The sequence below is a fragment of the Mytilus galloprovincialis genome, chromosome 7 (genome assembly GCF_965363235.1).
Source record: "Mytilus galloprovincialis chromosome 7, xbMytGall1.hap1.1, whole genome shotgun sequence".
NCBI classification, from domain to species: Eukaryota; Metazoa; Mollusca; class Bivalvia; order Mytilida; family Mytilidae; genus Mytilus; species Mytilus galloprovincialis.
Window position 1 is genome coordinate 75,438,788 of NC_134844.1, and position 72,089 is coordinate 75,510,876.

General features: G+C 30.4%; 1 protein-coding gene and 1 long non-coding RNA gene across 2 annotated transcripts; both read right to left on the reverse strand.

Moving 5' to 3' along the window:
* Positions 1-4,692: 4,692 nt before the first annotated feature.
* On the reverse strand, positions 4,693-46,705 carry LOC143083664 (uncharacterized). Its single transcript, XR_012980826.1, has 3 exons — positions 46,382-46,705; positions 6,143-6,319; positions 4,693-4,978 (listed from the first exon to the last, which is right to left on the reverse strand). It is a non-coding gene; the product is annotated as an uncharacterized LOC143083664 (long non-coding RNA).
* Positions 46,706-51,652: 4,947 nt separating this feature from the next.
* Positions 51,653-57,077, reverse strand: LOC143083666 (uncharacterized). Its single transcript, XM_076259947.1, has 7 exons — positions 56,930-57,077; positions 55,918-56,104; positions 55,270-55,367; positions 54,632-54,697; positions 54,018-54,104; positions 53,348-53,467; positions 51,653-52,841 (listed from the first exon to the last, which is right to left on the reverse strand). Exons 2-7 carry the CDS (start codon positions 56,084-56,086, stop codon positions 52,755-52,757), a joined length of 627 nt encoding a protein of 208 aa, XP_076116062.1. The 5' UTR covers positions 56,087-56,104; positions 56,930-57,077; the 3' UTR covers positions 51,653-52,754.
* Positions 57,078-72,089: the final 15,012 nt, after the last annotated feature.

Below are 72,089 nucleotides of genomic sequence, written 5' to 3' on the forward strand. Positions count from 1 at the left end.
CATCGTGTGTATGGCATCGCAAAATGAGATTAACTCTTGACCTGACGGGTTACAAATCAGGGGCAGGATCTTAACACCCTTGTTGAGTACCCCAGATATTTGCGTATTTGTGTGGCTCAGTAAATCGCGAATAGAATATACTTTTATATCCTTACTCTAGGATCGAGGGCTATATTCCTTTCAACCTGTTGTTAAATTCATTCGTCAGAAAAAAAATCCTTTAAAATTTTTTCAAGTACTTCTTAACAAAAATATAATTTATTAAGTTATCAGTTCTTTTGAATATGTCAGATTCATCCGTTTTCATATCGACTACTTTAAATATGAATAAGTATATGCCATGGACCACAATGCTAGTTTCTTTGTTGATGGAATGATCATATTTGGACAGATATACTATGTTGATCGGTAGGTTTAATTGGTATCCTGTTTTACTTTTATTTAAGAATTGAATGCTTCTTTTTGTAACTTCATTGGGGTGTAAAAGCGTTGACCGAAGTACATTTTGTTTGAAGCGCGGAAGCGCTTCATTCTAAAAATGTGCGCACGGTCAACGCTTTTACAACCCTATGAAGTTACAAAAAGAAGCATTCAATACTTATAATTACATTTTTTAGCTATGATCATGAAAACACCAATTTTATAATTGTTTTATTTAATTCACCTGTGCACTTTATTGTGGGACCATGTGTTATCATGAATGAAAACATACATCTAATGTAATTATTAAGTAGTAATGTGGATTCCTCATTTCTCAAGGGTTTCGTGGGTACAGGTGAACCACGTATTCAAATGGTTAACGAATAGCATATTTTCGATAGGCTTTGTGTATAAAGATTAGTAAAATTCACGAAATTAAATATCAGCAAATATGCTAGTTTCCTGGAATCCGTGAAAATTGATACCCAGGAATATAAATTCATCCACAGTATTTTGAAAATTTTCTTTTCTTTCATTAATTTTTTTTCTGGTTTAGCTGGCGTTTCTTGTGCTAGTGATTTTGTCTTTGTCAAAATGCCTCTTTTGTACTATAGACATTTAAATATCTATATTTATATAAACATATGTAAAAAAAAAAGTTTACATAATATTATACATGCTACAGAAATTAATAGTAACGTTATCAAATCACTATAAAATTATTCAATATGTTTCAGATAATGAAAGTCAGGGTTATCTTGTCATAGGCTTTTAGGTGTAACCATTGTTAGTTTTGGTAAGATATCGCATATCAGTATAAAATAATAATGAAACATCAGGTAGTACAAAGAAAAATGAATTAATTATGTCTATTTTAACAAATTGCAGTCATAATTTGGTCCGATGGTAAATGAATAAACAAAATCAAAGTAATAAAGTAACCATAAAACAACCGAACTGTTTAAATTGCAATCATAAATTATCATTTATGGTTAAATACCCTTTTATCGTCAGTGATATTAGTCCGTTTAAATATATAAAAAAAACATTATCAATTTTAATTTTATACTTCAACGAGTCACTATCGCATTGCAGAGTTCATTGTGCTTGATTTAGGTAACTTTGATCATTCTATGATGCTGTCACTACTAATTGAATTGTTGGGTTACCCTTATAAACTAAGCATCGTCCATAGGATGAGAAAAGTCAAGCCTTGTTCAGGTAACACAATACAAAGATTTTTTTTACTTCCAATCTCCAACCTTTAAAATGCTGTTACTTTCTTATGATATAAATATGTTTACATCATATAAATCAATAAAAGAGGTATATGTAGATAGATAACAGATTAATCTTTTAAATGTATGCAATATTTTTGTTATGCAATCATTATGTTATCAATTATTATGCAAATTAATGACAACATCTCGGTCAGTTTACTTGAATAAATTTAGCTCTGACATCTCTAGAACTACACAAGAAATTTTAACGTTATCTTAATCAACACAGCAGGAGCTACAAAAGGGTGTCTCAAATTATCGCTATCGTATTCCATTTTCTCATAAATCTGTAATTAGTGTAAAAATCCTTACCACATATTGGTAGAGATTGTTTGATAAGGTGTAAAATTTGATTTTTACATTTTAGCGGAAATCTGAGACACCCTTTTGTAGATAATGACTCTAGGAACAACATATCATATAATCAATCCTCTCGGGGTATCCACGAAGAAGCTAATTTCAATCGATGGTGGAAATTTCTTGTAAAATTTTGTTATCACAGTTAAAACTATAATTGATTGCATAATTGATGAATGATACTAACATTGCATTAATTTGAAAGAGTAATCTGTTAGCTATCCATAAATAACACTTTTATAAATTTCCAAGCATTATAAAGACAGTTTCAGCATTTTAGAACTGTGGAATTGGAGGTATAAAATCTTCATATTGTGCTACCTTAAGAGCTTATTTTGTCAGATATTTTCCACTAGTTAAACCAGTGCTGTTGCACGAAGTCAATTGCTGTTCAGTATCTTTTCATACAGATCATTATGTTGTTGAAGAGGGACGAAAGATACTAGAGGGACATTTATATTCATTCGTCGAAAATAGACAGACAACGCCATGTCTTAAAAAGAAAAGGACAAATAATAATAATAAAACAAATACAACATAGAAATTTAAAGGCTCGAAACCAATCAACTAGGGGTGATCTCTGCAGGTAATCCAGCGGGGTAAGCATATCCTGCTCCACCTGTGGCACCCGTCGTGTTTCACATGTCGTTTCGTTCAGCTTATTGGCATTTTGACATTTTGTCTGAACGGTACTGTAGATAAGATTGAAAAATAAACTGAACAACTGAACATAACTGAATACTTTATTATAAGTTTTTTAAAAGCTATTGTTAAATTATTCCTTTTAAAATTGTTATACGATGATGCCTGATGTACCCATATTTTTACTATTTTATTTATTGTGTCTGTTAAGTTAACGCATCAATGTAAATATAACGAAATTTGATGAGACTGTCATTAAAGTGAGAGGGTTAGCGCTATAGAACCAGGTTTAATCCACCATTTTCTACAATCGAAAATGCCTGTACCAAGTCAGGAATATGACAGTTCTTGTCCATTCGTTTTTGATGAGTTTTGTTATTTGATTTTGCCATGTGATTATGGACTTTCCAAATTGATTTGCCTCTGAGTTCAGTATTTTTGTGATTTTACTTTTTTTTTGATATAAAAATAACTATGTTTGTTTAAAAATTGGGTATTTCTGTTCCCTTTGGAGATTTCATGAATCGTCAAGTTTTCGGAATGGGTGGGGATTAACAGTGCACCACTTATTGCGGACCTATTTCGGTATTGTTATGAGTTACAAATTATGACTAAAATTAGCAAAGACCCATTTAAATAACATCTAATTCTAAATTTCAATAACTGTTTTAGATAGTTTGGTGATGTATTGGCTCTCAATAATGAGGACCCAAGTATCATGAATATGAATAAAGGCAACAGTAGTATACCGCTATTCGAAATGAACACTAAAGAGATTGTTCCTGTCAAATAGTTATCATAGGTACCAGGATTATAATTTATTACGCCAGACGTGCGTTCCGTCTACATAAGAATCATCAGTGACGCTGATATCAAAATATTTATAAAACCAAACAAGTACAAAGTTAAAAAGCATTGAGGATCCACAATTCCAAAAAGTTGTGCCAAATACGGCTAAGGTAATCTATGCCTGGGATAAGAAAATCATTAGTTTTTCGAATTATTCAAAGTTTTGTAAACAGGAAATTTATAAAAATGATCAAATTATTGATATTCATGTCAATACCGAAGTGTTGTCTACTGGGCTGGTGATACCCTCGAGGACGACACGTCCACCAGCAGTGGCATCGACCCAGTGGTGTAAATAGTTATCAAAGGTACCCAGATTATAATTTACTACGCCAAACGCGCGTTTCGTCTACATAAGACGCACCAGTGACGCTCATATCAAAATATTTATAAAACCAATTAAGTACAAAGTTGAAGAGCATTGAGGATCCAAAATTCCAAAAATGTGTCAAATACGGCTAAGGTAATATATGCCTGGGCTAAGAAAATCCTTAATTTTTCGAAAAATTCAAAGTTTTGTAAATAAAACTAATTTAAGCAATGAACACTCTCCTTTCTTGGATCTTGATATATTTATGTTTAGGGACGCTTAATGTCAAAATATATGTTAAAAGAGACCAATTGTTATTTATCTATTTGTAGATGTTGAGATTCCCTTATCACCATCTTATGCTTTTTTTATCTCAACTTTTACAATTCGCTCATGTATGTAACAAGGTATTTGATTTTAATAATTGAATCTCTGTATTACCGAAAAAAAATTATGACACCTGCAGGGTTTTTGATATCACAATCTAATGAAATCCTTTACTTATATTCATCATTCGTAAATATCAATCAACATGCAGAAATCTTATACGTTCAGAATTTTATGGTAATAAACTTTAAGCACAAAAATGTCGAAAGTCACCTTAAAAGCTATCCAAACCTTTAAACAGACTCAGGTCATTACAGACTGCATATTTTGGTATTAATATTGATCAGTCAAAGGGTCTTTGCATCGGAAAGAAACACATTTTTTTTAAACCAGTTGTCAGCATGATATGGTTTATGTTGTTCTCAGACATTTTATGATGGTATGGTACTAGACTCCTACCGGGGTTGATTGTTCTTAATTTGATATATGATAAAGACATAATCTTTCAATAAGTTTATTAGATGTTTGGATTTAGATTTTCTCCTCATTTTACAAAGTAAAATTCTTAGGTAGTAAGTTAATGTAATAAAAATGTATTGCGGAAACAATGAATTCAAACTTGTGAGGAACTCTGCCCTCAAAAACATGAACTTTCCGGTAACTACAATTTACTTGAATTAATACCCACAAAAAATCGATTCAACAAAACTAAGATTAGTTTATCAGAATAAGGATTTATGCTAATTGTTTTACACATTTGCTTCGAGCATCTGTTAACTTACACTGTGCTGTACTGTAAAGAAAAATAGGAAAAACATAAATAAATGAATGTCGATTATTTGTTTGTACTGTATTTCTGTCATATGATGTTGTCATTTTAGCGGTATATTTAATGTTGTCATTTAAGCGGTATATTCAACATAATGTGCGAGGTTGGCTAGCCACACAACCAGATTCAAACTAACATTTGTTTTCTTAAAATGTCCTGTACCAAGTCAGAAATATGGCAGTTGTTTTGTAATAGTTCGTTTCTATGTATGTTGCATTGTCATTTGTTACTGTTGCACTTCAGTGTTTCTGTTGTTTCGTTGTTTTCCTCTTATAGTTGATGTGTTTCCCTCGGTTTTAGTTTGTAACCAGGATTTGTTTTCAAATCAATTTATGACTTTTTAACAGCAGTATACTACTGTTGTCTTTATTTATTAGGTAATTACATCAGAACTTAATTACAATTAAAAACCAATTGTTCAGAGAACAATTGAAGGCCTTTCCACATCAAAGAAACTTTGAAAAGAAGCTAGTTTCTTCAGACTAATGCGATGAATAATGGTTTTGATATATTTGAAAGTGAACTAAAGTAGATAATATGCTACTTCCGGTTAAGTAAATGTTACTTGTGGTCTCATATGATAGCTTCTTTCACATTGATTCCAAAAAAATATAGTTTCTATATACTTTAACCTGTAAACTGGTATATAATTGACCACTTCCGGTTTACAGAAAGTCACTTCTAGTCTTTAGTGATTAGTAAATGTATTTAAATTACAAAATATATGGATTCTGAGTACTTTGATATGCAAAAAGTGCAAAAATAGCTACTTCCGGTTTTCTCAAGGTCACATTTTTCAACAATTTGCAAAAAAATTTTGTCGATATCTTTTTTTGTTACGAAGGTGATGCACTCTGATGATAAACAGTGTATAGGAAGATAACTCTTACAAATAAAATGGTTCGGCTTAGCAGCGTGAAATTTAAAAGCGCATAAACTATAGGATACAATATGAGAAATATTTAAGCGATATATTGCGAAACAAACATTTATCGCAAGAACAAAATTTGAGGGAGGGAAAAAAAATAATAATCAGAACAAATACAATAGGCCTTTCCACAAAAAAGTGGAAAAGATCATGTTTTTGTTCAAAAAGAAAGTAATTCAAAAAAATCAAGAAATACTTACAGATTATCGTTGATCATCTCAAGAGAGAAAAATAATCGAGTTGAAATGACCAATGATAATCTGTTTATCGCTATTTTACCTATCACGACGCTGTCAATTTCATTTAATTTCATTAGTAACGCCACGTGCCTCCTTAATTTTTAGCGATAATTTTCTATCTCAAGCTTGTAGCATGATCTGAAAAATTATAATAACAAACATCAAAGACAAAATGCACAAAATAGCGTAAAAGAGCGTTATTTATCTAATTCCTTCGATGCGAAATATGACCATCAGGCTATATCATAGTATTTCAAAGTATTGATTTTTTCATGTCATATATAAATAGAAATAACCTCCTAAGCTGCTTTGAAATACATAGACAGATGTTGAGCCTTTTTAAAACACCTTGACTGATATTGCCTTCAGTATTATCAGTAACATTTGATGATAGGTTGATTGTTTTTGGGTGTTTAACGCTTCTTCTAGGCACCGCATTTAGGCTTTTTCGTGGCGGTCAATTTTTATTAGTGGCGGAAGCCGGAGTGTTCGAAGAAAACCAACGACCTTCGATAGGAAAACTGACAATCCTAGTCAATTAAGATTGGAGTCGAGTGCACCCGAACGAGCGGGGTTCGAACTCTTAACCTTAGTGTTGACATGCTAGTGATTACAGTAGTAACTACTTAGACCACTCAGCCACCGATACCCTTTAACATTTGATGAATTTCGTGTTTAATTGCTAGTTACTTAGCTAAGTCAGACAATAATTAAATGTGATATGGAAAAGAGTAAAATCCAAAAAATAATGAACTCCGTGAAAATTAAAAAAAAAAAGAAAGTTGCTAACCAATGTCAAAATCAAACGCCAAACACATCAAACAAATGGATATAAAATGTCATATTCCTAACTTAAGCTTGGTACAGGCATTTTATATGTAGCAAATGTAAGAGAACACTTAATTTCATAACTAGTTAAACCTTCCACTTGTATGACAGTTGCATCAAAATCATGATATGGATATTTCACTGACTAAAGGTAATTGTTTAATGTATTTGTTGTTTATATAAATAAGATCAATAAAATTATATTATTTCCACTGTTTTTAGTATTTTTGCATTTTATTGTTAACAAATTCTTTTTAAGTCGTAGTTATTAACATCAATATTTATTTTCAACCAAATATACTAAAATCATTTAAATGTTTTTTAGACCTAGGAAGAATAGCACATGCATTACCGTCAAATGTTTTTACTGGTTACATAATTTAGCTAAGGACATTGCCCGCATTTCATGATGTAACTATAATGTCATATTCTCTATTAATGGCAGTTTGAAAAGGTTCTAATTACAAATAAAATCGGTATTTCAAAAAACGTAAATTAAATTTTAAAAATAGCGAAGGAGATAAAAGGAGCGCGGAAAGAAGCATTAACAAATTTAGTTTAAATGCACTGCTAATTTATATGATGATTCGTATTGTATAATGTAAGTTGAGCATAAAATTATGTAATTAAAAAACGAAGTCAGATATGTTTTCAAATGTCGATGATCTCAAAAGTGACTTAGTAAAATATTAGTTTTGATGTATGTTACAAAAATAGAAAGAAAACGAACAATTAAACAGGAGCATCCAAAATTTTACGGATAATATAGAATGCAATATCAGCCAGGAAGTGATGTTTCATGATTTGTCAATGTTCTACTTTTAATGCATATTTAAGACGATAGACCATTATAAGACTATTTAATGCATATTCTGGACGAATGACTGTTATAAGACTATTTATAAGGCTTGTAATAACATGAGCAACGCGACACGTGCTTTATATGGAGCAGAATCTGCTTACTATTTCGGAGCACCCCATTTTTGGTGGGGTCGTTTTGCTTAGTCCTTAGTTTTCTATGTTGTGTATTGTGTTCTATTATTTGTCTGGTTATTTTTTCCTTTTTAGCCATGGCGTTGTCAGTTTATTTTGAATTATGTGTTTGGCTGTCCGTTTGGTATCTTTCGCCCCTCTTTACGGCCAAATCATAAGATAACAGAAGTTTGTTGACCTTTTACGTCGCAACTAAAAGATATTTCTGTATCAAATAATATTGGCAGAAAAAAATGACTACCCTCCCTAAAGAAAATGAAAAAAAACGGCTATTATATTTTTTACATTCATCTTTAAGTTAGTTTATCAAATGGTCTTAGCTTAAGAAAATGGAAAGAATAATTGAACAAATTATATCAGCACTGAATAAACAAAATGTCTCTCAAAAAGGCTCTTGCAAGTTCAACAATAATTCAAGTGTTTGATCCAGAATGTATGTTCGTTTTTATTCGTATGTTACTTTGTACACTGTTAAACACAGTTATCTACCTTAATTTAGGAATCATTAAAGCAACAGTGTTTGTGTATTATAATATACAAAATACCCTTGTGAAACACATCATCGCCTGATAGATCGTTTCAAGTAGGAAAACCTTGAAGCTCTCCGGGAGTATGATTATTTTTTTTTTAATTTTCCTTAATAACTTTTCTGACTTATTAACATATTTTACAGAAAATTAAATGTATGCATGAATTTGCATTAACCTTTAGTGATGAACTTGTCCAGTATCTAGATCATTTTATTGTTCAGAAACGCGTCAAGTGTTTCACCGATAGAAATATTTTAGCAAGGTGTGAACGAACTCTTTAATCGATAAGAAAAAATTAAAAAAAAATGTTTTTGCATCATATGATCTTCAAAAATAATCCAATACTGATAGTCCTTAGTCTAGATAAGTTTTAATTTATGTATAACATCAATGCACTAACATGCATCGAAAATAATACCAAATTCGTCAAAGTAGTGGCAACATGTGCATGTTAATAAAGACCACGTCTGACAAGGTTCCAAATTTGGATTGACCCAGTGTTCAAGGTTAAACAATATTCGAGTACTGAAACACCCCTCAATCGGCGATAAAAAATAACATAAACAGTTTTATAGTAAAAATAAATTTCAGAAAGCACATTCACTGTATATTGCATGTATACACAAGACACGAATAATTTACTTAAATATTTGTATTTTATTATATCCCGCATAAATGCAAACAACTCTTATTAAATGTTTTTTTTAAATATTATATAGTGGGACACTGAAGTAAAGGGTCTATTTTTTGACTTACGAAATAAAATAAATTGCGTAAATATCGCATGAAAATTTTTTTTGAAAGGAGAGGTAGGGAGAAAAAAAAACACAAATAATAAACACTGGCGAGCAAATAAAAGGGTAAGGGCGAAAAATACCAAAGAGACAGTCAAACTCTTGGATCGAAAATAAACTGACAACGCCATGGCTAAAAATTAAAAAAAGACAAACAGACAAATAATAGTACACAAGATACTAAATAGAAAACTAGAGACTACGCAACATGAACCCCACCAAACACTGGGGTGATCTCAGTTACTACAGAAGGGTAAGCAGATCCTGCTCCTCATATGGCACCCGTCGTGTTGTTCATGTTATGACAAACCCAGTAAATATTCTTATTCGGTTTGCCACATTCTTGGTGAAAAAGGAAGTGGATTGTAGTTACGACATAAGGAACATTTCCGAAATCATCTTTGAAACGGTTATTCCATAATGGTCAACCAACTCGAGATGGCGTCCGTAAAATTTACGAATGGATTACTTTCAACTCTACCATTTGGAACTCTTGGTTTAATGTCTTCCTTGTTAGCAGCAATCCTCTATCAAGAAAATCACGATAGAAAATACAATATCAATTGGGAGATATGTACTCAGTATGCAGGCGCTGCTGGAATGTTGCTAAATAGAAATGGTAAGTTTACAATTGGGAAGCTGAATCATGTCTTTTGTCGTAAAGTTTTGTTTTCAACCGACCCTCATTGTCAATTTCGAGATGTAAGTCAACATATGAGGCAGACTTAACTGTATCTGTTGTACCCTTTATCTCTTGATCGATGGGATAGATGCGTTCAACATAGTCTACAAATGTTTGATTGTTTAGTGAGAGAACATCATCTTTATAGTAGTATATAAAGTAGACATTGAACAATTATCGATTGAATTAGCGACTTTTTTTAAACATACATGATACTTCGTTCTTTATATTATGCTAATTCTTATGTAAACTTCAGGTCACAAGGTGCAACCAGGTGTTTTCACTAGGAAGTAAGGAAAAGTAATTGAGCATATAACATGTAGAATTTAATCAAGTGAATAAATGCCAGATTTCTTTTCATGTGAAGCAGACGATAACGCCATTTTTAGTTTGTTAATAATTTAATAGGAAAAAATAATTATACTGAATAAAATCAGTTTATTGACCATTAATTTTTATGTTTCATTTTTTTCAAAAATTGTTAATACTTCACTGAACTGAATGAAAAATCGATTTAAAAGATTTAAACTTTGACAAAAAATGGCGATGAAAAAAAATTAAATGGTAAGTTTCCAAACTTTTTGTTTTTATCTTACTATTCTAGAAGTAGATTGCAGATCATTTGCTACCGATTGGGTTTTTACATAATATAAAAAGAAGATGTGGTATGATTGCCAATGAGACAACTATCCACAAAAGACCAAAATGACACAGACATTAACAACTATAGGTCACCGTACGGCCTTCAACAACGAGCAAAGCCCATACCGCATAGTCAGCTATAAAAGACCCCGATAAGACAATGTAAAACAATCCAAACGAGAAAACTAACGGCCTTATTTATGTAAAAAAAAAAAAAAAAAAAAAAAAATGAACGAAAAATATCTATGGTAAATTTATTACTTCATGCTTTATAGCAAAATGCATTCAAAAAACGTAACGTACATGTATCTATATAAATCATTCTTCACCTATAGTAAACAAAAAATGGTTATAGAAGTATAATTCAATGGTTTTAATGGTGTACTCCCCTATGGAGCCACATATTTCTAGAATTTAACGTGTTTCTCTTACTTGATTTTTAGGTTTATATGACTGTAAAAAATGCTGCTGAAAAAGTCATATGTTGTTGCACTTCTAACTTTTCTACAGCCATTTAAAAGTAATCAAGTTTGATGATATACACATCATCATCCATTGATACCCATTTTCGGTCTATAATCATAAAACAGATCACAGTTTCACAATTAACATCTTTTCATAATTTCAGAAAAGATGAAATGGACCAATGTGTATACATTTGACCTAAAAAACTAGAGGTATGCATTGATATAAAAAAAGTCTAATACCTCCTTTTTTGTTGCATTTTCGTGTCAAATGTACCATGTTGTCTAGTTTGTAATTATAGAATTATATATTTTCTTTAGAACAAAAAGCATATGATTTAAACTTCTTTGTTACGAATGATTGAAAATATACATCTGAGCAATTGCTATTTTCTTTTGAATCACGTATTGTGGAAATAATTTCAAACAGTTTGAAGATCAAATCAATCATTGTTAATGGAAAAATACTTACAAGGTGCCAATTCGTAAAATATATAACTTAATACAGAAAATCCTTGGTTTGATTTGATTATCAGCATAAGATTAAACATAAATATTCGAATTAGTAAATAGTAATTACTATACACCGTTATGCTAAATATTGTTAAAAGTATTTGGACCAACAAATTAGTTTTAACCACATTTATGAAAAATAGAGTTTAACATTTGTTTTTATTTTCGTAATTCGTCATTGATTGAATTTTGCATTTTCCCACAGCGCCGATAAAAAGACATTATTCGTGTCAATGAGTGGACATTTGGGGCGCATGATGGTGTAAAAACGAGGAACAAAACGATTCAAATTGTGATAGAATATTAAGATGTATAATGATAAGAATAATATTTTAATAATGTAATAAAGAAATAAAGTAGCGTTCGTATCATTTCTAGACATAGGAAGATGTGGTGTGAGTGCCAATGAGACATATAAATAAAGGCAACAGTAGTATACCACTGTTCAAAACTCATAAATCTATGGACAAAAAAACAAAATCGGGGTAACAAACTAAAACTGAGGGAAACGCATTAAATATTAGAGGAGAACAACGACACAACATTAAAATGTAACATACATAGCAACGGACAAAGCATTAAACAAAATCCGATGAGAATAACCAATATAACATCAAAACCAAATACATGAATTTGGGATAGAAAAATACCGGGACACGTCTACAGTAATGTGAATTCACACTCAAATATAGGAGAAAACAAACGACACAACGGAAACACAACGTAAAAATGTTACACACACAGAAACGAACTATGATATAACAATAACCATTTTCCTGACTTGGTACAGGACATTTTTAAAGAAAGAAAAAAATGGTGGGTTGAACCTGGTTTTATGGCATGCCAAACCTCGCACTTTGATGGTATTGTTAAATATAACAATAAAATGACAACATAATAATACAGGACTACGATACAAATAAATAGGAGAACGTATTAGGCAGAGAAACACATGAATAATAGATAACAAAAGGCATCAGGTTTAAAATTCATTACGTGAAAAACGCGTCTCGTCCAAACATGAATTACCAGTGACGCCCACATTTAAAAGTTCGAAAGTCAAAAAAAGTGGGGGGGGGGGGGGGGGTACAAAGTTGTACAGCTCTGAGGATCAAAAGTTGAAAAAGGTTGTGCCAAATACGGCTAGGGTTTTCTGCTTGTAATAAGAACATCCTTATTATATAGAACAATTTATGCTATTGCAAACAGTAAATTTAATCAAATGAATATAAAAGATTTACATGATAAAACTGACGTCTTAACTAATTACAGAAAACAAAACCCGAATACATAATACATTGAAGACCAACACAGAAAATAGACACGCCCGACTTAGTGACAACAACTCTCCATCCAAATAACAATTTAAAAAAAGTAAACCATTATAGGTCAATGTACGGCCTTCAACACGGATCCTTGGCTCACACTGAACAAAAAGCTTTAAAGGGCCCCAAACTTACTAGTGTAAAACTATTCAAACTGGAAAACCAACGGTTTAATCTATATAAAAAACTTATGAATGTGTAACTTTGTAAATTTAAGTATCAATGTGCAGAGTTTCAATTTAAAGACACGAGAACAAATTCGTATAATTTACCAGGCTGATATATTCATTAGACGCTTGTTTCAATTTAATGAGCATAATTTAAAAACATAAATGCTTAAATTGAATAGTAATAAGTATACACCGTAACGCTAAGTTTTGTAAAAAGTATTTGATTTAACAAATCAATTTTAACATATCAATGAATAAAATTGTTTTATATTTTATTTGTTATTTTCGTGAAAATTAAATAAAACTGATTAATTTTAGCTTTTTTCCAGAGCACTATCAAAGACATTATTTATGTAAAAAAGTTGATATAATTTTGTTCATACTTTGTTCCTATTCATACGATAATTATAAAGGGAAAAAATAAAAATGAAATTATTATGTTTTAGAATTAATTCAGAATAAAATTTTCAATTTTCAATTTAAATCTCTTTATTTAGTTTTACCTATAAACAGAGCGTTCTAAGCGTTGATCTAATTTCACATTTCATTGTCACAAGAATCAAATTTAGGTTTCAAATCCAGTAGATTCGATTTATTTTTTATGATTAATCTTTCAATTATTATCAGAAATTGATTTTGGTGTTTTTCCATAAATTAATATATATCATGGGATACAAGTTTCCATTCATTAATTGTCAAATTGCTAATGGGTGAATCGCAATTAATTTATGAGTTAAAATTACTCAAACGTCTAGTAGTTTTGATATAAGGAAAAATATAAAACCACACAATCATTAAAAAACATTAATTAAGGATGTACTTAGGTGAGGTTGGGTAAAAATTAAGAAATGAAGAAAATAAAATTGATACTATAAGCTGGTAGAGCATCAATTAAGGATAAAGATAAGCTAAAAATATTGATAGGTCATGGACCTCCTTTTCGAGATATTGGAAACGTGAAATATGGCGGGAAAAGGCTGTCTCAAAACAAAAGAAAGAAAATCAAGAATCTTATAAAATTTTGGTAAAGGACCTTTCATGAGCTATTAAGTCTTATATGGAAAAATAAATAGGTGTTATGGGGCAAAATATTTTACATTGTATTGTATGGAAAAACACCAAGGAGTCGGACTATTTGACACAAATTCCAAAACCTCACCTAAGTACATCCTTAATGGGTATTGTATATAAATGAAATTAAATGAACATATAATCTGAGTTCTTATTATGAGTATGTTACAATATTCATAAAATAAACAGAAGAACAACTATATTTTAGTCAAGCAATTTAATGAAAGTATTAGTAATATGGCCATTAACTTATCATACACATTCGTGGTCTTCTTAATGTTCGTAGATTTCTTTTTAGTTGAAAATTGAAAAACTGAATTACTCGCTGAGATATGAGTTTTGATAGAAGCACATATTCGTAAAAGCTACAATATATAGATATAAACGAATAAAAACCAAAAACAAAAAATATAAAGAATATAACACTTCGAATCATTGTCATGAATCTTAACAAAAAACAATATCTTTCAATACTGCAGTATAATTCAATAAAAGTATCAAGGACATTCGATGAGAGTTTGTTTGTTAAATTTAAACTTTCTATTCAAATGAACTTTTTATAAATAATATTTTGTTTTTATTCCCAAAAATTCTAAATAAATCATTCTTTTTTTCTTTTTTTTTTTTATATAGTTATTGGATTTTAAATCGATATCTTGCCTGTTTCATATGTGGTACCCGTCGTATTGTTCATTTTATTACAAACCCGCATTGCCTGTCATGATATAATATAAGGATAATGTATGAGATAAATTTTGAAAATTCTTTTAAAATATCAAAACAATACAGTAACTATTATTTAAGTTATATGATGTTGCCCGACTCTACAGACAGAAATATAAATTACTAAGATGTGATAGTGTATCTTATTATATTCTGAAAATGGTAATTTTTCTGTTCTTAAAAAAAGCTATGAAGTCGAATGTGGGATACATATCTTTTTTGATAATATGGAATACCATTTAATATCATATGTATACAATATAACATACAATTGATTACTATTTAGATATGGAGGTAGATGTAGTATCATAATATATGCTTTCGAAATTTGCATTTTAAACATTTTAAAAGATAGCATGGTTAATTAAGCGAAAGTCAACTCAATAACGTTTCTAATGTGTATGCTCTAGCGCTCATAAATTTCAAATATTAAATGTACCCTTTAATTTCGAAAAGATGTAAATCACTTCAATTTCTAAAGCAATAAAGTATGGATAATATGTTAATACAAGATGTTTAATTTTGATAATTTCTTTATGTCATACTAGTGGTGAAAATTGTGATAAAAGCATATTTTATATAAGTTACATTTTAAGGCAGTGAAAATAGACAGAAGAACTAAGACAGATAATAATAAGTTCAATGATAGTTTTGATATAAATATTCAACAGTCTGGTATCATATCATATCTGCTCGTTTAACCTAACACTGTTACTAAATATTATTTAGGGAAATGTCTAGACCAGACAAAAAATCATACTCTCTAAAAATTGATTATGATCCAAATAAAGAAATGTGGTTTAGTTTGCAGAATTCTGATGAAACGTGATATAGTAAAATTAACTATTGGAGAGACGATGATAAACAAATTTTAAAATTACAAATAGTTTCAAGTTATTTTTTTGGTTTTCAATGTTATTTTTGGGAGAAGTATCTGTTATGTTTTTTTTTCGTTTTGCATAATCGTAAGCACTTAGACTTTTGACAATGTGCAGGATATAACTTAATAGGTGCACTTGCAAATGAATTCATGCCTATTTTTTTTTTAAAAGAAATCATATTTGAAAAGTATGCCGATTCATGCATTAGTAGTAGGTTCTCACCTTTTGGTAGTCAAATTAGTTCCCAGTGTACATTGTAATTCTCGTATAATTAGATTATATATAATTATATATGAAAAAATGTGGTATAATGGTCAATGAGACAACTCTCCACAAGAGACCAAAATAACACAGAAATTGACACCTGTAGTCCTAATATAATGACTTATGACGGTTGTATTCTATAATTTCGACTTTTTTTCTTCACACAGATGGCTCGGTACAGTCCCACCATTATCAGTGATTATCTTACTATCCGAGTTTTTTTTAAGTTCTAAGTCATTGTTTCGTAACAATGTTTTAATTTTTCACTTATAAAAGAAGGACATACATGCTATATAAAAAAATAAATTTTGTTTCTAAAAAAAATAATCTCTCCCTATGAACTAATACCCGGTTTCTACTTTGAAGTCGTTATTAATATTTATTGAAATACACTATTCTTTCATATGTGAAAGGGGCTCTAGGTATAAAAGTTGAAATTAAAAAAAAAAGAAATACAAACTTCAAAGAACTTATTTGGTCATGTTTGGTGTATCGGTTATATTATTTGTTTGAACAAAGAAATATAAAATGTTATGGTAGACTAATGCTCTATTATAAAACTAATACAAATTGATAGTTTTTTCAGTTTAGTAGAAAATTGAAATTTCTGTTATTTTAGAGTGATAAAAACATGGGTACTTAAATTTTTAAATAAAATCTGGTCATTCTTGAATCATGGTTCATTGCAATACTACCCATTTAATTTTTGTTTACCAGGGAGAATATTGAGAATACTAGACAATGCTCCTACGTACTTATAAAAGTTAAATGTTTATATCCTGACATGTTAGAAGAAAACGATAATAATCTAGCAATACAATGACACGTTATCGCCCCTTTGTGATTACAATAAATAGAATTTACATATAAAACGCATTGAGTAAACCACTTTCTTATTTAGACATTTTAGTATCGGTATAATAATCTTTCAATATGAAGTTCAACTAAGAATGTGTACTAACGATACTTGCAGTTATTGAAAGTAAACTCTAAAACTTATTAACATGTTAGATGGTCTCGCATATCGGAAGGTGTATTTCGCAGATCTGATTACATTATATACCATAACATCATTTGGGTAAGAAATCTAAATACTGATTACACGTCAATTTTTGAAGAATCAGAATAATGATTAATCGTCAATTAATAAGAATATCAATAATGATTAAACGTCAATTAATAAGGAAACTCAAAACTTCTTAAACGTCAATTAATAAGGGATCTCAATACTGATTAAATGTCAATTAATAAGGAAACTCAAAACTTCTTAAACATCATTAATAAGGGATCTCAATACTGATTAAATGTCAATTAATAAGGAATCTCAAAACTTCTTAAACGTCAATTAATAAGGGATCTCAATACTGATTAAATGTCAATTGATAAGGAATCTCAAAACTTCTTAAACGTCAATTAATAAGGGATCTCAATACTGATTAAATGTCAATTGATAAGGAATCTCAAAACTTCTTAAACGTCAATTAATAAGGGATCTCAATACTGATTAAATGTCAATTAATAAGGAATCTCAAAACTTGTTGAACATCAATTAATAAGGAATCTCAATACTAATTAAACGTCAATTGGTAAGGAATCTCAATACTGATTAAACGTCAATTAATAAGGAATCTCAATACTGATCAAACGTCAATCGGTAAGAAATCTCAATACTGATTACACGTCAATTAATAAGGAATCTCAATATTGATTTAACGTCAATGAATAAGGAATCTCAATAATGATAAAACGTCAATTAATAAAGAATCTCAATACTTATTTAACGTCAATTAATAAGGAGTCTCAATACTGATAAAACGTCAACTGGAAAGAAATCTCAATACTTATTAAACGTCAATTAATAAGGAATCTCAATACTTATTTAACGTCAGTTAAAAAGAAATCTCAATACTTATTGAACGTCAATTAATAAGGAATCTCAATACTGATAAAACGTCAATTAATACGGAATCTCAATACTGATTATACGTCAATTTTTGAAGAATCAGAATAATGATTAATCGTCAATAAATAAGGAAACTCAAAACTTCTTAAACGTCAATTAATAAGGCATCTCAATACTGATTAAATGTCGATTAATAAGGAATCTCAAAACTTGTTGAACATCAATTAATAAGGAATCTCAATACTAATTTAACGTCAATTGGTAAGGAATCTCAATACTGATTAAACGTCCATTAATAAGGAATCTCAATACTAATCAAACGTCCATCGGTAAGAAATCTCAATACTGATTACACGTCAATTAATAAGGAATCTCAATATTGATTTAACGTCAATGAATAAGGAATCTCAATACTGATAAAACGTCAATTAATACAGAATCTCAATACTTATTTAACGTCAATTAATAAGGAGTCTCAATACTGATAAAACGTCAACTGGAAAGAAATCTCAATACTTATTAAACGTCAATTAATAAGGAATCTCAATACTTATTTAACGTCAGTTAAAAGGGAATCTCAATACTTATTGAACGTCAATTAATAAGGAATCTCAATACTGATAAAACGTCAATTAATACGGAATCTCAATACTGATTAAAAGTCAGTTAAAAGAGGAATTTCAATACTGATTAAGCGTGAATTTATAAGGAATCTCAATACTGATTAAACGTCAATCGATAAGGAGTCTCAATACTGATTCAAAGTCAGTTAAAAAGGAATCTCAACACTTATTGAACGTCAGTTAATAAGGAATCTCAATATTTATTGAACGTCAATTAATCAATAATCAGCTTTGAATTCAATTCAGTATTGTTAAGTAGCATTTCAGACAATTCAGTACGATGTTGAAGTCTGCAGGTAAAATGCAACTATTGAACACAGACTGAATAGATCATAATTGAGTGCAAGGGAATTTTCTGCGCAGTACTGACTTACCGCAGTGGATAAGTCTGCTAATTGACTGAAAAACTTAATAGGATTTGATAACTTAAAATGTTTCAGTCTTTCAAGAGCTGTTCAGATTAAGTTAATTGTTTCAGATCAAAATTGGTTTGCTAGTGACATTTATGAATGGTTTTGATAAACAGTCAAACTATAGAGCCAAGCAATACTAGACGAGTTAAAAAAAATCTTTACATTTTACAAATAAATTTCTTATAATACGTACACTAATATTATCATGGTTATAATACTGTATTACAGAAATTCTGAACGATGAAAGCTTTTCAAACTTGTGAGGACCTCTGCCTCCAGAAACATGACCAGTTCAGTAACTACAATGTATTTAAATTAAAACCCACAGAAAATCAATGTCCAATGATGAAACTAAGACAATTGATCAGAATGAGGATCATTTGCGGACTGCTGTATTACTCGATTTATTTCACTTGACTGGGCGGAGTTTAACCGATTCGCTTACAATAAACCAATCCATCTATAGATAGGTGTTTTAGGATAAACTCATCAATGAAGTGTCCAGTCATTGTCTTTTAAATTTCTTTGATGACACTGATAGGTGATTAGAAATCAGTAATAATTATAACAGCTATCACCCTTATCACACACATCTTCAAATAGACTGTCCTTATGCAAATTAAAACGTAAGCTCTGCCCGATCAGTTGAAATGACATTGGTAATACACATTTGCTTCGATCATCTGCTACTTGCAATTTCTTACACTGTGTTGTATTATAAAGGAGAGAGAAAAAAAAAGACAAAACCAAAAGGAATAAATATAGATGATTAGGTAATTAAACAATTACATTGGAATTAAATTGCAACTAATAAGTTTCTACTCAAATCTACAATGCTATATACATGATATATTTATCCTATTTTGTTTAGCAAAATCAGCATAATATATTTTTGGTGTTTTTACATGTTATCTTAAGTAAGAATCTTTTAAACTTATACAATAGTTTTATTTGAGACACTATTCAAATAGGATGAGGTGGGTTTTCAAGCATAACACTACTTTTGTATATAATTATCTAAATTTAAAAATACCAGACGATTATTTAAATTAGAAAAGTATATACGAAAGATATAACTTGTTTCAACTTATACTTAGTCACGTTTTCTTTTAGATTATGTATCATCATCAAACCAGAAAAAAATATTTATTGTATTCAATTAGAGAATTAGGAAAGATAGATTACGTAAAAAAATCGGTGTTGTTGTCCAAAAACAAAGAAAGTAATCAAGAAATACAAAGTAATATTAATATAATTCGCTAAATGCGAAATATAACTTTCCCACCATATCATAGTATATCAAAGTTTTGATTTGTTCATGCTATATATAAATAGAAATAACTGCCAAATAATTAAAGCATTGCATCTTGACTAATTTTGGATTTTGTATTATCCATAGAATTTGATGATGTTCGTATTTAATTGATAGTTACTGAGTTAAGTCAGAAAATAATTGAATTTGATATAGAAAAGTCACCGGCTATATGTGATTGTTTGACCAATTTATTTGTTCAGAGATTTATATGAGTATGTTGAATAAAAGCTTATATTACCACTATTTATAGCAGTATTGCTTTTTATTCTTTTTAGGACGTTATTTGAAACATAAATTTTTATTTTCCACCAAATTTACTTAAATCATTTACATGTCAATGGTTTTTTTTTGGACCGTGAACATATAGCGCATGCGTTAACGTCAAACTTTTTACTGATTAAATCATTCAACTAAGAACATACCCGCATTTGATAATATAAACATTTAAGGAATGACTGTAATATTTTTTCTGTCTATGAAGAAATAACATTAAAAATTTGGTGCACACTGAATAACGCGCGTAACGGGTTATTTAACAGTGTGCACCATATTTTTTATGTTATTTCGAATAGACAGAAAAAATATTAGAGTCATTTCTTATAATTTCATTCTAAATTTCATTTTAAACCGTAGAAAACCATGAAAAAACGTTGATGAAGTCACGGTCACATTACTAAATTATGTCTATGGGCTCATAACAAAATAACCTCAGCCAATCAAAAGACGCGTTACATCCAAAATTAAATTATTATGTCTTATTCTCTATTAATGACTTTTTAGTTTTTTATGACCATTAAATTATTGATAAAAGCAGCATTTTGAAAACACCAAATAAATTACAAAACATAGTAAAGGTGATAAAAGGAAACAATCATTAACACATTATTTTGAATGTACTGATAAATTATTCGGTGGCACCTAAATGGTATAAAGTAGGTTAAGCATAAAATTATGTAAAACATGAGTCAGATATAACTAAGTGTCCTTGATCTCAAAGTGATTTAGCAAAATATGAGTTTCGCTGTATGTAACAAAATAAATTACTATCAATTAAGGAATGACTGTAATATTTTTCCTGTCTATGAAGAAATCACATACAAAATTTGGTGCGCACTGAATAACGCGCGTAGCGGGTTATTTAACAGTGTGCACCACATTTTTTATGTTATTTCGAATAGACAGAAACAATATTACAGTCATTTCTTATAATTTGATTCTAAATTCCATTTTAAACCGTAGCAAACCATGAAAAATGTTGATGACGTCACGGTCACATTACTAATTATGTCTGTGGGCTCATAACAAAATAACGTCAGCCAATCAGAAGACGCGTTACATCCAAAATTAAATTATTTTAATATGAAAATGACAAAATTTTACGGATAACACAGAATGCAGTATTAGTCAAGGTACAATGTTTTAATTAGTTGTCAATGCTCTGCTATTAATGCATTTTTATGTAGGAAAACTATTAAGGGCAAGTTGCAAGATGATACAGACGTAAAGGGTGTTCGCTCGTCTGTTTCAAAATAAAACTATTATAGATTGATAGAATATGAATAAAAAAAAATGATAGGTCCGTGATCTAGTTTTTGAGTTTCAATCAATTGAAAATTTGGCGTGAAATAGTTCTCTCTTGATTTTTCATATATTTAACATTGACACCTTTTACCTTTCAAAAACTATGAAAAAATAACAAAGATTCTATAAATTTTTAAGAAATTATTTTAGAAAAAACTATATGCAATAAAATAATGAAAAGAAAAGTAGGGGTCAGTTGGCATACATTTTATTGGCACTGCATGGATAAAACTAGAGGATTCCGAATATCTGACAAAAAGTCAAAAACAAGAGTAGTGAACTTCCTAAACTACATGTTACGGCGCAAATAAAAGTAAACTCTTTGCGAAATCATATTGACAAGAAGAAAACACCTCCATAAAAAAGAAAGATAAAAAAAAAAAAAAAATAACGTGCATTTGTTTTTTTTCAATATTAATCTTTAAGGTGGTACCTAACATTACAGGGAGATTACTCTGTAAAGTCGGCTTAACGTTTTAATTACGTTGTGTTGTAAAGGAATATTAAGCTTCTCAATGATCAAAATCGGTGTTTGTCAAATTGCTATATAACCAGTGTAATTTTTCTGACAAAACGGTTGGTTCAATTTTTTTAAAATTTTTATATTTTTATTAAAGTGTCAAAGTAAATACATTGACAAAATTTTATGAAAATTAAACGAGCCAAATTAAAAAACTAGTGAATGTGTTGGGTACCACCTTAAGTTCTTTTTTTAAATTCTTTTAGCTTGAGAAATTGAGAGGAGTAAATGAACAAATGATATCAGCAATAAATATAAAAGGCATTCTCTACCAGCATTAACACATGACACTGGAAACTCATGCCGCTTAATCATTATCATCTGCTTAAAGACTCGTGCAAGTTCAACAATAATTTTAGTGTTTGATGATTAGGAAAACCTTGAAGCTTCCCGGGAGCGATAATTTTCCAATTTTTATTTTTAATTTCCTTTATAACTTTTTCTGATTTATTAACATATTTTACAGAAAATAAAATTGATGTATGGATTTACATTAATCTTTAGTAATGAATTCCTCCAGTATCTAGATCCATTTATTGATGAGAAACGCGTGAAGTATGTCACCAGTAACAACATTTTTACCAGATGTGAACGAGCTCTTTCATTGATATGTAAACATAAAAAATCTTCATTGCATCATATGATCTTAAAAAATAACCAAAACTAAATTGTCCTAAGTCTAGACAAGTTTTAAATTTATGTATTAAATCGAGGCGCTAACATGCAACAAGAATAACACCAAATTCGTCAAAGTTAAATCAACATGTTCAGATTATTAAAGACCACCCACGTCTGACGACGTTCCGAATTTACACTACTTATGTTCAAGGATCGACTATATTCGAGTACTGAAAAACTCATCAATTGGCGGCAAAAAACAAAATAACATTAACATTTTGGAAAGCACACTTCATTGTATATTATCTGTTTTGAAAAAAGACATGAATAATCTACTAGAATATCTGTATTTTCTTAAATTACATAACATTAATGCATAGAACTTATTCTAAGTAATTAAGTTTTTTTCTGAATTGTGAAGTGAGAAACTGCAGTATGGTTTCTATTTTTACTAGTTTTGGAATAAAATAAATTGCGTACATATCGCGTGAAATGCATTCTGAAAGAAGACAATAGTAAGGGAGAAACAAAACACGAAAAATCAACACTTGCGAACCAATGATTTACATAAATTTACAGAACTCCGGTAGCGTAAAACGTTCCTGACTATTTTATTGCGTCCTTCCTGTTACCTGGTAAGTAAAATTCCGTAACAAGTCGCCTTTTATGTTTTCATAGTTAAGAGGACACCGCAAATGAAATTAAGAGTAATAACAAAAGAACATAATTTGACTTGACTAATTCAACAAAAAGAACCAATAGAACACAACCGGCATATTTTTTTCGCTTGGTACAAATATGATCTGCATCAAATGTTGGGTTAAATCCGGTTTTATAGCAAGCCAATTGGTTAATGTGACATTAATTGAAATCCCAAGCAGCAGCCACAATTGTTCAAACATACATCTCAAACATACAACATAAAAAAACTTTAAAATTCAAACAAACATGTAAATTGATCTGACTAAGATACCAACGAGAAAAAGCTTTTGTTATCGATATTGCGTACAACTTAGTAAAACAAACTGACATATACTATTCCCAATAATGTAAAATATCAGTAAAATTTAATCAGAAGGGTATACAAAATGAAAACAACACTATAAAAAAACTCATGCATTATAATCACACATCTGAGCCAATCTGCATTAGAAACACCCAAGCTGAAACCAAAAAGCTGGATGGACAACTGGAACTTTGTAGTTCAACAACAGCAAACAAAAAAAAAAAGCCAAACTATAAAGTAAACATAATTATACACAACGTTAGAACTTATAATCTATCACTAAAAATCTCCATGTATAATTATTTTTTTAAATATCTTTTTAACGGTTGTAAATTAGATAGTTTTTCAAAAACCTGGATTTTAACACAGCTATGATCAATTTGTGAAGACATATCATAAGGTTTATGCATTCAATATACGTAACTTATAGGTATTTATATGAACTGTGTTCAACATACAATAAAACATAATTGACAATAAAAGGATTTTTCAATAGTCTTAAGGATGTACACCTCTAAGGATCCACACATTTCTAGAATGAAACTTTTTTGCTAACCTGATTTTTGGGTTTATATGACTGTAAAAAAATAATCGGTGTTGAAAAAATTATATGGTGGTGCACTTCTTATTTTGCTATTTGAAAGTACCTTATTTTGATTATTTACACATTATCATCAAGTTTTACCCATTTTTGGGCTATACATGAAAAAAAATTTACATTTTCACAATTTACTTTCAGTAAAAGATGAAGTGCACCAATGTGTATAAACTTGACTTAAAAAAACTATAGGTAGGTGGTGATATAAGAAAGGTTAATAAATGTTCGTTGCATTTTCATGTGTTAAATGTACCATGCTGTCAATTTTGTAAATATGGGATTTTCTCTTTTTTTTTAGAACAAAAAGCATATTATTTCAACTTCTTTGTTATAAATGATTGAAAAAATACATATCTAAGCAATTTGAAAAGAAAAAAAGGATATGGAATGTACATGTTTCTTGTAAAAACATTTGTTGTACCCATTTTACCAACATTTTTGCTAATGAGACTTGATTGGTTATAACATTTAAAAATGTTATTACTGAAAATTTACTTATGGTAAATAAACAATGTTTTTACAGAGTTAAGTTTGATTATAATCTTTTTTAAATTCATTGATATTTGTCACTTGTATCACTTGTTTTGGAAATAATTCCAGAACGAGATTTCAACTAGACTAAAACATCAAAAGAATACATACTTAAGATTCAGCTCAGAAAAAAAGAAATTTAAATATAGTTACAAAAAAGACAAATGAATAATTAATTCAATATGCATATATGTATATGAAATAAACCTAAACGGTCACATAATTGTTTTGTTTATGTTGATTGATTGGTTGTAAGTTGCTTAACGCATTGTTCGGTCTGTTTATAATTCAAAATTTAGTACTAATATTAATTATATAATTGACAATTGCATAGCCTGATGTATACATTGTTAGATGTTAGTCAATATAAATGACAATCTTAGATATATAAACCATCGGAAAAAATGAACATATCAACGTATTTCAAAAATGTTTTCATCAAAGTAAAATTATTCGTTCTTTTAGAATTTGATTTAATGCTGAATGCATATAACTAATGAAAAAGATGTATTTTAATCAACATTATTGTACTATAAATACAATTTAGAATGGAAATGAGGAATATGCCAAAGAAAACATGAACGTGTTTCTTAGTAAATGTACAAAACATCTACGATATATAACATATAATTCATAACTTACAGGCAATCTCCGAATATATAATCAAAACTTTTACACATGAGATCAGTTGTAAAATATTTTCCCCAGTCATCGTACAAAGATATCATCGATACTGTTTAGTATATTGTAAACAAGCATGTCAAAATTCAATTCCAACAATTTGTAGACCAAGTAATTCACTTCCTACAGAAAAAAACGTACAAGGTGTCAATTTGTAAAATATACAAGGCTTTTTAACTTAAACAGCAAATGCCTGTTTCAATCTAAAAAGCATAAGACTAAACAGTAATGCTCGAATTAGTAAATAGTAATTACTACACACCGTAATGCTAAATTTTGTTAAAAGTATTTGGACTAACAAATTAATTTTTACCACATTTATGAATAAAAGTGTTTTATATTTTATTTGTTATTGTCGTGGTAAGAAAATAACATTGATTGAATTTTGCATTTTCCCCGAGCACGTTACAAAGACATTAATCACGTTAATAAGTGGGCTTTTGTGGAACATGAAGGTGTGAAAGGAGAACCCAAACGATTCAAATATCTATGATAAATAAAGATTGATAATGATCAGAATAATTATTATTAATAATATAATAAAGAAAAATAGTAGCATTCGTATCATTCATTGAATTTTTAACTTTATAACTTTTAGTATGAATAAGCATATGTCCACAATATCAGAATACCAAAAGATCATTAAATCGACAAGTAACATATTGAATATTTCGATACTCTTAAAAATCACCAAGAAGTAAGATGAACGAAATTGATGTTTTTTTAATTTTATATGTTATCATTGCTGAATCCGACTTAGATGTTCATAAACTGTTACCCTTATATATGTGTTATTACTATACCTTTGTTGAAAGGTTTATACATCTGACCAAAGGTTTTTCATTATTATGTGTTCGGAATAGACAGTGGCATAATTGGTGTTACCAAACTTTTCAATTATAATTGATTTCAAATAGACAGCAAAGTTATTGCCACAATATTCATGATATTTAAACATCATCTGGTTAATAGTCTTAGATTATGAATATTTGCTCACACCAAAAAGCAACCAATGGCAAAATATTAACAAAATCAGTAATAATTTTACACAAGAAATGAAAAGTAGAATGATGAATAACAAATAATCAAAACAAAGTGGTACCTAACACTACAGGGAAATAATTCTGTAAAATCAGCTAAACGTTTTAATAATTTTGCGTTGTGAAGGGAATGTTCAACTTCTTAATGATCAAAATTAGTGTTTTTCAAATTGCTATATAACCAGTGCAATTTTTCTGACAAAATAGTTGGTTCAAATTTTTTGAAATTTTTATATTTTTGTCAAAGGGTCAAAGTAAATACTTTGTCAAAATTTTATGAAAATTAAACGAGCCAAATTAATTTTAGCGAAGGTGTTTGGTACCATCTTAATTGTCTAATAGCATTTAATCAAAATAATGTTTTTTTCATAGTTAAAAAGAAAAGCTGACATGCTTTGGATTAGAAAAAAATAGTTTCCAAAATATTTTGATATTTTATGAATAGTAAATCTAAAGAAAACCCTAGGTTAACATAACTGTAATAAATTTGTTTCATTTTTGTATTAACGTTAGGGTAGGAATGTGGTATGTGGGACAAATACAACAGGGCTTCTTATTATATCAAAAAACTTTTGTGCGTTTTTACCATGCAGTAATTGAAATAGTGACCCCTTGATGTCAATGGAACGACCTCAACTTATATACTAAATTTGAACAATTTAGCAACAGCAGAAACATATATCATATTATGCTATAATAATAAGGGATTTGTATTTTTTCTATTCTTTGTTGAGATTTGTATTATAATTTTACAGGAAAAAAAACAAACAAATAAATATTTTGTTTGAGAATGTATACAGAATAAAATTTTCAACTATCAATTACAATCTCTGTACAGTCAAACCTGATTAAACCGGACCCTGAATAAACCGGTTTCCTGTCCATTCCGGTCGAAAATGAAAGTCCCATATTTTTCCATTCAAATTCTTTGTTAAAATACCCTTTGTAAACCGGACCCTGTGTATTCCGAATTCCGGTCTAATTATGAAGTCCCAATACTCTTAATTACATTAATTATTACCTGTCAAAACCGGTTTGCCTAATTAATTTCAATGATCGATATGCAATCAAAACATATTTGTTTATACAGTATGGCTTTTCGTGATAATCAATTAGTCAGGTGTCAAACTATGAACCTACAATCGTACAGTAGTGAGCTGTATTATTTATTAAAACATTTTAAACGTGTCAATTAAACGAAAAGACACACCGAATATATCTCGGATTGAACTTACGTTCTAACTTGGATAAACAAATTACAATCGCGGAGTAAGAAATTCACATCGTGATTTCGAAATCCTGGGTTCCCTGTTGTGAACCCCTAAACAAATGACCTTGATAATAAAAAACACCCGGATGACAACAATCAATGGATATTGTACACTTTACGACAACGTTTCGAAAGTGATGAAATTACGTTTGATAATATTCTGACTTTTTAATCGGCCATTCTAACATTTCAAATTATTGATCATGGAAGTAAATCGAAACTCTCGTCTTACAATCCAAACAACGCGACCATTATGATGCAAATGCAAACAATGAAAAACGAAGTGAAAGTATTTTAATTTATCAGATATAATTTACAATCAGAGAGAACTTTTACATGCAAAATGTCGGACGTCACAAGTCATTAACTTCCGGTCAAAACGGAAACCTGAATAAACCGACTCTCTGTCCAAACCGGCCCTTTTTCATAGTCCCGTAGCCGGCCGGTTTATAAGGTTTTACTGTATTTAGTTTTACCAATAAACAGATTATTCTAAGCGTTGATCTGATCTAAACATTTGATTTTTTCTTCAGAATCAAAATTTAGTTCGAAATCAAGTGAATGCGGTTTATTTTTTTATGATTTCTTTCTCAATTATTATGAGAAATTGATTTGAGTGGTTTTTTTCATAAATAAATATATATTATTTGTTGGATACAAGTTTTCATTGTCAAATTTATAATATGTAAATCGCAAGTAATTTATTAGTTAAAATTACACAAATGTAAAATAGTTTTGATAGAAGGAAAAGAATAAAACCACTCACTTATTAAATATAATTTTTTGAACGGGCATTTGATATCAATGAAAATAAATGAACACATAATCTGAGTTTTTATTATGAATAAAACCATATTCTTAAAATGAAAAAAGATAATCAATATTTTAGTAAAGCACGTTAATGAAAATAATAGGATCATTAACTGATCATTTTTTTTTCGTTGTGTTTTAATGTTCGTTGGTTTCTTTTAAGATGAAAGTCGCAAAATTAATTACTCAATGAAATATGAGTTTTGATAGAAGCAAACATTCTTAAAAAGCAACAAGAGATATATTAGCGAAAAAATTAACAGAATTTTTCTTTCATCAAGAAATAATAAAACTCTTCAAACCATTATTATGAATCTTAAATATTGCAATATATTTCAACAATAGTACATGTATCTAGGACATTCGATGAAAGTGTCTCTTTTTTTAATTTCAACTATCTGTAATATGTTTTTTTTTTCCAAAATGCTAAATATATCAATGATTTTTATAGTTATTGGATTTTAAATCTGTATTTTGCTAAACAATATTGAAGGTAAGACTTTGGGATTTTTTTTTAAATTCTAATGTATGCCTCATAATGAAGAAAAAATATATTCAGGAATTGTATCATGGCTCAACACTTTACATTTTCAACATGAGCTGTAATGTATGATTCAGTCAAGTTAAAGCTATGGATAAACATACTGTACAGTTCAAAATTAATAAAATTAAAAATGATATGGGTTTAGCCTTTAAACCCTGCGGTGACATATAGTAGTAAACTTCTATGTCGATTTGTATCTGGTGGAAGATTGTTTCATTGGCAATCATATCACATCTTCTTATCTTGATATTGTTTGATTTTTTAAATAAAAAATCATTCACGTAATACGGTATAACATGTATAAACAGGCTTAAGCATGTCCTTTCTTTTATTTGAGGTTCCATAAACGGCTCAGCATTTTGTAATTCTAAGTTAAATTCAAAATGATGTATGTTAAATCTGTGTTTATAAACAGTATTTAATGATATAGCGCTAATAAATAATTTTTACAACAAACGATGCACATAATCATGATACCGTAAACATGTAAAAGAAATAGTTTATGTTTGCAATCTGACAATATCCCAGTCTGGATATCCATTATATTAAATACATTAAGAGTAAGGTATCGGCATAAATTAATAAGTGTTCAGATAACTGGAATGCTATATCTTCCTAAGTTCTACACAGTATAATAAAACACAATATTCAACTGATTATACATTCAAGACGTAGTGAGCCTATGATTATTTTTATCTATGATTATTGTCTACTTATGATACATAAAGTTTGTATCAACTGTAAATGAACATGATACTCTATTCTGCAAAGCCCATTTAGACCCGTATAGTTGTTTCATATCTTCAAATTATACTCCGAAATAAACTTTCGATTTGTATTTAACTTCTCAGTTCGTAATGGAACCTCGTTTAAATGTATATTCATCTTTTGTTTAGCCTCAAGCAGAGAAATAATCCAGTCTATTTTATGCGTTTTGTTTTGAAATCAGAATTTGAAAAATAAAAGATAAAAAATATTTCAGATGAATTGTTTTTAATATAAGGAGAAAGCTAGTGTTGAAACGACCGCTTGGTTTGAGGTCAAATTTATTGTCTTTTGATATTCGTGGTCTACATATAAAGTTCATAGTGTGGACAGAGTATAATAATTTTTATGCACTTTCCTAAATTTTCATATCTCCTGCATGAAATATTAAGCAGGGTATGCTATTTCATGTTAAACTTAGGTGATGGACTTTAAAATAAAGAAACTAGCTGGTCCATTTATAAAGGTAAATAATTAAAATGTCTTAAGATGTCAAACTGAGTTATATATTCCCTTAACTTTGAACTGTCCGATTTTGAGGGAGGAATGGTAGCCTTTTCTATAAATTTGATTTAATTTGTCCTTAAAATAGTTCACTACACAAAAACCTTTTCAAGATACATTCAAAATGAAATAGAAATCAGAACCCCCGGAACAAATATGATGAATATGATACTTGTGTTTTAGTTGCATTTACAAATTAAACAGACCAAACAGGAATCACGAGATTTGTTGATAGACATAAAAAGAATGGACTTGCAAATACATGTGTAGATAGAGATGAATCTATTTTGATATACACCACGAGACAGCAACTATAAGAATAGTCACTAAAAAACATCCGCATAAACACTAATAAGACAAGGGCCATAAAACATGATAAAAGTCTGCTTAAATTATAATATGTCGATGTTTAAATGCGGTTAAATTTACATATTAAACCGAACAATATAGTAAACAGATATGGCGTTAAGATAAGAGAAAATAAAAAAAAGCACTTCATACGTTCATGTGAACAAGAATAGTTATTTAATATCTTATATAATACTTTTTGCAAATTTTAGAGTGCTGTTTTGAAAATGTTTGCATAACAAAGACAATTTTGATAATTTAATGTTTAAAGTAATTTTTTTAACACTTTATTTTGAAATGAAATAGAAATGAAATTTGCATCATGATTTACAACTTATTTTAAAATGGAACACGTTATAGTCCAAGGATTTATATAACAGGGGAAAAATAGAACAGCCAAACACATTGAAAATTCACATTTTTCTGTAAATACAATGTTAAATATCAACAGTTAAAAACAATTCTTAATAAAAGAGGGACGAAAGATACCAAAGGGACAGTCAAATTGATAAATCTAAAACAAACTGACAACGCCATGGCTAAAAATGAAAAGACAAACAAACAACAGCACACACGACACAACATAGAAAACTAAATAATAAACAACACGAACCCAACCAAAAAACTAGGGGTGATCTCAGGTGCTCCGGAAGGGTAAGCAGATCCTGCTCCACATGCGGCACCCGTCGTGTTGCTTATGTGATAACAAATCCGGTAAATAGTCTAATTCGGTAGGTCACATTCATGAAAGGGAAGGGGATTGTAGTTACGACGTAAGGAACATATCCGATATCATCTGTGAAACGGTTATTCCATAACGGTCAACCAACTCGTGATGGCGTCCGTAAAATTGACGCAGGGATGGTTTCAACTTCACCATTTGGAACTCTTGGTTTAATAGCGTCCTTGTGAGCAGCAACCCTCTATCAAGAAAGTCATGATAGGAAATACAAGCACGGGAATATCGTATCAATTGGGAGATATATACCTCGTATGCAGGTGCTGCTGGAATGTTGCTACTTAGAAATGGAAAGTTCACAATTGGAAAGCTGAAATCATCTCTTTTGTCGTAAAGTTTTGTTTTCAACCGACCCTCATTGTCAATTTCTAGATGTAAGTCAAGATATGAGGCCGACTTAAATGTATCTGTAGTATCCTTTATCTCTAGCTCGATTGGATAGATGCGTTCCACATAGTCACCAAATTTTGAATTATTTAGTGAAACAACCGGAGAGGTTTTAGACTTTCTTTTTCATATTTTAGCAGAAATCTGGTGGTCTAAAATGGTATAGTTTATGGACATCAAGATGTCTGGGAGAAAGTTGTTACGTATTTCGAGATGGAACAAAACACACGAATGTAAACTGAAAACTGTAGATATTTGACATTGTATTTATGGATAAATTTGAATTTTCAATTGTATCTCAAAACTTAATTTTTAATAAGACTCGGAATTAGTATATTTCTCCTCTTATATTTAATGCGTTTCCCTCGGATTTAGTTTGTAGCCCCGATTTTATTTTTGTCCATTTACAAGATTTGAACAGCGGTATAGTACTGATGCCTTTATTATTCAAAATCAGCATTGGATCTAATAAGGAGGTTTCCACAGCGCGAAAGGAATAATAGTACTAGTCGCAGATAATGTCAAATTTAGAAAAAAAAAAAAATAAAAGCATAAAAAAGTATGTGACATTTTGGACAACCTTATAAATAAAGATATACCAATTAGCTAAACAGTCCAAGAGTCATGGGATAAAAGAAAATCAACCAAAAGGCCTACAACATTTTACAAAACACAATTTAAAAAATAAAGACATAGCAACTCGAACCCAACCAAAACCCCGGAATACCCAATCAGGTACCCCTGAAGAATAAGCAAATCTTCAATAAAAAGTAAATTTTTGGTAGACTCTTGTCATTCTTATAAAAAAATCTAGACGTGCTACTTACCAGGGAAAAAAGAATTATAAAGCAATTGTCTATTACATATTTCTAACTGATTACCTTTTCGAAAATTATCCTAGTTTTTAAATAAAACAAACATGAAGTATCTTGTGAAGTCGGCCTTTATATTTTATGTCGACAGCAAAATCGTGTGTCTTAAAATAAATATTGTAGATGATGTGAAATTCATGTCAACCCAAAACAAATCTTAAAAAACGGCTACACACTTCTTGCTAAAACACTTTAAGTTCACATTTTTTTCATTCATTTGGGTTTCTTCGAATGAGAAACAGGACATATATCTCACAACAAAATAATGCAACAAAATTGTAAAATACGTATCACATATCATATTATAATCACAAAATTTGCTAACATTAAAAGGTTTCTCTATGATAGACTATAATGTATGAGATAAATTTTGATAATTGTTAGAATATCATAACAATACTATTATTTTATGTATCACGTTAACCGTCTTTATAAGCAGAACATAACCTATTAATTATTATATTTCTAAATGCTCATCTTACAGTTAATAAAAAAATATTATGAAGTAGAATGTGCGATTCATATCTTATTTGATAATATGAAATATCATTAAATCTCATATTTATACAATATTCAATACAATTGATTATTATTTAGATATGGAGGTAATTATAGTATCATAATATCTGCTTTAGGATTTTGCATTTTAAACATGTACGTTATTTAAAAGATAGCATGGTTAATTAAGCGAAAGTCAACTCAATAACCTTTTTAATGTGTATGCTCTAGCGCTCATGAATTTCAAATATATAATGTACCCTACAATTTCAAAAAGATGTAATTCAATTCAATTTCTAAGGCAATAAAGTATGGATAATATGTAAATACAAGATTTTTAATTTTGATAACTTCTTCATGTCATACTGGTGAAACTTCGTTGAAAGCCTATTTCATATAAGTTACATTTTTGTAAACATATTTTGAGACAGTAACAAGGGACAAAAAAGTATGGCAGAAAAGAACCAATTCGATAATAATTTCCTAGATATAAATATTTAACATTTTGAATCTTATTCCCTTTAAAGGCATTATCGAAATATGATCTTGTAACCTATCCGCTCTTTGACATTACAATGTAACTAAATATTCTTTAAGGATATGTCGACATAGGTGACTAGAACAAAAATCATACTCTCTGAACATTGATTATGATCCAAATAAAGAAATGTGGTTTGGTTTGGACAAATTATATTTACCATGCCTCCTTTTCTGAATTCTCGTGAAATTTGATATAGGAAAATAAACTGTTGGAAAAACGATGATGATCAAACTTTAAAATTTCAAATAGTTTTTTAAGTCATTTTTTTTTGTTTTCAATGTTTTTTTGGGGAAAATCTTTGTTATGATTTCTTTTTTCGGTTTACATAATCATAATCATAATCTTTGACTTTTGACAATGTGCAGGATACAACTTTAAAAATAGGTACACCTGCAGAGGAATTTATGCCATTAAAAAAAATCCTATCTGAAAAAGTATGCCAATGCGTGCCTTAATAGTTATTTCTTACCTTTTTGTAGTATAAATATATCCCAGTAGCCACGTTGATGGTCAAATAATTGTATTATAGTCGGAATGTAATTACTCATGACGATTGATTTAAATAATGTTGATTTTTTTACACAAATTGCTCTCGGTACACTTGTACTCCCAACATTGTCAGTGATTATCTTACTATCCGATTATTCTAATTCCAAGTCATTGTTTTATAGCACCATTTGCAATGTTCACTAGTAAAACTAGGACATGCATGCTATATCTAAGAATTACATTTTGTCCGTAAAGAAACCATTCCTTTCCCATGAGTTCATACCCGGTCATGGCCTTTACTGTGAAGTCGTCATAAATATTTAATGTATTGCACTATTTTCTATGTGAAAGAGGCCCTTTTGGGATCAATGTTGAATAAAAATTAAGAGGTAAGCAAAAATAAAAATAATACAAACTTCGACGAATTAATTTTGTATATTAGATATATTATTTGTTTGAACAAATACAATTTATAAAATGTTTTGGTCGACTTATGCTCTATTATAACATAACTATAGATTGACAGTTTTTTAATTTTGTAGAAAATTGAAATTTGTTTTACTTTGGACGATATTAAAAACACGGGTACATAAATATTCAAATAAAATGTTGTCATTGTTTAATCATGTTTCATTGTAATGATACCCATTTAATATTTTTTTTCAATTTTTTACCAGGGACAATATTAAGATTAATCGAAGTTGCTTCCATGTACTTGTGAAAGGTTAATGTTTATATCCTGACAGGTTAAGATTAGACGACAATAAACTAGCAATACAAAGACACGTTATCGCTCTTTCTTGATACAATAAATAGAATTTAAAATAAAATAAAACGAATTTGAGTAAACCATTTAACCGTATTGTCATTTTAGTATCGCTATAATAAACTTTAAACATAAGATACATCTTTTAGAAAAATTGTACCAACGATTCTTGCAGTTACTGAAAGTAAACACTCAGACTTATTAACATGCTGGAGTTCCTTTCTGGTCGCTCCCATCAGCAGGTGTACTTCGCAATTCTGATTACTTTATAAACAGTATATAGATATAGGAAGATGTGGTGTGAGTGCCAATGAGACAACTATCCATCAAAATAACAAATTTATAAAAGTAAAACATCATACGATCCTATTTAATGACGCATCAATTGGTAAGGAATCTCAATACTATTTAAGTCTTGTTTCAAATTAAAAAAAACGAATTGGTTTGTATCCCCCCTCCCCCAAAGAAGAAGCAATGAATGAGCATTACAGTATTTCTCGTCTAATAACAAGACCTTATGTGTCCATTAACTACAGAAGAAATGTATATATCTGCCATGTTTCTTTCAGTAAAAATAATGGTTTGAAAGTATGATAATTCGTTATACCTATTTGAATATCGAAGGGTTAGGTTCTCATTTAAAACAACAACATACTTAACCCTTTGTCAAAAGGAACAGCACAAAAAGCTTCACGAGGAGTATGTCCACGATGCTTCTTTCGTGTGTCCATGCTCGTTATTTTTATTGTGTTTCATCTTTCTGTGTTTTGTTTTTTATATTGCATACCCTTTGAAGGTTATTCAAGAAACACATCTACTGCGGATGGTAAATTCATGTTTCATTATTTTTTGTCGTACTGATGTTGTTTATCATCTTAACAACGTGTTTTATAGTTCTTTCGTTTGTCTTTGTTCTATTATTAATATTACTTTTACTGTTAAATGGTTTTTAGTGATATCCGTTTGACGTGGCTTGGTACTTATACCCCTAGTTTTTTGGTGGGGTTCGTGTTGTTTATTCTTTAGTTTTCTATGTTGTGTTATGTGTACTATTGTTTGTCTGTTTGTCTTTTTCAATTTTAGCCATGGCGTTGTCAGTTTGTTTGGATTTATGAGTTTGACTATCCCTTTGGTATCTTTCGTCCCTCTTTTATACATTACGTCAATGCGTTTGTTTGTCTTTCATTTTTTGGTGGCGTGTTTTGTATATGCGACTTTTTGTATTTCTTTGGTTCTTATAACGTGACTCTGTACTTTAAAAGATCCCGTCAGTATGATATTGTTCTAGTTTATGTCATTATGATATATTTTTATTATGAATTACAAAATACGTTGAACCATAAAGGACAAAATCATTCAATCGCGTAGTGGAATTAACTATTTGTGGATTCTTATAAATTCTATATATAACTTTCGGACTCTTTTCAATCTCGGTCTATTTCTGAAATTTATTCTTACATACTTTTGATTTTTTAACCCTATATGCTAACATTGTCTATGTAAATTTTAAAATTGTTTGTATGCACATTAAACGACAAATCTATTTGACGTATAAAATTTTCAGACGTCAGACACACAAATCAATGAATGTGTTTGTAGATAGATGTTTTTGTGTTCTGTTAAATTGTTCCTTTTAAAATTGTTATACGATGATGACTGATGTTCTGTACCCATATTTTGACTATTTCATTTATTGTGTCTGTTTACTTAACGCACCAATGTAAATATAACGGAATTTGATGAGACTGTCATCAAAGTGAGAGGGTTAGCGCTATAACACCAGGTTTAATCCACCATTTTCTACATTTGAAAATGCCTGTACCAAGTCAGCAATATGACAGTTCTTGTCCATTCTTTTTTGATGCGTTTTGTTATTTGATTTTGCCGTGTGATTATGGACTTTCCGAATTCATTTTCCTGTAAGTTCAGTATTTTTGTGATTTTACTTTTTTCAGAAACTCCATTCGTGGGTCATGCGTCCGTAATTGGATGGTTTATCGATTTTATTACAGAAATTATCGTCGTGCTTCTAAAATTTGTACCATACGTTTATATTTATACGGTTTGAATGATTGATCTGATCTAATGGTATCATTGAAAAGTTAAATTTCTTTCAATGTGGATATGACAATAGTTTCTTAAATACATGGACTGTACACTGACAATTGAATCCGTTCTTTTTTTATTTGTCCCTTGAAATGTGTGTATGATGTTAAAGATACATGGAAATTGATTTTAAAATATGAAATATTAAAATCTAACATGGATTAAGGTTAAAGTTTAAGGTCGATTAACAAGGATATCGTCTGTATATCATTCTGTTACCAGTAAGTTATGGATATTTTTTTTAAAAAATAGCCTAAAGTAAATAGTACATTTAAATCTTGATATTTTCAATAATATCACATAATTTTTATGAGATTTCGTAAAATACATTCGTGGTTAAGAATAAAGAAATTTAAAGACCTATGCTGAAGATTTGAACAAAAACAATGCACGTTGTTCTGTGTTGAGAATTATCGCAAACGTGACAACAACTTTTTGCAGCTGATGTCTATAATGTTTAAGTTCTTGTGATACTCAAGTGTATTTCTATTCTCATTGAAATAATTGAATACTGATAATGTCTTTTCACTTCATGATTTGAAATTAGTTGACTGATCTGAACTTGTCTATCTCAGTACATAAATAAAATTTTACGAAATTTACATACTAAAAGTTTTTATTCGCGAATCATGATATTTTCAGAATAGGTGCTTGTAATTAAAACTTGTAATTCTATTGTGAAAAGACGGTGAGACGTTTTATATTGTTAATAATTCACAATTAGTTTGTATATTTTCATAATTCATATTTGAAATTAATGAATATGCATGTTGTTTAAGTTTGCATGGTCTGTCATGAATCTATATAGAGGGGCTCATAAATAAAAATTTATATTCTATGATTGTATAGTATGTTTGTCAGCATAGGGTTAGACAGTAATAAAAATTAAAAAAATATTTAAATTTGTTCTCATATGACAAATATTACATATACCGCTAAATCGGTCGATAACAAATATCACTTTAAGATAACCTTGCCAAGAAATTGCAACTATAATTGCTATTCAATCAATTGTTTGTCATCACTTGTGGTTGAATAAAAGTACCTCATGATATTGCAGTCTCCTAACCAACGCATCTGGTAGGAAAAAAGATAGCCAGACAACGTACCTTGTTTGTTTTAGGAGCTATGAATTTTTAGGAAAAAATATTTGTAAATTAGTTTAAAAGATGGGAAAGATACAAGAGGGACATTCAAACTCATAAATCGAAAATAAACTGACGTGGCTAATCATGCTAAAAAAGAAAAAGACAAACAGACAAAATACACAATACACAACATAGAAATTAATTTAAACTGTTCCCTTGTTTTGGGGATTTTTTGCTGTGCACATACTGATTTTGTGTCTTGGATGGATATCCATATCCTTTCTTGATTTGATTTTGATAATTCTGGTGTTTCTTGTATTTTTTAGAAATAATGATATAGCAACTAATGGTTCTTCTGAACTTATCTAAAATGCAAATTCTCAAATGTTCATTTTCAAAAGTAAAAGAACAAAAATACCGAACTCTGAGGAAAATTCAAACGGAAAGTCCCTTATCAAATGGCAAAATCCAGAGCTCAAACACATCAAACAAGTAGCAAAGCAACTGTCATAATCCTGTATGGAACGCCAAAACTGTCATGTCACTGTTATGACCATTTTTCATTATATGATGTGCATTTACCTTTATATGATGTGCACTTGTCATTATATGATGTGCACTTATCTTTATATGATGTGCACTTGTCAATATATGATGTGCAAACACCTTTATATGACGTGCAAATATGCTTATAGTATGTGCAAGTATCTTTATATGATGTTCAAACATCTTTATATGATGTCCAAACATCTTTATATGATGTCCAAACATCTTTATATGATGTCCAAACAGCTTTATATGATGTGCAACTACACTTATATGATGTGCATACATACTTATATGATGTGCAAATGTACTTATATGATGTGCAAATGTCCTTATATGATGTGTACATATACTTATATGATGTGCAAATATCTTTATTTGATATGCATTTTCCCTTATATTATGTGCAAGCAACTTTATATGATGTGGTTGTGTCATTATATTATGTGCTTGTAATCTTATATCATGTGGTTCGGTTAATTATAACTTCATTATATGATGTCGAAACGTCATTATATGATGTGCTTTCATCGTCGTTATGGTCAATGAACATGATTACGATTAGAATGATTACTGTCTACGTCATAACTGATTCCGACCTGTTTCTGCAGAATTAATATAAACCCGGATCAAATCTGTAGCTATCGTTTGGAAAATGGTTGAGATGTAAAAAGAAAAAAAACCTTGACATGTTTGTTCCTCGATTTAAGATGAAAAATCACACCAGATATTATTGAAAAATTGTCAAATTGTGAATTGCAAAGATTAGTTTTAATCAATGGGTCTACACTAATGAACATACGAGGTCTGCAATAATAGGGATACGAGTAAAGTTATTAAATTAAAGAAATGATTCTTTTATGCCATGCTCTATGCTCATTGTACTTGACTTATATTTGACAATATCTTTAAGTCTTGCGTTAGCGGCTTTTTTTAAAGACGTAAATACATGAATTTCCAGTATGTTCATTGTTTTGTAAAGTTTGTTTTGCTGATCATGTTAGCTGTGGAAGTTTGTCTCTATATCACTTTTCTGAAGAAAGACACCAAAACGGACAAAAACCGGACATTGATAGGATAATGACCATTAAATGGACCGGTCATTTACAACCCCCATATTTAAAAAGAGAAAAATCTTGACATGTTTGTTCCTCGATTTAAGATGAACAAAATCACACCAAATATTGATGGAAAATTGTCAAATTATGAATTTTAATCGATGGGTCTACAATAATGAATATACGGGATCTATAATAATGAATATACGGGATCTACAATAATGAGCATACAGTTAACCTATTACGTTTTAGAAATAGATCTTTAATCTGTTAAGCGGAAGTGCATTTTAAAGTTAAAGTGAGATAGTGTATTTTAACAAAAAATAGCGTTTCAAACATTTCGGCGGAAGATTAAGATCAATTAATGCAGGAACTAATTGAAGAATTTCCCGGCAGCGGCGAAAATATGATAAAACAAATTGTGTGGCTCTTATTTATAGCTTGCTGTTCGGTTTGATTAAAACCTCTGTGTTGAAGGCAGTAATTTAACCTATAATTGTTTACTTTTTACACATTATGACTTAGATGTAGAGTTGTCTCATTCATTGGCACTCATATCATATCTTCCTATTTCTATTCATTTCAAAAGACACCAATGAACTCAAAGTCAAATTTAAAAATATCTTATAACGATAGCTACAAAATTATCCTCTCGTATATATAATTATACCGGTATTGATGATTGGTTGATTAATTTGTTGATTGATTGCTTTTTAACGCCACTTTCAACACTATCATGCTAATTCGTGGCAGTGAGTTCATATTGATGGAGGAAACCGAAGTCCCCGGAAAGAAACACCGAATTTCGATAGGAAAAACTAATAATTCTATTTAGTTGAGATTGGAGTCGAGCTTACCTGCCACGTGTGGGATTTGAACTCACAACCTACATGCAAGTGTTGACAGGCTAGATACTTGGACCACTCGGCCACCGACCCCCCCCCCCCCAAAAAGGAATGAAAGGAGATATGGGATCACCTTCAACTCGGTGCATGACACTTGCTTTTTATTATGTGTTCATGCATTTATTGCACACTTACATGATTATGAATGTATGCTTGACGTCCAACGGAAAATTGATATATAAAAGACTATGTGGTATGATTGCCAATGAGACAACTCTCCACAAGACACCAAATGACACAGAAATTAACAACTATAGGTCACCGTACGGCCTTCAACAATACACAAAGCCCATACCGCATAATGAGCTATAAAAGGCCCCGAAATGACAAATGTTAAACAATTTAAACGAGAAAACTATCAGCATAATTTATGTACAGAAAATGAACGAAGAACATATACCAGTATGTAACACTTCAACAGACGAAAACCACTGAATTACAGGCTCCTGACTTGGGAGAGTTGCATATTCGTACGGGAACATATTAATGTGAAATGAATGTTAACCCTGTTTTGTAATAGACCGACACCCTGAGTCGGATTTTTAACATGCTACTTCGCAGAAATCCTTTTCACCTTACGGTGTTACCCGGACAGATTATTCTGATTCCGAGCCGAACAAGTCTTTGATTTTACTCCTTAATTTAGCAGGGAAGCAGCAAATACCAATTTTAAATTCTTTAGTTTTGAACCGGCCGGAATTCGAACCTACGACCAGCAACACTAAAGGCTAACATGCTACCATGAAAGCACCTCCACTAGACTGTTACCCGTAATATAAAAGGAAAGCCGTTCAGATATACAACTCCGTAAACAGGGCGAACTTACTGACCATTGATTTTTTGGGGTGATTGCGGGGGAAAGGGGGGCATTTTTTTGTAACTTTGATTCCAAGTTTCCTAAAAGATATTTTATCTTTTTCAGGAGGGAATAAAAATAATTGTTTCCATTGAAAATGAAAGAAAAAATAAAACAATAATTAAAGAGTTTTTTTCTTTAAAGTCCTGCCCACACTTCATGTTTACATCACGATGACCGTGAGGGCATTCCGATATATTGTCGAAACAGAGATTTGAATTTCAATTTTGACTGGTTCATGTAACCGATCGTATAAAAACGCACACATAATCGAGTGCAAAATAAAATTCCTTGTCGCTTCAAGTAATGCTCATAAAAACATTTTTTTTAGAACATATTAAATTAATAATATGAAAAGGTTGCATCGTTAGAAATATATTTATACATTTGTAAGTAATATATATGCACACGTACAGAACAATCGGGTTAACGCATGCGGAAGAATACCTCAAGAACGTTTATGCGGGGAAAACGAATGCCTACATAAATCCAAACTATTAGAAAATCCAAATTATTACAGAAGAGTTTTCACCATGCACTTGCACTGCACTATTATTAGAATAGTAGAAAAGAATGCTATAGCATTTGGATCAAAATTATGTATACATGTAACTGTTATATACAAATATTGATTTAACATATAACAACGAACCAGAGTATACTGATTTGTATCACTACAATATAATAGTTATTACGGTGCGGTTGAATTCCCTGTCATTTATTCATCATCCAAGCACGAATTTGTCTCAGAAAAAATATATCTCTGTAAGTTAACCTCACTTTCAGGTATTGAGGGGGGATTTTTTTTAGACAAGTGCGTGTGACCATCCACGAGAACTTGCGGTCATCCGATGTTCAGTACTTCAGTCCTTTGATACTGTTTGTTCTGGTAAATATTACATCAGCCAATGAAATTCAGCCTTCGCATTTTTGAAGGTGTATATAAATCCGACAAAACCGAGAATCCCAAATGGTCTTAAAACAGAAAATAGAATGGAGCGTTTTCAGATCAGCTAAGCAATATTTGTAATTTAATTAGATTTGTGTCTGAATAAACATAAAAACACTGTATTTATTTTTTGTTTACTGAGGCCTGGTGGTTGTGTTTTCAATTTTTCTAAGTAAAGATTTACGGCGAGGACTTTTAATATTTTGCGTTTATCTTTAAAACTACAATTATAGATTAAAAACAATAATAGTGCAATGTGTCTGAATATATTCTATGGTAAATTTTAAGGTCCCATTTTGGGCAATTTTGGCTCTTATGAGTTTTGTTGTTTTATTGCCTATTATCTTGATACTTATTTATAGAGAAACCTTTTCTTAGCAAAATAGTTTTCTCGTTTGAATTGTTTCACATTGTCATCATGGGACCTTTTATACTGACTATGCGGTATGGGCATTGTTGAAGGCCTTACGGTTACCTATAGTTGTTAATGTCTGTGTCATTTTGGTCTCTTGTGGAGAGTTGCCTCATTGGCAATCATACCACATCTTCCTTTTTATATCATAAGAACAGATTTAAAAATAAGTAAATTATAATTATTGTCATTTTCAATTTTCATCATTGGTGGTGGGGACGGGGTAGGAAAGATGGGAATTCCTCTAATTTTTTTCCAAGTCGTTACCGTGAAATAGGAAAACTACACAATCATTCCAAAGACATAAACTTTACCCCCCCCCCCTCCTAAAAAAACCCTTCAGAGAACAATATTACACACACCTTTCTCAATACATTTGTTCGTAATAACAACAAAAAAACGCATTAAATTCTTTTTGCATTATATAAGTTTGAAATAGCACGTCAATAGTGGATTTAGAACTTTAAGTGTGGAAGTTGTTTGCGACTTGAAATTTAATTTGGATATGCCGGTTATGGTCTCATTGATATTTATCACACCTTCATTAAATATTACTAGTTTCAGATGAATCCATACTCTGCTAGAAGAAATTATTTGTTGAAAAGATAAGGATTAGGATTTTAACAGATGAGGCTAGCGGAGCTAGGCGTAAAATTGACATTTTTCGAGTCAAAACTATCAATTTTTACTGGGGTGGGGGGAGTACGATGAGGGTCGAACCCTAAACAGTTATGGCAAGTATGGACATAACCATTCCAGCTTTATACAATCTGAATTTGAATTAATTCATTATTCAATATCTGACACATCATAGGTTTATGACACATAATAAATGTGGTCTCAGATTTTCAAAAGTTGAAATTACCTATTATATTGTCCAATATCCGAAATCTAAATATATTGCTAGATTCAACATATCAAAGAACCCTAAGAATTGCTTGTTTTAAGTGCCGTTTTGGCCCCTTATTTCTAAAAAGTTTTTGACTGGCTACAAAGTATTTACGGACAACGAACACATCGCAAAAACATTATACTGCGTCAAATCTATAAATATAAACAATTGAATACCACCATTCTATTTAAAAAAAAAAATCAAAATTAAAGGCTCCTTTAATTTCTTCCTATTCCCTCTTGATGGGGGTTGTAAATGACCGGTCCATTAAATTGGTCATTACCCTATCAATGTCCGGTTTTTGTCCATTTTTGTGTCTTTCTTCAGAAAAGTGATATATAAAGACAAACTTCCACAGCTTACATGATCAGCAAAGCAAACTTTACAAAACAATGAACATACTGGAAATTCATGTATTTACTTCTTTAAAAAAAGCCGCTAACGCAAGATAATCGTAATCATGTTCATTGACCATAACGACTATGAAAGCACACCATATAATGACGTTTCGACATCATATAATGAAGATAACCGAACCACATGATATAAGATTACAAGCACATAATATGATGACACAACCACATCATATAAAGATCTTTGCACATAATATAAGGAAAAATGTACATCATATAAGGATGCTTGCACATCATATAAGAATGTTTGCACATCATATAAGTACATTTGCACATCATATAAGTACATTTGCACATAATATAAGTATATGTGCACATCATATAAGGATATTTGTACATCATATAAGAATGTTTGCACATCATATAAGAACATTTGCACATCATATAAGTATTTATGCACATCATATAAGTAGATATGCACATCATATAGAGATGTTTGAACATCATATATAGATACTTGCACATAATATAACTTGAACAGCGGTATACTTCTGTTGCCTTTATCAGCATATTTGCACGTCATATAAAGGTGTTTGCACATCATATAATGACAAATGCACATCATGTAAAGGTAAATGCACATCATATATGTCATATAATGACAAGTGCACATCATATAAAGGTAAATGCACATCATATAATGAAAATGGTCATAACAAGACAGTTTTGGCGTTCCATTATTCCTGACTTGGTACAGGCAATTGTGTAGAAAATGGTGATTTAAACCTGATTTTTAGCTAGCTAAACCTCTCACTTGTATGACAGTTGCTTAATACCATTATATTGACAACAATGTGTGAGCAAATAAAACGGACATAATGTGGTAAAAATGTCAACATTTCGGTTACAGAAGTCAATTATTATTATTTTAATCACTATAATATCAACTATGTCAACAACAAAAAAACAAAATGTCGTATAGACACTATATAGATGTTTAAATACCGAGCCACGCCAAAAGGATATTACTAAAAATGGACTTAACAGTAAAGGTTAAAAATATACAAAGACAAATAAAAAGAACACTTTAATAAGTAAGTAAGATGATAAACAACGTCAGTACCTATTATCTATACTCTAAAATAATCATGTATTATTTGTGAAGTTGACACTGAATATTTATCAACAAGGTCTTGGTATCTTCCGATTAACTTTAAAGAAAATAATGCTTTTTTGTCATTTTTTCTCCGATAATATAAAACCAAACACTTAAAAGAACAAGGATGTATAATCATTGAGGAGTTTAATAACCAACAAAAGCTTGCCAATAAAATGGTTAATAGACCAAATTATTTGGCAAATTAACTACACAGTTGTTGATTTGGGATAGTTTCAAAGACAGTTTATTTAAAATTTAGCACTGAATTTATCAAAATATTTGTTTTTATAATTTCCACATAACTAATACAAATAATTAAAAAAAATGTGACTCGGTATACTTTTATTTAGACAATAGCATTTAAATCCATATGCAGGTGTCCACAGAGCAAAAGGGGTGACATAACTATTTACAGATAATATCAAATTTATAAGATAAAAAGAAAAACACGAAAAACAAAAATTTTAATGTCGACAGATATGCTTATCAAGATTCAAGTTCAAGTTGTATCATATGATTATTGTAAAAGATAATATTCAAACTAGTCAAAAACAAACTATAGAGTCATGGAAAAAGATCAACTAAAAGGCCTACAACATTTTACAAAACATATTATTAAAAAATAAAGACTTACCAACAAGAACACCACCAAAAACCTGGGTTCATATCAAATGCCCCGGCCCGGAAGGATTAGCAAATCTTCAATTAAAAGTAGATTCTGGTTAGACCCTTGTCATTCTTTCAACACATCTACACGTGTTAATAGATGAAAATAGTTCTGTAAAAATGAACTTGAATCTTGAATAGTTCTGGTCAAATAACTATGTCTTACTAATTTAAAACGGGTAAGTTTCCGTGAATGAACAACTGAAGGAAAATTAAATTCATCATGCACTTGAAATGTTACTAAAAGATAAAATGTACGTTTTAAATCCTTTCTTTCATTGGAATTGTTAAACCCGGATTGCCCATGACAGAATATAAGGATATATGAAAACGTAAATGAATAAGTTGAATTTGGACTCGTCTTTAGAATATCATAATGATAACATTATTATAATTATATAATATTAACCGAATTTATAAGTAGAAATATAAGCTACTAAGATGTTTTTGAGTATGCTTATTTTTTTCAAATGCTCATATTACCACTTATAGAAAATATTATGATGCAGAGTTTGAGATTCATATCTAATTTGATAGTATAGAATATCAACAAATAATTTTTTTTATACAATTTGTACATGCAATTGATTATTTTTTAGATATGAAGGTATATGTCGTATGATAATATGTGCTTTAGGAATAAGCATTTTAAACATGTACGTTGTTTGAAAGATAGCAGGGTTGTATAAGCGAAAGTCAACTCAATAACCTTTATAATGTGCATGTTCTAGAGCTCATGTATTTTAATATCAAATGTACCCTACAATTTCAAACAAGAGGAAATTTAATTCAATTTCTAAAGCAATAAAGTGTAGATAGTATGTAAATACCAGGTGTTAAATTTTTATAATTTATTACATGTCATACTGGTGAAAATTCGTTTTAAGCATATTTTATATTAGTTGCATTTTTGAGGCAATAAAAATAGACACAAGAAGTATGGCAAATAACAATCAATTCAATGATAGTTTTGATAAAATTATATTCGGAAACAAACATTCTGAATCTGATGCCTGATACAGACATTATCGAGGTATGATCTTATCTTTGACGTTACAATGATCCTATATATTATTATGGAATATGTTGACATAGGTGTTTAGAACAAAAACATTCTCTTGAAAATTTAATATGATCCAAACAAGGACAAATATTATTTAACATGTCTCCTTTGCTGACTTCTCATGAAATTTAATACAGGAAAATAAATTGTCGGAAAAACGATGATGATTAAACTTGAAAATTTCAAATAATATTTTGGTTTTTTATTTTGGTTATCAATGTTCTTTGGGATAAATCTTTGTTATGACTTTTTTTCGGAAAAATATTGGAAATACTCGAAGTTGCTTCCATGTACTTGTGAAAGTTTAATGTTTATATCCTGACAGGTTAAGAGTAGACAACAATAATCTAGCAATACAATGACACGTGATCGCTCTTTCTTGATACAATAAATAAAATCGCTCTTTCTTGATACAGTAAATAGAATTTAAAATAAAATAAAACGAATTTGAGTAAAACACTTAACTGTATAGTCATTTAAGTATCGCTATGATAAACTTTAAACATAAGATACATCTTACAACGATGCTTGCAGTTACTAAGAGAAAACCCTGGTATTTCGTTCTGGTCTCTCCCATCAGCTGGTGTTCTTCGCAATTATGATTACCTCTTATTCACTTACTTCATAAACAGTATAGATTGGTTCGATGTGCGTGCTTTGTGTTTCCCCATATTTATTTTCCGTATTTTATGTCGATACTCTTAATTTCTCGTGCTTGTCCCGCATTTGATAAACCGGGACATTCAAATTCAGCCCTAATACTGTTTTAAATTATGTATTAATGAACTGGTGGCTTCGTGATCTAGTGGTTAAGACCGATTGTTACAGTGCTGAAGGTCCCGGGTTCGAATGGATTCGGGGCACTGGAAATTTAGAAGGGTGATTTTCACCCTCCGACCAACTTCTCTTGTACCCAGACCGAAGTTTATACTTGAAAGGATACTTTGGGGGCCTCGGTAGGTCAAAGTTGCCCCTACTTTGTCCTTGAGATCAATTTGCTGATATCTCTTCTGTTTGTATGTTCCAGTCCAGTGTACCGGTGGTTCTCTCCGAGTACTTTCGCTTCCTCCACCATAATACCAGTCTTCCCGGTGTCCTATCACTTCCTTTTGTGTTGGAGTGCGGATTGTTCTTGTAAATATTGTTATTAATACGTTAGTGACACATCTCCATTAATCCTGAAATGGAGCGTACACGGATTCGGCAGTACCCTGATAAGTGCATGCTTCGGTGTTTGTGTTTAAGATGGTTTATAGAACGTTTGTGTTGCATGTATACATATTAGTATGCACTCTTGCTTTCTATGTTTCATTGTATGTGTGCATGACTTGATATGTTTGTTTTGTTTGTTGTGTCGGTTTTAAAAGGTCTTCAAAGCTTATGTTTTTAATTGTATTGCTTATACAGTTTCTCTAAAGCTTATGTCTTATGTCCTCGTATATCTCGTGGGGTGCTCAGAATAACGCAGGAATCTACCAATACATACAAACTGGTTCCCATGATATTAATTGCCCTCTTCGTTAATAGCTTATAAGTACTTAAATAACAGTATCTATTCTACTGTATATGTATGGTATGTAATGAAGTCCATCAAATTAATAAGAATAATATATTTTTTTTCAAATCAGATGCAACTGGTGGACGCTTAAAGGTGACCACTGGGTCTTCATGTCCTTTAATAGTGGCTGCATGATCTCCACGAACGGTTGAGCAATAACTTTTAGTACTTTTTTCTTTAATTTTTTCGATTTTGTTTCTAGTGCTTCGTTATTCCGATTTTTATTTCACGTGCTTCTGTGTTGAGAACCTCCCTTTACCACCCTCTGCTTAAAACGAGTCATTCTTCCAAATATTTTCCTCGATTCTATAAAGTTTCTTGATATTACTCTTCAAACAAAAAATGACAAAATGTAAGTATTCGAAATCTTATCTAAAAGAATATACGATGACAATGTTCGCTTAGTAAGTACGTACAAGTATTTATAAAGTCTTACTATATAAATCCTTGATACACGTAGCTTTGCCTATAGCTATTATTAAAGATTTGTTTGTAAATGCAAATTTTGCATAATATAGGCACAGCATAACGATTTCTTCCGTCAATTTTTAAGGGCTGATAAGGATCGAGGAATGATACCCGGGCCGATATGGAAAGCTCATGTATATAAATACAGTAAAAACAATTCGAAGTCCATAATCACGTGGCAAAATCAAATAACAATGCGCATCAAAAACGAATGGACAAGAACTGTCATATTCCTGACTTGGTACAGGTATTTTCAAATATAGACATGGTGGATTAAACCTGGTTTTATAGCTAGCTAAACCTCTCACTTGTATGACAGTCGCATCAAATTCCATTAAATTTTCACCGATGCGTGAACAAAACAGACACAATAGGCAACAATGTCAAAAAAAAAAAATTTGTTCCTGTTTAAGTTACACAGTTTTGTGGATTCGGGAAGAATTAGAGTTTAACATATTAGAGGTCATATTATAGAGATGGTATCTGTTTAATATTGAAGACTATTTTAAATTGCCTCAATGTACTTTTTTGATATTTTTGTCGTTAGGTTGCTGAAACAGCAATCTAACGACATACCTTACCTAGTTAATAACTTATACCGCACATCTCATTTTTTTTCACATTTAGAAAATCATCCGAAATTAATGAAATTTAAATTTTTAAGAGTACTTGTGAAAAAGTCGTAGTTATGCTTTTCATAAACCTTTTTCTGATGAATATTTTCAATCGGCTGTGGGTAGTCGAAATGATTACGTTTGACATACTTAAAGAGGCTACTACGAATGATTCCGACAACAAATGTAGGCGTGTTATAAATCAATTTAGATTTACGGCATAATAAGTTTTAGTGAGGTAGAAAACCGTGAAATAGAAATATAAAAAATGCCTGTGGTTATTGCACAAATTTGAGGAATCTTGTCCCGAGCAATGCATGATATTCCTCAATACTAATGCAATACATATTTAATATATAGAAATTAAAAGTACAAAGCTTGAAAACAACTTAATAACATGTTTAATGTAGTTCTGAATATTTCAGCAAAATTGACGATAGTGACATTACAGAATTAGATTCATACACACCATAAAATAAAGCTGTAAAACGGCACAAATCGGTCAAACAAAGACATTATGTCGTAGGCTACGATCACCAAGAGACAAACACGACATAGAGAAAAACAACAGCTCAAAGCACATTACACAGAAAACGAAAGATTAAACAACAGGAATCCGGATATATATGTAAACATGAGGTGAATAAATCGAAGGTGTTCTAAATTCGTTATCGATGTCTGCTATTTTAGTGACACCCGTTGAGTTGCACGAAACAAATTAATATAAACAGATTAAAAGAAATGAAAATTGATTTATACTGCAACTGTGTTTTTGCAGTCAAAATGCATTGATGTTCAACAGTTGAATGCATGGAAGTATCAGATAATAACCATGAATTGTCGAAATATAAATTTTATTTGTAATAGGATCGAACAGGATATAAATGGTCGGCACAGCCTTGCATTCTACTTGTTTTGATTGGATTTTGATTTTTAGTGTTTTAACGCCACTTTTAAGCACCGATTTTGTGCTATTTCGTGGCGGCCAGTTTTTATTGCTGGAGGAAGCCGGAGTGCCCGGAGAAAACCACCGACCTTCGATAGGAAAACTGACAATCCTAGTCAATTGAGATTGGAGTCGAGTGCACGAGGGATTCGAACTCACAACATCAGTGTTGACTGGCTAATGATTGCAGTACTAACTACTTAGATCACTCGGTCAACGAGGCCCCTACTTGTTTTGAAGCCACGTGCAAATAGTTTTTCGAGACAATATATATTGATCCTCTCTCTATATATATATTCGATCAAATTCATTTCAAATGGAACAAATAGACATAATAACTAAGGACGTTTAAGTGCAGGTTGGAGCAATTTAATGATTGTTTTCATTGAAATATTCCTTATATATCGATTGGTACATTTTTCTAAAAAATGATACAATTGTGACTCGTGTTGGTTTTTTTTTTTTATTGTGTAAAGCTGACATTAGAGACATGAGATAACATACTCCAAACATGCATATGCATCACAATGCCTTATATAGTTTTCATTGAGGAATGCATGTTGTATATTGGAACTTACAAAATACTCAACTAATTTCAAATGAAAATTTATTGTTACAAGCAAGCACACATAATCATATTATAATATGAATATACAAAAAAATAAATCAAAATTACATAAAAAGTTCAACATGTTCAAAGAAGTCACTGTTGTTTACTCTCTAGTTTAATAGTTCATTAAATTCCATGTTTCCTACAAAATTGTCCTTAATTGCTTAATATGTATTAATTTTCTTACGTTTAGCATTTCCCTTGAATTAGTCTTGTCGATTCTGAATAAAGTAAACAATAATGTATTAAATGATTCTAAAAATTCAATTGCTTTTGGCTGTAATTAAGTCTATATTATTTTATACTTGATTCATACCTAACAGTGGCATGTACACTTTTTGGCGTTTATTTAGTCTATATTCTACTCTATTTGCTAAATCTATGTCGAAAGGAATAAAAAAAAATCATTCAATATTATATTTTAACACTCATTTGTGTCCCCCGCTATAACTGATGTGAAATTAGTTTAAACATGTTTTGAATTATACTAATTAAATTAACTGACATTTGTTAATATAATTTTGTTATATAGTTATATTTAGACAAATATATATGTAAATAATCATATAATTATATGTTGAAGGTTTATATAATCTGATTAAATATCAGTTTAAAGCAGATAAAGGGAATAAATGAACTGATATGTTTAGACCTGTTGGTGACCTTCTGCTGTTGTTTTTTTTTTTTCTATGGTCGGGTTGTTGTCTCTTTGACACATTCCCCATTTCCATTCTCAATTTTATTTTGTTTCTTTTAAATTCTCAAAGTTAAATATACTATGCAGTAGAAATACTTGATTAAATTGTCAATGGATTGTTTTTGTCATTTCCTATTTTGATTTAAGAACATTTATTTATTTTAGTTAATGATAAATGATACACACGTTATATATATTTTTTTTAATTTAAATTTTGATTGCCAGAACATTAAAAAAAGCCTGACCCTTAGCCCTTTTTTACTTTCAAAATACTTTAAGACAGAATAGACATAAAATAAACTAAGCAATACAAAAGCAGTATTTTGGGTAATAAAAGATCATTGTGGATTTTGCAGTCATGGTATAGTTCATTAGAGATAGCTGATTATGGTGTATATTCTGGAAGTTCTAGCTTTGTCATTTGCTTCTCGTTGTCAACGAATTGCTCACTTCTAACTTCTCTGTCTTTCTTCTGAAATATATAAAATCGAAAATGGTCATTCGTTCATGTTTTTTTAAGTAAGCTATATAAACAACCATTGGTTTGAAACCTAGTTTCTTTGTAAAGATTTGAAATATTACATTAAGACGAATTAACCAGCTTTTTTTTAATTTTTAACTATAACTATCTCATTGTTTTTGGTGGCAAAACATTTCGATATAATTAAGTTGTCAAAATAAATAATAAATCTAAACGCATAGAAAGACAGAAAAGGTCGGTTAAATTGTACAGTATTATTCATGATAGATGCAACATAATAAATACATTAAACATGTTACAATTTACATAGATCAAATGATGTGAAAAGAACTTTTCGGAAAAGTTCGAATATTATCCCTTTTTTTCATAATGAGGTTGTATAAAGGAAATTATCGATCAACACATAAACATTATCTGCTCTATGGTCGAGTGGATGTCTCTTTGACACATTCCCCAATTTCCCTTCTCAATTGTATTATAAAATAAATCAATCATACCGCTAGTTTGCATGGAGCCCATGGTGATGCACAGCAATAGAGTGACGCAGCAAAAGACACAAGGAATTCTAGAAGACATATAAGGCCAGTTATGACAAGCAATTCCCTGTGGCTATCACGCTACAAGTAAAAAAGAAACAAAAACAAATGAAGACACAAATATTCCAACACGTAATGATAGATTAAAAAAATGGTTTGCAAATACACAGAACAATTGTGGGAGTTCCTGCATTCAATATAAAAATAAGAAAATGTGGTATGAGCATGATGAGTGTCAATTAGAAAAATTTCTATCCATGTCATTATGTATAAAAAGTCAACAATTATAGGTCAAAGCACGGCATTCAATACGTTTTATCGGCTTGCGCAAATTTATCTAATTCAAAAATGCGTTCCTTTCAATTGCACTGATATTCTTTGACATATATACTGTTTGACACGCTAAAAGCTTTGGTAAATTTAAGATCATATATTGACAAATGACTGATAAAAATTTGTCCTAGCTCATGTTTCGTTCATTTTACATAGATAGTTACACGATTTGTACTTTTAAAAACATTATGATAGTGCATGACAAAAAATTTAAAATATTATGAATAGATCACTCTTAATATAAATAGCATATTCAAATTTCATGATGGTTAAGTGTTGAACATATGTTTGAACTTACAAGTATATAGTTAGCTGTTGCTGCACCAATAATAATGGGTACGAACAATGATGTCGCCATAATGCTAAAAACCATGAATACCACTTTCTATGAAAAAAAAAGAAAATAACAATCAGATGTATCTTTTGATATGCGTGTTTGCTGGGTTGTTTTTCAGCTTTCAATATCATAAAGCAATTTGTAAAGAAATATTGGATTTCTTCCTTCATTTTTTTGTGACCAACATTTCAAAGAAAATGATATCAATATTTGATTTACTCACTTATTTATTTAAAATATATGCAGACATTTATAAATGCACTTAATCTGTAAACCGTTGTCTTTTGGTAATGTTGATCATATTTGTTTTTCATTTATTGTGTTGTGTCAATCAGACAGTTAGTTTTCTCGTTTGAATAGTTTCATGTTTGTCATTCCAAGTCCATGAAATACTTGATATGAGGTTTGGGAATAGGTCATTTTCGTACGGTGACCTATACTTGCTATCTTCTACGGCAATTGGTCTAAATTGGAGAGTTGTAATTTCATTACCAGTCACATCACATATTGTAGACTAATAGGAAGTTTTTTTCATTTTCCTAGTGCGAAATTATCTATGAATTTAAATAACTTACAGTTCTAATCAGGTTGTAGTCTGAATCTCTTGCCATATAAGCTGGGACAATTCCTGTGACAACAACCTATGATAAATAAAAATAATACATTTATACAGTTTTTGACGAAAGATTGTTCACCTAGGATAACAATTTACTAAAGATGCCAACCTTTTACAAACATCAAATACATAAAACCACATATCTAAGCTAATTTTGTTTTTATTTTTTTATCAAAATCCCTGTTTCTTATTATCTTGGTTAGCAGATTTATATAAAAAAAAGACATACGTTCTTATAATTAGGCGCTAAATTTCCTTTTATTACAAATTCAATAATAATAATAATAATAATAATAATAATAATAATAATAATAATAATAATAATAATAATAATAATAATAATAATATATAAAAGAAAAAAAAAATAATAATAATATATAAAAGAAAAAAAAAATAATAATAATAATAATAATAATAATAATAATAATAATACTAATAATTTATACAAATATGAAAATAGTGTTTTGTTGCTATGAACTTTTTTTTTACAAAACACAGCTTTTATTGATTTTTTTCACCAATACCTACGTTATTAGATTTCTGTAATTACAGAGTTTGGCGCTTGCTAAAATACTTATAAACGTCGTTTTTACCTACCCAAATAGCAGACACCACCGATCCTCCATCTAGTCCAAGCATGATGGTTTTCTTATCAAACGTGAAGGTAGGTATAGTGGTATTTGTAATAACAATTTCTACAAAAAAATGCTGTTTATTAATTTGTATGAAAAAATAATTATCGGTGAGATATAACTTATATTCATGTTTGCATATTAACATCGAATGACATTAATAGCATATATTTAACAACATTTCTAGTGTTCCGAGTCCCTTTATATTGCATGATGATAGATACGGAATACTGTAAATTCCGAAATTATTGAGTGCAATTATTATTGCGATTTTGTAATTTAAGACTAAAATGCAATTTTGGTTTTTGCAATTTTGTTAAAAAAAATCCTGTTTAATTCATATAATGAAATTAAAATGCGAGTTCAAATTATTGCAGATTTTACCCTGTGGTATTTTACTTTAAAAATCGTATAATTCTGAATGTATTATACTATTAAAGAATAAGAAACGATGATTTAATATTCTTATTTTTTTCGACCGAAGCGCATTGGCGAAAAATATATTCTCCATTCAATATTTATTTATACATTTGTACTTTTTTTTAAATATTATACAGCGATCAACTTGTAAAATACAATAATTATAATGATATTCAAGTGAAATGAGAGATACCTTTCTTCCCTAAGTTGTCACAAAATTTCTTGTCAATTCCTATTGAAACGAATGCCATGATCAAACAACCTAAGCCAAGAAGTATCTGTATTGCACCATATCTTTTGAGAGTAGCACCCAATCTTTCTTTTGCAGTGACAACTTTCGATTCCATGGTATAGAACTTCATAACTAGGCTTTTTCAATCCTATAAAAAGAAATAAATCAAAAATATCTAAATAAACTGATAGATTCCAGGATATAAACTTTGTATTAGCGCCAGACGTGTGTTTCGTCTACAAAAGACTATTCACTGAAGCTCGCATCAAAAACAGTTAAAAAGGTCAAATAAGTACAAAGTTGATAAGCATTATATACACTGTGCATTGTTCCTAACCAAAGCGTTTTTTTTTTTGTATAACATCGATCTTTGGCCCTATGATAATTGATATGCTTTTGTCCAGAAAAAAAAAGAACATACATCTTCTTTTTTATATACAATGTGCATTGTTCCTATCCAACGCGTTATGTTTTGTATAACATCGATCTTTGGCCCTATGATAATAATGTATACTTTATTTTGCTAAGAATTTTAAATAATGACAGTTATAACAGAAAAAAATACTAATGGATAGGCACTTTAGAATAGGCAAAAAATTCAAATGGACAACTGCATTACTTACGCATTTCTCATATCTAAATTTTTCTTTTTTTTATTTTTCCCGATACCATTTCTTGGTTTCAGACTAATGTAAAATTATGTAACAATCATAAATATTGGAATGTCCTGTACAAGTATTTCATATCGAATTTTTTTTTACGGCAGCGATGTTTAAATACTGAACAACTGTTTAAACAGTAACAGAACACAACCTTTTATTGTTCAGACATTTCAGATCAGACATTTAAGTGGTCATTAAATCTTTCTAAATCATTCGTGTTTTCACCTTTATCTCTTGTTAAAATATTTAAATAAACAATTAAGTAATATTTAGTTAAAATTGTTTACCTTTGTCCGTTTAATAAGACTTACCAAATGGCTAGCTCACCGTTTACCTGGAACTGGAATTCAAGGCAGGAATCCTTCTCTTTAAATCCCCTCCCTAGTGGATTCTCTTTTATACAGGCATCAATATACCGTGACCAGGCTCCTTGACATGTTTTCAAACCCGTGAAGTTTCAGTTCATAGGCCCTAAAAAGTTATGTAAGGAGTTATGTAAAAAAATTAACATATTTTCGCACATTATATAAACTGCTCAAAGTAACTTATTTTTTTCCAAGATTTTACAACTTGTCAGCATTTCTTCATTTGATTTTAATCTTATGAAATGAGTACATAACCGAATAAATGCAACTATGTGATCGAAATATAAATACAAATTGTTTGCATACGAAATAGACTTAATTACATAACCAGTATTTGAAAATTTGAGTTTCAATATTTGAAGTTTGAATTTAATATAAAAAGATTCCTGATAGAGATATAAGGGGGCATAACAATTTTTTTCTCATTTTGTTATTAAATTGTTTTGTAGGATTTGGACATGCGTTCTGACTATTATTTCAAAAACGGTTGCTTCCGAACGTCATAGTACTAGCATTTTCAGATGGTTGATTCAAATCATACATTAACATTTATTTCCATTGAAAAATATATTGTTGAGGACGATGGAAAAATAGAAAAATGAAAATACATTTGTAGAATGCATACACATCTTCATGTTTAATTGCATACGAATAAGAATAAGAATAAAAATATTTATAAAATCCAATTAAAGGGCCCGTTTCCGAGCATATAAATTTATACTATATTAATTGTACAGTAGTTTTAAAGATATATTACATAAAATATAAATTAGTGAATATCTATACGCTTACAAGATGGTGTTTGAAAATAAATAATAAAAATGGATTATTATTTTTATGTTAACATGATCCCAAATACTGCCATAACAGTAAAGCTGTTTGGAATACACTAAACGGGTGAACGTAAGTTTACATATGATTGTATCTTGTACTACAAATAGTAACACACTTTCTTTGTATCATTATTGAACGTTAAACTATAATATAATGTTGGAATCAGCTAGACGTACCAATGATCATGTAGGCTATCTTAACAATTATATTAAACAATTGTTACGACTACTGAGAAAAAGCTTGTATAAATTGTATAAATATGCCTGTCTTAAGACATATTATTTATAAAAAAGAACCTAAATGCAGGTACAGTATTTTTGTCTTTAGAACAATTAACGCATTCATGCAGGTTATCTTCCCCAGCAATTACATCGACCCAGTCAATTAACTCAGCATAAATACTGGCACTAAACTTTGTTAAAGTTGTACGCCAGATGCTCGTTTTGTCTTATCAAGACTAATCAATGAAAATGCAGCTAAAGTTTTCTATGCTTGTCTGGGGTAGGAAATCCTTAGTATGCCAAAAATTTGAAAGTGTAGCAAATAGCTAGTTGATTATTTTGACCATTACAATGATAACTTATGTAAACACAGCGTACTTGCAGCGGGGCTGATGATACTATCTGCGATGAAAGCTCCACAAGCAGTGCTTTAAAACCAGTGGGTGAAAAAATATGTTCACTATAAATATCAGGTTTACTATGTTGTACAGAAGACGCACTCTTCCACTTTAAGAGTCAGTGACGTAAATAGATATAGGAAGATGTGGTATGAGTGCCAATGAGACAAGTCTCCATCTAAGTCACAACTTATAAAAGTAAACCATTATAGGTCAAGGTATGGTCTTCATAACGGAGCATCGGCTCACATCGAACAGCAAGCTATAATGCCATAATGCTATAAAGTCCCACAAATTACTAGTGTATAACCATTCTCTCTTATTCATAACGGGAATAAGAGAGGGACGAAAGATACCAAAAGGGACAGTCAAACTCATAAATTTTAAACAAACAACGCCATGGCTAAAAATGAAAAAGACAAACAAACAACAGCACACATAACACAACATAGAAAACTAAAGAAAAAACAACACGAACCCAATAAAGTACGAATACGAAGAGCATAGAGGATATGGAATTTCGAAAGTTTCTGCTAAATTAAATCGATAGTATTTTCATCATAACATTATTTAACTCCAGAATAGCAGCTCTAGTGTAAGCAGATCTCACAGTGATTCCCAAAACTACAAAGTCTTTTGAGCTTTTTCTTTAAATACATGCGTAAAGGTAAACTTACATGTTCGTCGATATTTAATTTTGTGGTTTTGCCGACGTTTGTATATATGACAATAGGAAATTTGTAAATAGTTGAACTTTTAATTTCGTGGTTCACCTAAACCCTCGAGATCCACGAAAATTGGAATCCAACGAATAACAATGAGTCCACAAATTATAATTAACAATAAAAATCAAATAAAGGATATAAGTGGCTGCTTCATGACAATAGAATATCACTTTCGGTTTCAAATGATAAATTTCGTAAAACGTATCAAAACATGATCTTGCTATCTTGTAACCAATTATTTTGCAAACACGTTTTACGTAAATTATGACTGTCATTTTAACATAGGTAACGATACCAAGCAACATCTTAATTGAGAACATGACCTGAAACCTAATTTCCTGTTAAGGAACCAGGGACTGCATATCAAAACTCTAGGTCTATCTGTGTAAAAAATTCATTGGCATTTAAAATGTAAAGCAGAAAAATGTCTCTTAGATACTTTTATACAGTTGTTAACAATGTGTTTGAGCTATTTCTTTTGCCATTTGATGATTGAGTTTTCCTTCAAAATAATCCTCGGAATTCGGTTATTTTGTTATTTTACTTTTTGATCGTCTTGCATGACTTACCTTGTTTGTATTGGATAACTTAGCTGCACAAAGATTCATACAAACAACAGAAAATTGCAATCTGCATGTGAGATTTACGAATTCTCTATTAGAATGACAAAGATTATGTGTGCAGTGACAGAGTTTTCAGAAATACTGTGAATCTGTTTACTCTCGTAATATTATAAACCACTAGAACACACCCGCGAAATCGCGGGCATATACAGTATGTGAACTGTTGTAAGATGATTTTTTGTAAAAGATATTGTGTATGGAGAATTACACAAAAGGTATGAAAAGCCCTCTCCTTTTTTTCCAAAGTCAGATATTTGTTTTCTTTCTATTAAATTCAATTATATTCGTGCTTCTGGCCTAAGACCACAATTGTTCTTTGCTACAATGTTTCATTTGGTAAAAGTCAAATCAAATTAAAAATTTGCACCGTTTCAAACATGAAATAAATATAACTGCTTATATATAGACCATTATTAGTCTAAAAAATATGCTTCTATGACAATTCATCAGTGCTTTTTTGGAGCCTTATAAACATGTCAATGATAGGATTTGAATCATGTATAAATGACTAATGTCGGAGGGGTCCTGAGATGTAGAATTTAAAGAAATTCATATCCCGAAATCGAAAAATATATTCCCGGATCCCGTAAGGATCAATCCCCAAATTCCGAGCTTAAAAACACCTGATTCCGATGCCCCGAAAAGGTCCTGCATCCCTCTAATCTATAGCTTACTTTCATTTTTGCCAAATCACTATTTTCTCTTTTCACAATAATTTTTTATGCCCCAATTATAGGCATTATGTTTTCTAGTCTGTGCATCCGTGTGTTCGTTTGTTTGGTCGTCTGTCCGCCCGTCTCGTCCATCTGTCCCACTTCATGTAAAAGTTTTTGGTCAAGGTAGTTTTAGATGTAGTTGAGCATGTTTTACTTATTTTAATATATATGGAAGTGGTATGACCCCTTAAATAGTAAACATTTCAAAGAAAGCAGTAAACAGAATCACGGACTTTCTATACTAACATAGAAATTCCCTTACAGAATGCAGAGAGTCTCTATATATTAAAGTAGTATAATCGTAGTTTACATGTAGATAAACGCGAAAAATATTTGTCCTCTCTAAGAAGGTATAATAGTTGTGATTATTGCGATCTAAACACCATGATATGGAGAACGCTCTACCGGATTGGTTGTACTTGTGTCACATGTTTTACTTATTTTAATATATATTCAACTGGTATGACCCCTTAAATAGTAAACATTTAAAATAAAACAATAGACAGAATACAGAGAGTCTCTATATATTAAAGTAGTATAATCGTAGTTTACATGTAGATAAACGCGAAAAATAATTGTCCTCTCTTTTATTATTAAAGTTGGTATAATAGTTGTGGTTCTTTCGATCTAAACACCATGCATGATATGGAGAACGCTCTGATTGGCTTATGTATTTTTAACTTTTGTTATCTATCATACGATTGGTTGTATTTGTGCATGTTTCAAACCGGAAGTCTTATATGACTAAAAGACAGTCTGATGACTGAATCATATCCGGACTGCTTTTTTGTCGTTTTTCTCCCAAAATAACTCAATCTGAATAATCATAAGAATGAATGACAAATGCGACTATGCATGTTACCTATAGGACCCATGATGATTGATTTATTGTGGAAGGAAGAGAAGCGACACACAAAATGAGGTCTTCTCGTTTAAAAGTATAGATATGTAGATTCTTTAAAAAAAAAAAAAAATCGAAATTTCTTTAATATTAATTATATCAAAACTTTTGATTTTATCAACCCTTATCCCCCATTCCCCTAATGAAATTGAAAAATCGTCAAAAGAAATAATCCACAATACTTTTCAATATCAAAATGGTAGCATACGCTATAAATTTATTACTTTGGGATATTACACGGCATATATTAAATTTGTTAAGAGTGAACAAAAGAGTTAAATATGCAACATAGCAGAATAAGTGATGAGTATGCTGATGATTCTTATTGGTAACATATTTGTTGAATTTGGAGGTAGACTTTTCAACAAATTGTCGGCGTTCAAATGCATATATGATAACGAACGACCTCTTCGTATTTTCTTATGAGTTGGAGTTCCTTTTGGCACTTGTCAAAAACAAGAAGATCAAAGATGCCAGATCGAATAATTTTACATTCAGATATAACAATTTAAGTTTTATACCTCGAATTTGACACAAGTTGTTATCTCAGTACCAGAATCAATGTAAATGAGACGATTTAATTTCCCCACCTTATTAGCAATATACAAACTTCATCTACAGTAAGACTTTTCAGACTTTTTTTAAAGGATGTAACAACAAAAAATGAATATAAACATACAATCAAACTTAATATCCTGTGTTAGTGCTCTTAATTGAAAATATCTATAATAGCAAAGAAGTTAGTAATTTCCTATATAAGACAAGTGCAAATTGTTGACTAAATAAGACACAAACTGTAATTAAAGTACCAGAATCAATGTCAAATGCGACGATTTTTATTTCCCCACCTTATTAGCAATATACCACATTCACCTGCATATCGGGTATACCTAACGCATTCGGTCTTCAAGAACTTGCGATGGCGATACAGATTTTTTTAAAAGATCCCAGTTTCTGAACCAGGGGTATGTCAAAGAAAGGCAGAGTCTTTTTTTAAAGTCCATAGAAAGATATCAAGACCTTATCGATAGATATTCCGTATCAACTTCACAAATAATACACGATGGTCTTGCAATAAAGATACTAGCCATAGAATTCTTTTATTTGTATTTCTAAATATAACTTTTACTATTTGGTCTATTTTTGTTGATATTCATTTGACGTGGCTCGGTAATTATATAACCCGTTATTGTGTTATTGTGTCATGGTGAATTTTTGTAAATTTGTCTTTCGTACTGCTAATGAGCTTTCTTTAAAGCTTTTATTTGTTGAATTATTTGTTTGTTTTATAGTATAACAGAATGTTTATTGCTGTACCCCTATTTTTAACAATTAACCTATAATGTCTTTTTGTTTTGCTTCAACATCGTTGTCAATATAATGGAATTTTATGCGATTGTTGTACAAGTGAGATGTTTAGCTAACAATAAACCCATGTTTTATCCACAATTTTCAACATAAGAAAATGCCAGTATCAAGTCACGAAAATGACGGTTGTTATCCTTTCGTCTGATGCGTATGCGCTTTCGATTTTGCCATTTGCTTATCAATTTATTATTTATCTCGGAGTTGGAAATTGTGGTTATATTACTTTTAACGATCTAATTGACATGTTCACATTTAAACAATTTGACGAACAAACATTTTCTCGGTATCTTTTATTTTGTTGTTTGAGAAGAATTACTAGAAAATATGTACGCGTGGAAATTATTTTCATACAAATAAGGGAACTGTTATACAGGGTCAATTTAAAAACTCTATTTAATATATGAATCATGTTAAAACAATGGTTTGATACATTCATGTCAGGATGAAGGGAGTACGTCTCATTCTTTGACATCAGCTGGAAATTGAAAAAAAACGTCTTACTTAGCTAAGACCAAGATTTATTTGGCCTTTCTTTTTTCTGTATTAAAATAACGCTTTATATAGAAAATAACTGTTTAGTGTCTTTAAATATCCGATGTATTTGTACGAGGCTATTACTCCTGTTTCGAGTTGAGTTCAAATACAGCTGATATTTAAAGACAATCACCACTTATTGTCTTTATCCTGCAATTAATTCTGTATATTGTTTGTGTTTTGAAAGACACAAAAACTCACATGTTTTACATTTACTCTCGATTTGAAATCCATTGAGGCCCGCGAAATAATATATTAAAACACATTCAGCTAAAGACGGGTTCGCAAAAAGAAAATCTCGAATGGTCAACAATAAAACATTGCTCAAGGTGAATAAATATCTATTTAAACATCACAACTAATTTCAACAGTATAAACAGATAACAAAACAATGTCCAATTTGAAACAGAAGTGTACGAGTTGTCCTACGCTTCAGACTTGGCATTCACTAAAAATGCATGCTGAAATTGAAATGGTTGATTTTGTTACACAATCATACACATTCAAATTTTGAAATAGACAACAGTCAACGTAGAAAAGACTGCTGTTCACGTGTGTATGTTATCAGAAAATTGGTGTAATTCTTATTGCTCTAAAGAAATGTTTAAAAACAAAAGGAACGTATAAAAGTAATCGTTAATTCGCATAAGGTCAAACAAAACGTCAATGGAATGCGACTGCAATACACATTCTATGGTCACGCACGTTCATACTATACTCAGTCCGGCAGTGGGTGGAGCTTTAAAGCGATATCTGTATAGTATACAGGTACAGCAGAGCGATATCTGTAGGGCTGTATCTGTTAAGTAGGACACCCAATTGGAGGATAAAAAGATAGAAATCTGTAAATCTGTGTTATGATTGCCAACAGATTCTAATTAACTATAGATCAACGTACGGACTAAATTCGAAGTAAATATATTCCAGTTGATACGATATTTTAGAGCTTGAATTTCCTTTCCTGTTTCTGTGATGGGAGGTAGCTGTTTATAAAGTAGCTATTGACCTAAAAATTGATGGTTGCCAAGCTGTTTAAACGTGATTGGGATGACTATATGGAATTGTCGTGACAAAGATAGCCTCCGTATCTTTTTCTAAGCAAACATTCTATCTCTTTCATCGTGTGTAAGGCATCGAAAAATGAGATTACCTCTTGACCTGACTGGTGACGAATTAGCGGCAGGATCTTCTCACCCTGGTTGAGTATCCTGGATATAGGCGTAGTTTGTGTCGCTCAGTAAATTGCATTGAATATACTATAATATCTCTACTCTAGGAACGAGGGCTATATTCTTCTCACCCTGTTATTTAATTCATTCGTCAGAAAAATATTTCCTTCTAATGTTTTTTAAACACTACTTAACAGAAAACATTGTATATTAAGTTATCAGCTTTTTTTTATAATATGTATCATATACGAGTAGTTTTTGAACTGTCAGTTACTATTTCATTCAATAAAATGCCTTTAAATCTTAGCATACATAAATTGTAATGTGTAGGAACATCTTGAATAAGTCAGATTGATCCGTCTTCATATAAAAATATGAGTTAGCATATGCCATGGACCACAAGGCTAGTATTTTTTGTATGAATAATCAAACTTGGACAGACATAATATTTTGATCGGTGGGGTTAATAGGTATCATGTTTTTCTTTTAATAAGTAGTATTTTGCAAACTTTTTCTTCTTTCAATAACTTTTTGTTTTTGTTTTGCCTGGTATTATTGGGTTTTCTTCTAATAGCGATTTTGTCATTGACCCACTGCTTTTTTTGTATTGTAGCCTTTTAACATGATAATAAAATAACATCGAAAAATATGTAAATGATATTTTATTAAAGTTTACATGTTATACTTAGCTGTTCATGTATTTGGCAAAACTTTTAGGATTTCTGGTCCGCAATGCTCTTCAACTTCGTCCTTTATTTGGCCTTTTTAACTTTTTTGAACTCGAGTGTCACTGATGAGTCTTTTGTAGACGAAACGCGCATCTGGCCTATATACTAAATTTAGTCCTGGTATCTATGATGAGTTTATTTATATACGTGTTACAGAAATCAGTAGCAAGGTTCATTTGCGCTTCTCTAAATCATAGTCACGTTATCAAACCACTATAAAGCTTTCTAATATGTTTGATATAATGAAAGTTGGGGTTATCTTGTCGTAGCTATTATGTATAACCATTGTAAGTTTTGATAAAGTATCGCATATCAGTATAAAAGTATAATGGAATATCAAGAAGTACAAAGAAAAACGAATTAATTATGTCTATTTTTACAAATTGCAGTCATAATTTTCTCCGATGGTAAATAAATAAACTAAATCAAAGTAATAAAGTAATCATAAACCTACGGGAACCGTTTAAATTGCATTCATAAATTATAATTTATGGTTAAATACCCTTTTATCGTCAGTTATATTAGTCCGTTTAAATATAAAAAACAAACTATTATCAAATTTAATTTTATACTTCACCGAGTAACTATCCTTTGCACGAAGTCAGTAACTGTTCAGTATCTTTTTAACTTCGTACTTTATTTTGGCCTAAAAATATTTTTTTTGAGCGTCACCGATGAGTCTTTTGTAGACGAAACGCGCGTCTGGTGTAAATATAAAATTTTTCTCCTGGTATCTATAGTGAGTTTATTCAAACAGATCATTATGTTGTTGAAGAAGGACGAAGATTCCAAAGGGACATTTATATTCATACGTCTAAAATAAACAGACAATGCCTTGTCTTAACAATAAATGGACAAATAGACAAACAATAATACACAAAACACAAAAGAAACTTACAGACAGAGCAACACAAACCCAACCAAAAACTGTGGGTGATCTCTGCAGCTGGTCCAGCAGGGTAAGTAGATCCTGCTTCACACGTGGCACCCGTCGTGTTGCACATGATTTTTTGTCCAGCTACTTGGCATTTTGACATTTTTATCTGAACGGTACTGTAGATATGATCGAAAAATAAACTGATCAACTGCACATACGTTTTTTAAAAGCTTTTAAATTTAAAATAAAAATGTTTGTTTAAAATTCTGGTATTTTTTGTTCCCTATGGAGATTTCATGTATCGTCAAGTTATCGGAATTCACATGGGGACATACTGTGCACTACTTATTGCAGACCCGTTGTTTTTGTATTGTTATGAGTTACAATTTATGATTTAAATCAGCAAATACCCATCTAAACAACATCTCATTTAAAAGTTAAATAACACTTTCAGATATTTGGATGATATATTAGCTCGCAATGATGACACCTTTAGTATCATGGGTATTTATCCTGACGAACTTACTTAGAATAAAGCGTATTTCAACAATGAACGATCAACTCTGTTAAATCCCAAATCTTGATATCTATTTCTTTGACGGGGAAACTTTTTACCAAAATGTGTGGTAAAATATATGATTTTTCATTTTCTATAGTTAATTATCTATTCGTAGATGCGAACGTTCTCTTATCACCATCTTATGGTGTTTATATATCTCAACTTAGCTTGTGTATGTAACAGCGTTAACATATTTGATTTTTTTAAACGAAAGAAATCTCTGTATTTCAAGTTTACTACACCAGGGTTTTCAATATCACAAACAAGTCGAACCATTTACTTAATTTAAAGTATCATCGGTTTGTGGACATCATTCTTAAATATAAATCGACTAACAGTCATCTAATACGTTCAAGTATTTCACATCTAATCTTTTATGGTTATACTGTAAACCACTAATTTTCGCGAGCGATTTATTGTTTTTGCGATTTTGGGGAGTATAAAAATATTGCAAATATATATTATCGCGAATATCCAAAACTTAGTTTTCCTTACTTAACTATGAAGTAAATTTGATAATCTCGAAATTAAGTAGCCGTGAAATGGGCTAGAATTAGGTCCGAGACCACAATTATTTCGTAGTGCATTTCTTTTAGAACATAGATGAAAATTTAAAAAATCCCACCTGCGCTTTCTCAATGAAATTTTTACAGTGTGTTGTACTACTTTTGGGACCAATTATATCAAATTTATACAAAAATATGGACAATTTTATGTTTAGGGCGTCTTGAAATCTTTTGACAGCTTCCGAAGTGCTAATTTTTAACCTTTTTCAGCTGGACCAAATCACTACTTTCCTTAAAAATGAAATAAATTTTGAAGGGGTATGAAAGTTAATGGCAAGTAACCCACTGTCAACACTAGGGACTATCTTCGTGAACAACGAAAATCAAGGGACGACAATTGTGGTCTCGGCCCAAGAGTCTAAACGCGAAATAAAGTATCCGCAAAAATAAGTTGGTTTACAGTATTCTATTCAAAGCACACACATGTCGTCATTCACCTCAAAAAGTATAGTTACGATAGTGTTGTCAGGTCATTGAGGATGGCATATTTTGGTATTACAATAGATTCAATCAGAGGGTCTTTGCATCGAAACTAACACATTTTAAAACCATTTGTTAGCATGATACGGGTTAATAAGTTTATTAGAAAACAAACTGGAACTGCCATGTATGCCAATAACTGTGAGTAGTCATTTATTAATTTATGAATCATTGTTTTGTTTCTTTATGTCATGTGTTTAAGTCTGGGTATTGTTGTTTTTTTTTTCTACATTGGCTACAGTTATAGCGGTTGGTTTGAGCTGTCACAACAGATATATCCCCGCCGTTTTTATGCGCCTGTCCCAAGTCAGGAGTCCCTTGCTTTTGGTTGCCTAGTATATACTTTTTTTAATTTTAGTTCGTTTATATGTTTTGGAGGTTAGTATTTCGCACATTTCGTATTTTATGTGGGGCCAGCTGAGGTCGAACTCCGGGGACCTGATTTTCCATCTGCATTGTTTAGAGACCAGTTGGTGGCTTTATGTTCTTATCTGCTCTTCGAGCGGGTTGTTCCCTACACATGTTCCTAATTTTTATTTTCAATTTCATTATATGAAAATACGAATATTGTATAATCAAATTTGGATTTAAAAAAAAATTTAACCTTTAAAATCAAGATAAATATCTTACTCATGCGAAGCTCTGATTCCTTCCCCGGTTATAGCTATAATTTTGTCGTTATTTTTCTTTTTAAACCTGAAGGTTTTTTTCAAAGTTTAAATTTTTTAAACAGTTTGTCTGGAACATCACGGAAGATATTAAAATTGTCGAAATACGCAACTGGGCAAAAATAATAAGTACGGTTAATTTTATCACAAGTCGATGTATTCAGTAACGTAGGTTGTGATGAAGCTTACAGCTCAGTTATGTGTGCTTAGTTGTGAAACTACAGTAAACAATCAGGATATTTTTGTTTACACTTCTTTAATTCCTTTATCGATATTTATTTATTTATTTTTCTTTAGCAGCTTTTCATCTAAATAATTGAGAATGAATAAAGACAAATAATTCAAATTTGAATCTTGTATGTTCATGATAATGAAAGTTAAGGATTTGACGACACGATGCTTTTCGACTGAATTGTTTTAGTTAATATTAGGTTTTAAACAGTTAATCGTTCTTTCTTTTTCTAGGGGAATAATTTTTTTTGTACCATTGAAACGATAAACACAACGTGTGCGATCATTCGATCGTCACTGATGAAACGCGCGTCTGGCGTATATACGAAATTTCATTCCTGGTATCTATGAGAGTTTATCTGTTACCTGACAAAATATTTGATTGTTTAATTATGTTTTATATGACTCTTCGAGCAGTAAAAGCAGCAAACAAAAGATGTATCGATTGTATTTGGCAGTCAATAATAGTTATCAAAAGTACCAGGATTATAATTTAGTACGCCAGACGCGCGTTTCGTCTACATAAGACTCATCAGTGACGCTCATATCAAAATAGTTATAAAGCCAAACAATACAAAGTTGAAGAGCATAGAGGATCCAAAATTCCAAAAAGTTGTGCCAAATACGGCTAAGGTAATCTATTCCTGGGACAAGAAAATCCTTAGTTTTTTTGAAAAATTCAAAGTTTTGTATCAGGAAATTTATAAAAATGATCATATAATTGATATTCATGTCAACACCGAAGTGCTGACTACTGAGCTGGTGATACCATCGGGGACGAAACGTCTACCAGCAGTGGCATCGACACAGTGGTGTAAATAGTTAAAAAAAGTACCAGGATTATAATTTAGTACTATAAGTCTGATACTGTGGATTCATTAATATTCGTTGGATACTAATTTTCGTGCATTTCGTGGGTACAAGGCAAACACGAATCTAAGAGATGGACGAAAGATACAAGAGAGACAGTCAAATACAAAAATCGAAAATAAACTGACAACACCATGGCTAAAAATGTTCAACGAATTACAAATTTTCTAGAGGAATGTATGCAGCCTTTGCCATAACCACGAATTTAGATATCCACGGATATGCAAGTTCTTTTTCAAATCACGAAAATTGGTACCCACGAAAATAAATGAATCCACAGTAACTGCATGAAAAACTTAATATATAGAAATAAGAAAATGTCGTATGAGTGCTAATGACACAACAAAGTAAAACAATGTATAACAAAGTATAGCTTTCAATTAACATGATATTATAATTTGTTTTTCAGTCTTTCAGATTAAGTTAAACGTTTCAAATCAAAATGAGTCTATTTGTAACATTAATGATTGGTTTTGATAAACAGTAAACTATAGAACCAAACAAAACTAGACGTTTAAAAAATAATAAATAAATTTCGTAAAATACCAAGGAAGTAAGTTAATAAATTATAAAAATGTATCTACGGAAACAATGAACTCAAACTTGTGAGGAACTCTGCCCTTAGAAACATGACCAGTCCAGTAACTAAAACTTGAATTAATACCTACAAAAAAAATCGATTCAACTAAACTAAGATTAGTTGATCAGAATAAGGATTTATGCGGATTGCTTTACACATTTGCTTCGAGCATCTGTTAATTTCTTACACTATGCTGTACTGTATAAAGAAGAGGTATATTTAATTTTGTCATTTAAGCGGTATATTCAACATTACCATAGCGTGCGAGGTTTGGCTAGCCACACAACCAGATTCAACCAAACATTTTTTTCTTAAAATCTCCTGTACCAAGATAGACAAATGGCAGTTGTTATGTAATAGTTCATTTCTATGTATGTTGCATTGTCATTTGGTTTTTGTTGCACTTCAGTGTTTGCTTTTATTTTTTGGTAAATAAATCAGAACTTTTAAAAACAAATAGTTTTATTCAAATCTATAAACAGTGCTATGTATGTTTCTATTTTTGTTTAGCAAAATTAGCATACAATGTTTTTGCTATCTTTACTTATTTTACTTATCTTAAAAATGAATCTTTTAAACTTATAAAACATTGTTGATGAAGACCCTACTCAAATAAGAGCCAGATAAGTAATTTGCTTATGTATAAAACACTTCTTGTATATATACAAGCCAATTGATCAAGCCAAAAAAAAATATATAACTACGAAATATCTAATTATTTCAACTTATTGTTATTCAAACTTTTTAATTTTTGTCACTTCATCATACCAAATGAAATATTAATTACATTCAATTGGATGATTAAGAAAGAAACACCGTGAAAGGATTATTGTTATTGGTCAAAAAGAAAGTAAAAAATCAAGAATTACAGAGCGTTATTTATCTTATTCCCTAAATGCAAAATATGACCATCCGAAAATATCATAGTTTTTCAAAGTATTGATTTTGGCATGTCATATATAAATAGAAATAACCTCCTAAGCTGTTTTGAAATACAAAAATAGATGTTGAGCATTTCTAAAACACATTGAATTTGCATTCTGTATTGTTAGTAACATTTGATTAATTGATTTATTGTTTTACCGTCACTTTTAAGCACCGCATTTAGGCTATTTCGTGGCAGCCATTTTTATTGGTGGAGGAAGCCGGAGTGCCAGGAGAAAACCACCAACCATCGACAGGAAAACTGACAATCCTAGTCAGTTAAGATTAGAGTCGAGTGCATTCGAACGAGCGGGGTTCGAGCTCGCAACATTAGTGTTGACTGGCTAGTGATTACAGTAGTAACTTTTTAGACCACTCGGCAACCCAGCCCTTTAACATTTCATGAATTTCGTGTTTAATTGCTAGTAACTAAGCTAAATCAGACAATGATTCAATGTGATATGGAAAAGTGTAAAATCCAAAAAATAATGAACTCCGTGAAAATTAATAAAGGAAAGTTGCTAACCAATGTCTAAATCAAAAGCCAAACACATCAAACAAATGGATATAAAATGTCATACTCCTAACTTAAGCTTGGTGCAGGCATTTTTTATGTAGCAAATGTAAGAGTACACTTAGTTTCATAGTTAAACCAAAATCAAAATCATGATATGGATATTTTACTGACTAAAGGTAATTGTTTAATGTATTTGTTGATTATATGAATAAACTCATCATAGATACCAGGACTAAATTTAGTATATACGTGAAGATAAAATTATATTATTACCACTGTTTTCAGTACTATTGCTTTTTATTCTTAACAAATTCTTTTAAATTCGTAGTTATTAACATCAATATTTATTTTCAACCAAATTTACTAAAATCATTTAAATGTTTTTGGACCTAGGAAAAATAGCGCATGCGTTACCGTTAAATGTTTTTTACTGGTTACATAAAATAGCTAAGGACATTGCCCGCATTTAATGATGTAACTATAATATCATATTCTCTATTGATGGCAATTTGAAAAGGTTTTAATTAAAGATAACATCGGTATTTCAAAAAACGTCAATTAAATTTTAAAAATAGCGAAGGTGATAAAAGGTGCGCGGAAAGAAGCATTAACCCATT

Excerpts from the sequence above, each read along its gene's own strand:
- LOC143083666 (XM_076259947.1), bottom strand. The coding sequence starts at position 56,086 with ATGAAGTTCTATACCATGGAATCGAAAGTTGTCACTGCAAAAGAAAGA. Across the intron at positions 54,105-54,631 it reads ACTACAACCTGATTAGAACT|AAAGTGGTATTCATGGTTTT; the intron begins GTAAGTTATTTA and ends TTTTTTTCATAG. Across the intron at positions 53,468-54,017 it reads CAACAGCTAACTATATACTT|CGTGATAGCCACAGGGAATT; the intron begins GTAAGTTCAAAC and ends TTTTACTTGTAG.